At 32.8% G+C, this 72089-nt stretch overlaps 2 protein-coding genes across 3 annotated transcripts; one reads left to right on the forward strand and one right to left on the reverse strand.

Annotated features, from left to right (window-relative positions):
- The first annotated feature begins 30435 nt into the window (after nucleotides 1-30435).
- Nucleotides 30436-32401, forward strand: LOC124942564 (ABC transporter G family member 5-like). Its single transcript, XM_047483091.1, has one exon. It carries the CDS (start codon nucleotides 30461-30463, stop codon nucleotides 32324-32326), a length of 1866 nt encoding a protein of 621 aa, XP_047339047.1. The 5' UTR covers nucleotides 30436-30460; the 3' UTR covers nucleotides 32327-32401.
- A 6229-nt stretch (nucleotides 32402-38630) lies between these two features.
- Nucleotides 38631-41825, reverse strand: LOC124942523 (protein trichome birefringence-like 16). Of its 2 annotated transcripts, XM_047483044.1 has the most exons (5): nucleotides 41642-41825; nucleotides 41018-41318; nucleotides 40620-40808; nucleotides 40343-40538; nucleotides 38631-39697 (listed from the first exon to the last, which is right to left on the reverse strand). In XM_047483044.1, the coding sequence occupies exons 2-5, from the start codon at nucleotides 41166-41168 to the stop codon at nucleotides 38878-38880; spliced, it is 1356 nt and encodes a 451-aa protein (XP_047339000.1). In that variant the 5' UTR covers nucleotides 41169-41318; nucleotides 41642-41825; the 3' UTR covers nucleotides 38631-38877. The 2 variants fall into 2 exon arrangements, with proteins under 2 accessions (XP_047339000.1, XP_047339001.1); XM_047483045.1 differs by lacking the exon at nucleotides 41018-41318.
- Between the last annotated feature and the right edge of the window lie 30264 nt (nucleotides 41826-72089).

The following is a 72089-nucleotide window of genomic DNA, read 5'->3' on the forward strand; positions in this document are numbered from 1 at the left end:
AAAAATTTGGAATTTAGGAGACCTAATACATTCAGATTAATGGGTTCAAAAAATTATAAATTTTGAGTATAATATTATTGTTTGCAATTTTGTGCAGAAGGATTCCAAAAGGGCAAAAGTGTCAAAATCAAATCAGTTGGGTCAAGACCGAGTCAATGAAAGTTAACTAAGGAGCTCTCGCGTGTCCAAGGTTTTCAAATAACTGGTTGACGTCATGATGATTCCAAGCGTGTCATATTTAAAAAAAAGGCCAAACACTCCCGATTTTGGCCATAGTTTGCTAAAGTAATTCTACAAAGATCACAAATTTCAAAATTTTACCCTAATCTCTATACAAAATGGAATTATATGATCTTAGATTATTTGGAAGTTTAAAACTCCATATACAAGATCTGTTTGTATCCAAAATTGAGTCAAAGCTCTTAACCTATAGAAATTGGTGGTACAAGAGAATGTGACCAGAATGGGATTAAACTGGATGTGCTCGCGGTTAGAAATTCATAACTTGAGTCACATATCATCAAAATTTGATAGTGATCTATGGTTGGAAAGCTACGACACATACTGTTTGAATGTCACATGTTCCACACCTCCATTCGACAATTAATGTGGTCAGTTCAGCACAACAACTAGACACAAGTTCACCTGCTTCAATCTTAGAACGAATTGAAGCTAGGTGCAACATTAAAAATTCTTATCTTTTGATTGTCTCAACCATTTGGAGCAAATGAGATACTATTGGAAATTTCATTGAGTTAGATTTGTTTGATACCATGTAGCACTCGTGGTTCAACCTACATCCCACGCTAAATCGCCCGTAAGACAATCTATTTATTTCGATACTACCTACGTTCCATCAAGAATTGCATGGATTACAGGACATTCTTGAATATTTTGTCCAAATTTAATGTTGTAACTAACATGCACACATTTTCAACGTATCATAACTCAGTTTCAATAGTGATCTTAGTCAAAAGTTATATCTGTTTGAAGTTTCGGTTGATCAATGTTTGTTGAAATCAGAAACCCAAATAAGGCTTGACTTTAAAAATTCATAAATTGGTCTACACTTTATCCTTTGGCCTGTTTCAAATTGGAGAATGAAGGTGGACGGGTTACCGAAACATAGGGTTTAGCCTCAAAGAAAATGAACTCAAATTTAGCCCGGTGTGACCCGCTAAGTGATTTGCTGGTCGAGACAACTCTAAAATTAAAATGTCCCAAGAATACCATTACTCAAGGAGTATTTAAGGACATAACCTCATTAATTTGAGTCACGGGTTATCATTTGCAATGTTTACACATTACTCTAGAGAGATAATTTGACTTGAAGCCAAGGTGACCAATTGAAGAACACTCCAAGAAGATTCCACCGAGAAACAAGTCTTCTCCGACGAACTTCTTCTACAGGTTTATTCTTCTTCCCTTGTTTTTTAGGTAGATTTATCTAGTTCATATGAACAATGATACATTTGAGACGTCGATTTTGTACACCGACGCCGACGTTAGGTAGAATTCATATGATCTGGTTGATTAATTTATAGATAGTTTTTTAATTAATGGACGTTTGTATTGCTAAATTATTTTTTAACCTAGCTTCTAGAAGTCCTAGGTAAATTGAGTTTAGTTTTAGGAAGAGACTAAGTTTTGACTAGCCTCGTTTCCTATTCTCTAATCTTCACCAAATTCTGTACATTTTGGTCGTCGGAGGAAGAACTACCAACCAATTTTCGGATGAGTTCAAGACTGCTTCCTTAATGCAGAAAAGGCCTAATGGAAGCTCTAATATGCAAGGAAGATGTCATCGAAGGCTACAACAAGGACACCTCGACAAATGACAAATCATAGACGGTAATCGTCGGCCAATTTTCAGATCTTTAGGGGAATCCTCCTTTGATTCATTCGTTTTGCGTTCTAGTGAACTATGACATCCATTAGTGGTCTCTAATATCTCGTAGAACCTCTACAGTGACGAGCTCTTGAAATCCGAAGTGAATACGACACCCGACGACGTCTCCATTGAAGAAGCAAAGTCTAGATCGAAAAAATATAGCTTGCCTCTATTTTCCATTGTTGGATTCTGATTGTATTCAGAAGGAGTTACGCGACGAAGAGAGGCGAGCTGACTCTAAGGTGGATTCTGAGTAATTTTTGTACAATCTCTAGAGGAATCTCATGTGCGGCGTTGGGAAGTGGTGGAAAGGAAGCATATGACAGGAAAACAACGAAGTCGTTAGTTCACTTTCTTAGGAATTGTTCTTTCCGATTTGCTGAAGTGTTTAGGGATGTTCACTTAGGCCCTAAAACTTCCCAGTTTTTTAAAACTGCCTTATAACTTTAATTCCGGATTAATATTTTAATTCCTAATTAAATAACCCCCATGCTCTTTCTTTGTCTTGTGCAATTTTAACCCTGAACTTTCAATTTCGGGTTATTTTCAACAAACTTGAAACAATTTGACCCTTTGACTATTTGTTCACCTCCAATTCGACCCTCAGACTTTATATTTGTCCAATTTTGGCTATAAAGTTTAAATTTCCATATTTTGGGAAATTCCTTAGGGCTTGTTTGGTTCCTTTTACACCAAACAACATTGTCTCATAAATTGGAGCCTCTAAATTTTTTTTTAGAAAAATTTTAGAAATTAAATAATGGATAGAAATATTATTTTCTACAATAATAATATTTTTCATAATTTTTTGGGCACGTTTGAAAAACGTCTTATTTTGAAATGCTCATATATTGAGCTCTGTGGCCTGAAACATTATGAAATTTTTACAAGATGTTAAAATTTTTTTTTCTTGACCTCCATAAAATTTTGCAGAATTTTTGGAATACTTTTGGAAAAATACTTATTTTAGCAGAGTCATAAGAGTCTCGTAACCCTAAAATGTTCTAAATTCGAGCGTAAAATATTTCTAACAATACGTTCGACGTGCACAAAGACTTTCGAGATTTTCCATTTTTTTGGAAAAATTTTGATTTCGGTTGTCGCACACATGGGGCTCTAATTCCACTTATCGATTCTTAATCCACATCCTAATGCACTCGTGAACTCATTTCTGTACAAGGATTTATAGTTCGAATCCACAAGAAAACCTCGAAGCAATATGCAAAGGAACAAATTCACATTGTTGTTCATGCGTGCATAGGGAGAGCATTCAACGTTATGTTATATCTCTTTTTTGTCTAGGAAAACCTTACAAGAGTTCAGATTCATCTCTAGACTAAGAATAAGATATTCCCTATAAATAGACTTAAGATATGATAATGGAAGACAATAGAATTTTAATAGTTTGATATCAATCTTTATCGAAATCTAATCAGAGCTAGGGTTCTCCCTTCTAGATTAGATACAAGGTTGGAATATACACAAGTCAACGAATTTTGAATTCAGAATGCAACGTGTAATGTACCTTCACAAATAAATGACCAATTATATTCGAATAGAGACTCTCACATGGGATAGGAGCATAGAACATAGCTTGTATAACCCTTTCTCATGCGTAACCAAGCACCGGATCCTTAATTCATGAATACACTAATTTTCTTTTCTTTAGTCTCTTTGTGTAGTAAAACTAAAGTGGCGACTTTTAAAGTCAAACAGATTAGTACGTTTCTACACAAACTAATCTGGAACATGTACGGGCAAATCAAAAAAGTCTATGATATAGAACCCCACTTTGATTCCTCATCTCAAACAAATAACACAACATCCCATTCGGATAGTTTTCTCGTCTACTTTTTGTGAGATTCGATAGGAAGGTAAGCCACATAGTTCTATAGCATAGATTTCGTAGAAAAGTGCACTAATCGTGTTTACTATTCAAGTCCTTCGTTGCATTCCCTTCGTGGGCGGAGTACTAGAAAGGATAGGTAAGGCATGAAACGACCGATTTTGGATCACACAGATCACTCTTAAAGACGGAACATTTGAATGGATAAATATAATCTTAGGAACATGTCATTTCATGCTCTAAAAAGAAAGAGACGTTAGGAGAACTCTAAAATAAGAAGGTGCACAGGAAACCCTTCAAAATGGTAGGGAAAATATTTAATTCTAAAAAGATTACGAGAGTTAAAAATGGACGAAATAAACATCGCACACCTTATATATAAATATTCAATAAAAACACTATGAAACAAAAATATAGTTTGGGTATATTATCATTAGACTCAATTCTATTAGCAATCTAACTGTAGTTAGTTTTAGAATTCTTTTAATTTATCCTTGTTATAAATTCTTCCATCTATAAAATTTTTTTATCATAAATATTTAAGTTATTGATATATAAAACTTTGTGCTCATTATTTCAGTGTGAAATGTGTGAGTTCTTCATATATAGTTTGTTTATTGGAAACATTAAACTTACCTATTATTAGAGACATTATTTTGATGTGGTTAAGTTATGTGTTCAAACAAAAAAAAACACATTTATGTTAGCTAAGAAGTTATTATTTATTTAATTAGTCTTTTATTAATTTTATAAATTATAGTCTACATTGTATTAGTTTATTCAATTCCAAATATAAGAAATCTAATTTCTCTTATAAGTTTCTATCGTTTTCAGATATTTGGTTTTCTAATAGAATCATGCTACATAGAAATGGCTCTTAGAGTAAAAACTTATCTAATCTGAATTTTTTTATATGATTAAATTTTCTACAAGTCTATTTAATTTTATTTCCTGTTCGTTAAAGCATTGCAACCAACACATATTGGATACTGTTGGAGAAATCGAATAATAGCACCTTTTTAACAATCCAGAAATAGACAAAATACAACAAGGCCTAACAATTCTTTTACCCTTTTTGTATAATCAAATAGGCAGCCAATTCAATTGAGCATCAAACAATCAAACAATCAAAGAAACAGAGAGAAAGACACCAAGATTTTACGTGGAAAACCCAAATTAGGTAAAACCACGGGACACTTCGACCACTTAAATCATCCACTATATCAAATGGGTATAAGCCTAGAGGTAATCTAATCAAAATTATCAATTAACCTCATCCTAACTTTTCATTCACATACATTATCATCATCACTAAAGATGGCTAACCAAATGGAGAAGAGATAAAGGAAATCAGAAGAAGAACATGCTGTTTCAATGGAGGAATTGCTGCTTCAATGGAGGAAGAACTGCTGGAAGTGGGAGAGAAAAAAACAACCAAAATTGCTGTGTTTTTTTCCCTTAATTAAATATTCCCTAATGGGCTTTATTAATTTGTTAGGCCCAGCTGCCAAATGAGCTGACCCAACAAATCTCCCCCGTCAGCGCAACTTCACGGGCTCCAATAAACCCGCTCTCTCCCGACAATCTTCAAACTTGTCCTTAGACAAGGATTTCGTAAACATATCGACACCATTCTCACTTGTATGAATCTTCATCAAGTTCAGCTCTTTTGCCTCAAGCACATCACGTATCCAATGATATCTCACATCAATGTGTTTAGATCTCGATTGAAAAACTGAATTCTTTGAGAGATGAATGGCACTTTGACTGTCGCAAAACAAAGTGAACTTCTCTTGCTTTTGGCCCAACTCTTGTAGGAACTTCTTCATCCATAACACCTCTTTACATGCCTCAGTAGCTACAATATACTCAGCTTCTGTAGTAGACAAAACGACACACTTTTGTAACATTGACTTCCACGAAACAGCACCGCCTACAAAGGTAACCAAAAAACCTGATATAGATTTTCTTGAATCAGCATCACCCGCCATATCAGAATCTGTAAAGCCTTCCAAAGTAGGAGTATCACTTCTGAAGCATAAACGTGCTTTCGAAGAGCCTCGAATACATCTGAGAATCCACTTAACAACCAACCTATATTCTTGTCCCGGGTTGGAAAGATATCGACTAACAACACCAACTGCGTGTGCTATGTCCGGTCTTGTACATACCATGGCATACATAAGACTACCAACTACAGAGGCATAAGGTACATTCTTCATTTCATCTTTCTCTTTCTCACTTGTAGGAAATTGTTTAGAACTTAACTTGAAATGACATGCAAGTGGAACTGAAACCGGTTTTGCATTTTTCATTGCAAACCTCTCAAGTACCTTCTCAATGTACTTCTCCTGTGATAGCCAAAGTGTTCTATTCTTTCTGTCTCTTGTGATTTCCATGCCTAGGATCTGCTTCACTGAACCCAAATCCTTCATCGCAAAAGACTTGTTCAAATCCCTTTTGAGCTTCTCAATTTTCGCAATATCTTGCCCAACAATCAACATATCATCAACATAGAGCAGAAGAATAACATAATCATCAACACCGTATCTCTTGATGAAAACACAATGATCAGAAGTAGTCTTACTGAACTCATTTTCTTCCATGAAGGAGTCAAATTTTCTGTACCATTGTCTAGGCGCTTGCTTAAGCCCATACAAGCTTTTCCTCAACCTGCAGACAATATCTTCTTTACCTTTAACTTTGAAACCCTCGGATTGTTCCATATAGATCTCTTCCTCCAAGTCACCATGGAGAAATGAAGTCTTCACATCCAGTTGTTCAATTTACAAATCTTGACTAGCAGCCAATGCTAACACAACTTTGATGGATGACCTCTTCACAACCGGTGAGAAGATCTCTTCAAAATCAATCCCCTTTTTCTGTCCAAAGCCCTTCACAACCAGTCTTGCTTTGTATCGAGGTTGTGAGCTATTCTCTTGGTGATTCAACTTGAATACCCACTTGTTCTTCAAAGTCTTCTTTTCTTTTGGAAGTTTCACCAAGTCATAAGTCTCGTTCTCTTTCAAGGAATTTATCTCTTCTTGCATTACCACCGACCACTTGTTCTTGTTTTCATAAGACAATACTTCTTGATAGGTTTCTGGTTCTCCCCCGTCATTCAACATCACATACTCATTAGGAGGATACCTATTAGAAGGTTTTCGTTGCCTACTAGATCTTCTAATATGTTGATCATCAGGTGGCTCTAGAGAACTATCATCATCTTGTTTAGCTTCCTTTGTTGGCTCAACATCAACTAGAGGAGTCTCATCAACCTCAACTTGGGCATTTTCCACATCATTGGGTTGTGTTTGTGGTGTACAAATCCTACTATTACCAGGAAATTCCTTCTCCGTAGACTTTGGCTTTTCTTTTTTCTCAAAGTCTTCAATGGTCTGATCTTCAAAGAATTCCACATCTCTGCTTCTAATGAGTTTATTGTTAACCGGATCCCAATATCGATACCCAAATTCTCCGTGGCCATACCCAATAAAGATACATTGTCTTGTCTTGCTATCAAGCTTAGCTCTCTCATCTCGAAGAACATGAATAGACACTTTACAACCAAAAACTCTCAAGTGATCATAAGAGACATCTTTACCTCTCCAAACTCTTTCTGGAACGTCGTCATCTAAAGGACTTGAGGGTGAAAGATTTATCAAATTGACCGTTGTCTTCATTGCCTCTCCCCAAAATGATTTTGGCAGCTTAGCATGGGAAAACATACACAAAATTCTCTCATTGATAGACCTGTTCATCCTCTCTACGACTCCATTCTGTTGAGGTGTTTTTGGCACAGTCTTCAAAAGCTTGATCCCATGACTTTTACAGTATTCCACAAATGGTCCTCTGTATTCTCCACCATTATCCGAACGAACACATTTCAACTTCTTCCCAGTTTCTCTCTCCACTTCAGCATGAAACAACTTGAAGTAATCCAATGCTTGATCCTTAGTCTTCAAGCAATATGCCCACACCTTCCTTGAGCAATCATCGATAAAAGTGATGTAATAATGAGCACCACCTAAAGTCAAGGAATCAATAAAATATATGTCTGTGTGTACTATATCTAGGATATTGGACTTCTTAGATGGAGAGAAACTTTTGAAAGAAACTCTATGTTGCTTACCAACTAAGCAATCTGTGCATGTCTTCAAATCTGTGGACTTTAAGCCCTGAAGATCGATTGTCTTGGAGAGAACTCGCATGCCATTCTGACTTAAATGACCAAGTCGCTTATGCCAAAACTGTGTTGAACAATCATTAACTGCATTTGCTTCTCCCCCATAAGACTTAGTCTTTGTCACATAAAGAGAACCGACCTTCTTTCCTTTAGCTATCACCAAAGACCCTCAGTGAGTTTCCATTTTCCTTCACCAAAGTAACTATGATAGCCCTCATCATTAAGAATACCAGTAGAGATCAAATTCATCCGAATATCGGGAACATGTCGAACATTCTTCAAAAGTAGCTTGCATGAAGTGTTAGTATCCAAACAACCATCTCCTTTTCCAACAATCTTACACGTAATATGGTTTCCCAACGTCACTAAACCAAACTGTCCACTAGTGTAAGAAGAAAATATATCACAACGATTGGTGACATGATAAGAAGCACCCGAGTCTACCACACATTGTGTATCTTGAGAAACAAGGTTAATACTATCATTGTCGTAAACAATATCAATGTCGTTACCACCCACATCTGCAACCTTACTACTTTCATCTTGCTTATTCTCCTTTTGTTCTCACTTTAAAGATCTGCACTGATACTTCTTGTGTCCTGGATTTCCACAATGATAACATGTAATCTCTTTTCTCGAGTTGGATGTTCCCCGTGACCTATCTAAACTACCACTGCAATTCTTTGGAATTTTACTTTTACTTCTACCCCTTTTCTCAATCACGAACACCTGACTTGGAGTCGAGAAGCCCTATTCTTTTCTTCTAGCCTCTTCATTCAGCACGCTCTCTTTCATCATTTTCAAAGTGAGCTTACCTTGTGGAACATAATTGGTAATTGAAACCACAAGTATCTCCCAACTATCAGGAAGGGAATTAATCAAACACATAGCATGAAGTTCATCATCAAATTTCATTCCTATCGCAGCCAACTCATTTAAAATCCCCTGAAAAGCATTTAGATGCTCGGACATAGAAGACCCATCTTGATATTTCAACGAGCAAAGTTTCCTAAATAGGAATGCTCTATTTTGAGTGTTGTTCTTCTCATACAGCTCACTCAAAATAGTCTACACTTTATGAGCATTAACCTCAGTAGCCACATGCTGATACACACTATTGTCAACCCATTGCCTGATTTTACCAACTGTCTTTATGTTCAGCTTCTTCCAATCTACATCTGTCATAGCCTCTAGTTTGCCTTTATCACCCAAAATAGTGTCTTCATAATCATAAATACACAATAAGTCCTCCATCCGTGACTTCCAGATTGTGTAATTGGTAGTTGTGAGTTTGATCATCGTGCCATTACTACTCAACGATTCTTCCATTTGAATTATACAAGAATCACCATCAAACGAACTCAGCTCTGATACCATTTGTTGGAGAAATCGAATAATAGCACCTGTTTAGCAATCCAGAAATAGACAAACTACAACAATGCCTAACAATTCTTTTTCCCCTTTTGTATAATCAAATAGGCAGCCAATTCAATTGAGCATCAAACAATCAAAGAAACAGAGAGCAAGACGCCAAGATTTTACGTGGAAAACCCAAATTAGGTAAATACCACGGACACTTCGGCCACTTAAATCATCCACTATATCAAATGGGTATACAATGTTGTTCAATACAAGCCTAGAGGTAATCTAATCAAAATTATCAATTAACCTCATCCTAACTTGTCATTCACATATATTATCATCATCACTAAAGATGGCTAACCAAATGGAGAAGAGATAAAGGAAATCAAAAGAAGAACCTGCTGCTTCAATGGAGGAATTGCTGCTTCAATGGAGGAAGAACTGCTGGAAGAGGGAGAAAGAAAAAAACAACCAAAACTGCTGCGTTTTTTTCCTTAATTAAATATGCCCTAATGGGCTTTATTAATTTGTTAGGCCCAGCTGCCAAATGAGCTGACCCAGCAGATACCATCCAGAACTGATGTTACCTCTTATTCGCCTTTCTAGACTTGATTTGAGGAAAATTCCTTTACTTCTTTGAGCCGGACAAAAATGAGTGAAAGAATTAGGGGTTATTCTTCAACATGCTATCTCAAGAAAAATCTTGAACTTCCTTTGTCATATACTCGTGATCTTCTTCCTACAAACCGAGAAGATGTGTGCATCTCTAATAGACCACAATGTACATGGCATCTACTTGATAAATTAGTGCAGGAAACAGGTTGTAAGTTGTAGTTCATTGCCAGATAATAATGAGACTTATTATACAAGAATGTCTCCGGGCCTTGATAATTGGAGGCATAAAAACTCAATCAATCACTTGAAAGTAGCTGGGATAGCTCATACAAGTACAATATGTGCATACATGAAAATCTTAGAAGAAGAATAATGTTATGCAGGGAATGTGTAACAGATTGAATGATAAAAGAATACAAGATTGATAAAGGAGAGACAATAGAGATTTAAGAGGACATCATTTGGTCTACAATCCAAGAAGGAGATATAACATGACTCTACAATTATAGTAGTGCCTAGCTAGTTGATAATCCTTAACTACTACTTATTACAATTGACTTTATTAGTTACAATATGAACAATTATAAGTTCCTTACTTCCTTCTATCTACTATTAGCTTAGATATTTGATTTTATTAGTTACAATATGAACTATTATAAGTTCCTCTCCTTCCCTCTATCTATTATAAGTTCCCATTTTCCTCCCATTTTTTGCCCATGTGCTCGCCTTATCTTCGCAATTAATAGTCCTATACCTAGAATCTCCACCTTAACCTAAACTTAGGCTGTCGAAGATAAGATCAGACTTAGTGATATAACTTCAAATGGAAAAATTGAAGTTGAATTCATCCTCGGTTCTAAACGAAACCAAAGACCAAAAAATCCGACCTAGGACCGAGATCAAAGACCGATGTTCTTGAGTTAGTACCGAGACCTAAGAACGGTATTCTTGAGTAAGGACCGAGGAATCCGATAATTGTTTATAACCTCGGACCGAGTGGTCTGACTTGGGACCGAGCCTCCCAAGTTCATGATTGAGAAAACAAGACCTCGGACCGAGCCTCCCAAGTCCACGACCGAGAAAACTAGACCTAGGACCGAGCCTCTCAAAACTAAGACTAAACGGTCTGAGTTCAGGACCGAGCTCTCTAATCCCTCAATCGATTATCTCGAGCCCTAATCCAGACCACCTCGGTCTAGACCGAGCCCGTTCGATCTCAGATCGGCAAAACCGGACCCAGACCTTAGAACTTCAGTAATATGTCCTATTATATTCCACTTTTTAAAATCCAAAATTATTTTTGTAATTTTGGAACCCCAATCCATTTTTCAAGTGATATTTATATATTTTCGGGATTTTTTCTAAACAAATATTTTGGCTAAGGTCCCGTTGGAATTTATTTTCAAATTCTAACAATTTTCTGATATTTGTTAGAGTTTTTACTCAGTTTTATATCAACGCAGTCGCAGGTACGCCCTTTTAAACAATTTTGTATAACCAAATACGTACTCTAAACCTATCCTTGTTTAGGACCCCCAGACTACTAATTAAAGGAAATAAATTTTATAAATAAATTTTGAAATAACCTAAGTTTGTTTTAAAAAAATAAAATTGTCATTCGACGGGCGCATAGGACATAGCGCGAAAGTCCTTTGCTGAGCGTAACCAAAAACCGAGCCCTTATAGAAACTCTAGTATAAAGTATATTTATACACTTACATTTTACTGATTTTTCTAAACTTATTTGGCGACTCAGTTTTCAAATAAATAATCTTTTAAATTAGTTATGTTTGATTAATTTAAACCGGACATTGGTTAAATTATTATTTAACCCCTAAATTATTAAAATTTGAATAAAATTAATCATTTCTACATTATTAAGTTCTAAAGCTCCCAAGTATTTTCAAAATCATTTTTTAAAGAACTATTTTCTTTTTAAAAGACGCTTGGCACACAGAATAATGTTGAAAAACATCGAACCTCAAGCCACCCCGCGATCCCCGTATTACCACGTGTCTTCCAAACACGTGTTAAGCTACAAAAGGGAATTCATGGGGGTTACAATTGTATATTTCCTCAAATTAAGATATTAATTGAAAGCCGGGAAGACCCAAGACGAACTTCCATTGTATACTTCATAACAAATAATTAGGTATTTATAGATATCTTTTTACTCAAGCACAAGGACTAGAATAACATTTTTCACCCATATTTCTTTGAACTTTGCACACTCAACTAACTTTAACCGCATACTTCTCCTAGAACAAATTAACTTTAATCTACTAGTTTTTGAATAATGTCGAAATAACTAGCAATTTAAAATATATCTTTAAAAACCCACTAATTGTCTTCAATTATTTTCACTATACTTAATAGTTTCTTCGAAAGTAATTGCGATATTTTTCTATTTGAATTGATCGAGCCTCTCATCTATCTCCTTTTTTATGACTAGGAAACACATTCAATGTCTCATTTATCTTATCGCATTAGATGATAATTCAATGATCTCATTTGTCTTTGAATTGATCGAGCCTCTCCTTTAGCCCCTTTTTCATGACTAAGAATCTCATTCATGGTCTCAATCATCTTCTTAATAAGATGAAAAATTAATCATCTAATTAATCTTAACTATGATCCACTATGCATGGACAATTACGATAGAATAAAAGAAGTACCCAAATCATCACCTTTGAATTGACCGAGCCTCCAATTTAGCCTCTTTTACATGACTAGGAATCTCACTCAAAGTTTTATTTATCATCTCACATTGAAATATAATGCAATGATATCTTCTTGATTCGTTTGATAATTTCTCTCATGATGTCTCCACTTAAACTTATAAGTGATTAGTCTTCATTTTCTTTGTCTGTCATTCATATAGTGTGTCAACTAGAAATATATCAATCCTTAATCACCTGTCAACTCAATACAATCTTGCAATTTGGTCGAAGGATTGCCTTATCAATATGTCGACAATGTTGTCACAAGTAAATTCCTTTTTGATAAGACTTGTTGTGTATCATTATTGCCTTCATTCATGGCCAAGAATACCTCTTCACCAAGGCAATCCTCCTCCGCAACATTAGAACAAATCTCAATGGTCCCATGACAATTATCACTTGGTAATGTGCCTTTTTGATGGCATATCTCCAGCTAAAGTTTAATTTCTCTCGAATCAATACTTGTGTCTTCATTGTTCAAACTTCACATATCAACTTAACATAACATTATCTCCACCTTCTTCTAGCCAAACTCTATATTCTTTGGCATCATCTGGAAATCCAATAAAGAAATATTCATTTACCCTTGGTTCCAGCTTTCCTTCATTCACATTCACAAATGCAACACAACCAAAGATTTTTGGATGAGCATATGAATTAGATTAACCAATCCATACCTCAATTGGTGTATTCACACTAAAACAATTAAAGAACTTCTATTGATCAATTAGTTAACTTTGAACATTTCTTCCCCACCATGTTGAAGAGTCGTTTCCTTAAACAAGAAGTGTCTTACAATTTTGGCAGCCTTGCCAAATGCTTTGTACTCTAAGTTCACGTACTTAAAATCATTGTAAATATTCAACTTCTTATTCCTCTTACCCACTTAATTCTCCACCAAAGTCTTCCAATATTTGAGCTTTTGATTTGCTCCACTCTTATTCTTTATTGTCAATGGCCTCCTTAAAAGGTCATTAATGAATATAATGAAATACCTTGCATAACCATGAGTTAAAGTTTTTGCACCAAAAACTCATTTCTAACCCAATTTTTGCAAGCCTATGAGGCCAAGCCTCAAATGCCAGAACCTTGATGTATATTGAGTGACCTCAGAGATAATAACTAAACATACTTGTGAGTTATCTTATAGAGAATACACATTGTTTTTATTTACAACTTCCATAACAACTAAAGTACTTTGATCACCATCAATGATCCATATCTAGCCTTCAAAACATAATATTTTATATTATGCTTCTTTAGTTTTAGGTCGTCTTTTTTGAAATGTCAATCTTCTTAACACCGGAAGAACTTCACATTTTATTTAGTCTTCAACATAGACTTAGAGCTCTTACTAAATTGCCTTCTTTCTCGTGATGTTGTTTACCTCTTACAAATATGCCTTCATCATTGTCTTATTGTCTACAATTTTCCCTCTTGGTTTGTTCCTTATACATCATGTAACACGTACTTCTTCCACCTCAAACTTGACATTCATTCATACCAACAAGAACTGCAACTTGAACATATTTTGGAAACCTTCCTAAAACTTATTAGGAACTCTCAAGGGAGCATCCAAGCTTTTCATCTTCCTTTCCTCTAGAACGACTTGGTTTTGTTACCACCTGTTGAAATACTAGGAAATGAGTTATCCCTTAATGCAAGAACAACAACACCGAACAATTGCAAAAACTAAAGAAAGCAACCAAAGAATGCAAACATAAGTTTTACAGTGGTTCGGCCAAAATATGCCTACAACCACTTTTGAAACACACGAGATTCTTAACTTTATTATCAAGAATGTTACAAGAGTATTACAATAATTCTCTCATAATGAAAGCACACACACAACTCACAAGGAAGTGATGCTCTCAAGGCAAATAGATGGTTTTCTAAAGTGCACAACTACACCTTAAATAAGTCTCAATTAGGTAAATATCAATATCTTATTTTGAGGAAGTAGACAATGGATGTTCATCTTGGGTGTTCTTGGTTTCGATAAATATCTGATTTTGAAGAAGTAAACGATGAAAGGTCATTTTGGGATTTCTCGGCTTTCAATTATTATCTTAATCGGATAACAATTTTATTGCTAAAAATCTAGTTACAAATTATCTTCAATTGAATTGGCTAACATCTAACTATGACCTATATATTTTATACTAAATAATTTCTTTTGATAAAATTGAAAAATAAATTAAAAATTCTTTATAAATCTCGTATCTTTTCCAAGTATCTAAATAACATCAAAACACAGTAAGTCAAGACTTGTCATAACTAACTTGACTCTCACTAATTTAGGGACACCATATCAAACCGGTTCAAGAGCTAGTTTCATCATGGTTCTTATAGTTTTATTTTAAATTTTATCAAATTTAAAATGGATACATCATTGTTTTGTAACCATCCTATTACTCATTTTATTAATTAAAATACTTAAATACCTACTTTAATTTTATATTAAATATAAAAAGAACATTATAATATTTCAATCAATTAAAAATTCAAATAATCTTCTCTTCATCCAAAAAGATTTTTGTTTGGACAAAACCCTAACCCCTGTAATAACCAACATCAAACAGGCTACCATTCAAACCTTTAGCAACCGTTTCCTATGTGGTAGGTATACAATTCCTTTGTATTTATAACTGTTGAATTAGCTTAAACATATATTTGTTCACAAAAAATATAATATAATTTTTTTTAAGACTGAATTAGTTGGTGAAAGAAAGAGGGAGAGTTCACGGGATTGTGTAGAATAATGTTGGGGCACTGGGTAGGCCCTACCTAGGAAAAGAAATGGCCATAAATTTAGGCATGGGAAGTAGCATCTAGGTAAATTTGAACCACACAAAATATTTTAACCAATTTCCTTTTATTGCCAACACTTGTCTCTTTGTTAACAAAAAAAAAAGTGTCGATGAATGTGTTATCTTCTATGGTCCCTGTCAAGTTTAATTAGTTTTTTGCTATCAGCCAAATGCTCTACCATCGCCCATTATTGTCAATTTTACTTTTAACTCTTAAACTTTATTCTTTGTTATGTATAACAATATAAAGTTCTCCATTAATATTTCCTTTGTAATATTTGTGATAATAACAATTAACCTTAAATTTCTAGTTCTTTTTTCTTTTTGGGTGGCTAAAGTGTTGGGTCCAACCCAATTAGTAACTTAATGAAACAAGCAAACCATAACTATGGTATTCATTTGATCACTGCTAGAAAAAGAGAGCATTCTTCTAAGAGACTAAAACATAGAAGAAGAAACAGAGGAAGAAGAAGAGAATGAGAAAGAGCAATCTCCTTACATTTATCACCTTTAGGTTTCAATTTCTTGTTTTCTTATATCAAAACTTGCTTGGGTCTAAATGAAATTGGTTTTCTCTGTATATATACCTCAAGTTTAGGTTTAAAGCTGAGAAGAACATTTGTATCTGTTTCTTGTTGATATAGTAATATTTGTTGGTTGGCACCGTGTTCATTTTCAAAATTCTCAACAAGTGTTATCAAAGTTGTTATGTTTATTTTTTATTGAAGAATGCTTTTGTAGGTTTAGATGGAAGGAAGTAGAACAATGATCAAGTTGATAAATAATTACTAGCAGATTTAGAAATCCAAAATTGATAATATCTTTTATTGTAAAGACTTGTATGAGCCAGTTGAAGGAGATAGTGCAAAGCCAAAATATGTGGTTGATGCTGATTGGAAAAAATAGAATCGGAAACAAGTTAACACAATCATACAGAGGTTTGATGATAGTGTGTACCACCATGTAGCAAGTGAGAAGAGTGCACATGAGTTCTGGAAAAATCTGGAGTCATTGTATGAGTAGAAAATAGCAGGTAACAAAGCGTTTCTGTTTCAAAAGTTAGTAAATATGAAATTTAGAGAAGGTACAAGTATTTTTGAGCATTTAAATGAGTTCCAGAGCTTGATTAATAGTTTGGAATTTATGGAGATGACATTAGAATATGAGCTACAAGCCTTATTGCTCTTGGGGATCATTTCCCGATAGTTGGGAGACCTTGGTTGTGACAGTTAGTAATGCAACTCTGAATGGTGTGGTTACTATGAATATAGTTACTAGTAGTTTGTTCAACAAGGAGACAAGAAGTCATTTAATACAAATAGTGCACAACCTTAGTCATAGAGAACATGGGAAGTGCTTAATACTGACAACAATAAAAAGACCATAGCAAGTCTAGAGGCATATCAAAATCTAAGGTAAGACATTATTATGACTATGATAAAGAAGGTTACATGAAGAAAAATTGTAGAGAATGGAAAAGACTATAGAATGAAGTAAAAAATCAGATGAAAGATGATGAGAACATAAACACTACATCCATAATAACTGCATATGATATAGTGATTCTCTCTTGTGAAAAGGAACAATGTCTACATGTAGAAGGTCACCAATGAGTTAAGTGGATAGTAGATTTGTGCTTGCTATCATGCTACACCAAAGAGAGAGTTCTTCACGACTTACAATGTTGGAGATCTTGGTACAGTGAATATTGGTAATACTAGTCACTCGAGCATTATGAGTATTGGTGATATTTATTTACAGATAGAGTTGGGACATCGGTTAACACTGAAAGATATGCGACATATTAATGATTTGCATCTAAACTTGATAGCAGGTGATGCATTGGACAAAGATAGATTCAAGCATTACCTTGGTGGTGGAGAATGAAAGTTCCGAAAGGATCAATGATTGTAGCAAAAGGGAAGTCGCGGAACTCCCTATACCGAACCCATGTGAAGATACTAAATAATGAACTAAATGCAGTACAAGCTGAAAACTATCTAAATTTATGGCATCAACGTATCATCCAAATGAGTGAGAAAGGACTGGGAATTCTAGTGAAGAAACTTCATATTCCCTCAACCAAAGAAAATGGTCTGGATCTATGCGACTACTACCCATTTGGTAAGAAACATAGAGTCTCTTTTAGTCAAACATCATAATAGAAATATAATATGTTGGACTTGGTTTATTATGATAGTTGTGGTCCTTTTGAGGAGGATTCATTGTTTGACAATAAATATTTTCAAACATTAATTGATGATGCATCTAAAAAGGTGTAGGCTTATTTTATGAGAACGAAAGACCGGGTATTTAATTACTTCCAAGAGCATCATGTAATGGTAGAAAGAGAGACATATAATAAGTTGAAATGTCTTCACTCTACCAACAACGAGTTTAAAGCATATTGTGTAAAATATGGAATTCGACATGAGAAGACAGTGTTTGGAACTCCGCATCACAATGGTATGACTGAGAGAATAAATCAGACAATTATAGAAAAGGTGAGATGCATGTTGAAGATTACAAAGTTGCCAAAATAGTTTTGGGGAGAAGTAGTTCGCATAACTTGTCATCTCATAAACAGGTCACTATATATTCCTTTGAAGTTTGAAATACCAAAAAGAGTGGTTTAAGAAAAATATTTCATAATCGTATATAAGGGTTGTTTGGATGCAAAGAATGTGTGCATATTCCAAAGACAACAAAGATCCAAGTTGGATGATAAATCAATTGCATATATTTTCCTTAGATATAGAAATGAGGAATTTTGGTACAGATTATGGGACTCAAAAAAGAAGAAAATTGTTAGGTACAGAGATGTTGTGTTCTTTGAGAATTAGAATAGGATAAATATGGAAATCAACGAAAAGTTATAGAGAGTTAACGAGTCCATAGAACTCATACCAATTCCTTCACATGTACCGTCAACAATAACAAATGAAGATGAACATAATGAAGAAGTCATAGAGGAAACCTTTGACATGAATAGTAGTAATGATGATGAGATTATTTATGATGCTCCTAAGTAGGGGGCAGCATCATCAAGAGGAGCTAGAAGAGCTCCAAGCAAAAAGGTCTGAAAGAGAACACCAACATTCTAAAAGATACCCTTCTTTAGAGTATATGCTATCGATAGAATAAAGAGAGTCAAAAAAAATTTAGGAGGCATAAATTCATAAAGACAAAATTAAGTAGCGGAATACAATAAAAGACGAGATGAAGTCATTGCAAGAAATGGGTACATATGAGCTAGTGGAGCTTCCTAAGGGTCGAAAGGCATTGAGAAACAAATGGGTGTTCAAGCTAAAGTGATATGAAAATGGAGAAATTATTAAGTACAAAGCTCGGTTGGTTGTAAAGGATTTTGAACAAAAACAACGCATCGGATTTTAGGAGATTTTCTCATCAGTGGTAAAGATGACTTCTATTCATATAGTGTTAGGTCTAGTAGCTGGCTTAGATCTTGAGCTTGAATAACTTTATGTAAAAACAACATTCATTCATGGTAATGGTAACTTGAAAGAAGAGATCTACATGATGCAACCAGATGGATTTGAAGTGAAAGAAAAAGAGAACAGATTTGCAACTTAAAGAAGAGTCTATACGGTTTGAAATAAGCTTCGAGACAGTGGTACAAGAAATTTTACTCTTTTATGGTGAGTCATAGGTACAAGAGAACCAAGGCAGATCTGTGTATTTACTTCGAAAGATTTTCTAATGGAAAGTTTATAAACCTTTTACTTTGTGTTGATGATGGGTTTATTGTAGTACATGATGCTTATATAATATCTATATTAAAAAAGGAGATATACAATACATTTGACATGAAGGACATGGCCAAGCACGTCGGATATTGGGCATGCAGATGACTCGTGACAGAAAGGCCAAGAGACTTTAGTTGTCATAAAAGAATTACATTGAAAAGGTGCTTGAGAGATTCAGCATGTTAGGATCAAAGGAAGTAAGTTGTACACTTTATAGACATTTGAAATTGAGCAAGAAGAAGTGTCCATCAAAAGAGAAAGAAATTGATGAAATGCCAAGTGTGCCATACTCCTCAACTGTATGGAGTTTAATGTATTCAATGGTTTGTACTAGGCCAAATATAGCGCATGCAGACGATATGGTAAGTAAATTCCTTTCTAATCTAGGAAAACAACATTAGAAAGTAGTGAAGTGGATTCTTAGATATCTAAGAGGCACTTCTAATTTGTGTTTGAGTTTTGGAAATGGTGAAACTGTGTTAGAAGGTTACATAGATGCTGATATGGCTAGAGATCTAGATCACAGAAAATCTACTTGGGGTTATGTGTTTACTTTTGTAGGGGAGTCGTGCCATGCAAATCCAAGTTGCAGAAATGTGTAGTTTGTCAACAACAGAAGCAAAATACATTGCAGCAACTAAAGCTAGTAAGAAGTTATTGTGGGTGATTAGATTTCTCTCTTGGAACTTGGTATACAACAAGAATATTCAATTATTTTATGTGATAGATAGAGTGTTATATATCATTCCAGAACTAAGCATATTGATGTGAGATTTCGTTCGTTAAGAGATGTAATACAAATCCATCATTTGAAGCTAAAGAAAATTCACACGAATAAGAACCTGTCAGACATGTTTACGAAGATAGTTCCAAAAGACAAGCTCGAGCTCTGTTGTCAGCTTGTTGGCATGAATACCAAGTGACGACTTGAAGATCAGTGTGCCTCTCTCTGTGGGCTGGAGGGGGAGTTTGTTGTGCATTGTGGATCCATCCCAATTAGGCACTTAATGAAACAAGAAAACCCTAAGAATGTTATTCATTTTATCACTACTAGAAATAGATAGCATTCTTATAAGAGACTAGAAACAGAGAAGAAAAAACAGAAGAAGAAGAAGAGGAGAAATAGCAATGTTCTTACTTTTATCACTTTTAGGTTCCAATTTATTGTTGTCTTATATCTAGACTTGCTAATTAGTTTTCTTTATATGTTCAATTTTATGTTTAAAGTTGAGAAGAATATTTATATTCATTTCTTGTTGATATAGTGATATTTGTTGGTCCCGATGTTTTACCTTCCAAGTTGAGTGGGTTTTTCACGTAAATCTAGTATTGTTTAATATTGTTATTGATCTCGATCTCCTATTTTGATTTAATGACCGGTGCATTTACTCAACTTACATCAATTAATTATAATAGAAAAGTATTCTTCATTTTCAAAATTCTCTTAACATAAAGTTTGTTTTCATATTAATAAATTTACGGGTTGTAGTCTATTTATGAACTAATTCATATGGGATATTAGCTACTGAAATTTACATATTTGTTGTCATCTGCAAGTGATTTTTGCAGTACTTAGGGAATCAAAATATTTTTTTTTTCTGCAACAGTTTTATTGAATTTTCAAGGACATTACAATTAGCCTTTGCAACATCTTTTAAATATGTCTCCAACTAATCAATTGTTTTCTTTGATTATTAAAGTTTGAAATTTTGCTTGAAAACTTATTTGCCATAGATGTTGCACATTAACTCATGCCAACCCTATCATTAAAATGACAAGTGGGATCATCATAGTGATTTAGAAATTAAACCGGATAAAGAAAATTGATTTCTTGTAAAAGTAATTTGAATATATATATATATAATGATAAAAATTAATAACTAAGAAATCGTTGTATTGCGTTTTTTCCAAGAAAAAAACTATAAATAACATAATTTCATCATTTTTCATCAATCATATTACTCAATTCTAGGGATAATCAAGGTTGGGTTGTGTCGATTTTTTTGATAAATTTACATTTCATTCTACTATATCGGATATATTTTTATCATGATTTTACTTCATGTTCTATAACCGACATATTAGATATATTGGATATTGAGTCGGTTTGACATTTTATTTTGGATATTTGGTCATAATTATTATTAAATATTATATAAATAATTAAAACCAAAAAAAAATGAAGTCTTGTAATAACATCCAATATGTTGGAATATATATTTACTATTTTTTTTAAATTTTAGGGTGGGAAAAGACATAATTTTTACTCAGAATGTTAATAAGTTATTAATCTTCACAACTACTACTTTGTTTTTCTTCTATATTAATACTATACTAATATTAGTGTCTTATCGATGAGCTGTTTATTGTCTTTTTAATTAATAAAATTGTAAAAATATTAAATATATAAAGTTAGAAAATTTAATATTTTTTAAATATTTTAAAAAATTTAAACTATAAAATATATAAAAATATTTCTGATTCCATGTCTAAAATCAAGATTTGACATAAAGTTCAATTAGATATTTTGTTTATTCCATCAATCCTTCTAGTATATTTGAATATTGTGTAGTTATTAGTAATGGCATGTCCACTAATTAGGTTAACTTTCCACTATGTATTTCATGTACATTGATAGTTGCAATTGCAATATAGAAGTAGCGAAAAATATATGACTTTATATTTGTTTTAAATTCATCAAATTTTCACATGATATCAGAGAAGTAACGCTCTAACCATTTCGTCGATCATCAGCCATCTTCTTCCCAGTTCTCGATCGCTATCTTCCTCTTATTCTTCTCTAGATGAAAAAATCAAAGCATGGGTCCTCTCACCGGTGAAAAAGGATCATTATCGAGAGTATAAACTCTCGGTAATGGCCCTATATCTGTCGGTATAGATATAATACCGAGAGTTTGGGTAACTCTCGGCATTCGTCGGTATTACCATTTTCGGTAAATCTAATTGGGTGTTTACCGAGAAATTTCATAAATCTCTCGGTTTAGATACCAGAGAAAAAAAACGAGAGTTATTTAAAAACTCACAGTTTTCCTTACAAGAAAATCCGAGAGTTATTTGAAAAACTCTCGGATTTTTCCTTACAAGAAAACCCGAGAGTTATTTGAAAAACTCTCGGATTTTCCCTTGCAAGAAAAATCGAGAGTATTTCAAATAACTCTCGGGATTTCTTGTAAGGGAAAAACCGAGAGTTTTTCAAATAACTCTCGGGTTTCTTTGTAAGGGAAAAATCGAGAGTTTTCTAAATAACTCTCGGTATTGCCTCTATAAATGTCTTAAATAGGGTGATCGTTTTGTGCGTAACTAAAACCTGTTCAGCCAAACCAATACATATACAATAATATTCATAAACCAAAAGATCATTATAATCCAAAATTCTAAACCAAACCAAATCATCCAAACAACCTGTTATCAGTCGAAACAAAACATTTACAATTGTTCAAAAATTATAATGTACTAACTAGCTGGGGGAGGGGGTTGTCATTAAGAATTCAATTTGTTGTTCATATTTCTCCATTCTTTGCGTCATTTGCATCCTCTCCGCTTCCATTTGACTCTCCATTTGCGATCTTTCTCTATCCCTCTTTTCCATTTTGTTAATTATTTTCGCTCTTTCTATATTCCTCATTTGAATTTCCTCAATTGTCAACGCCATGTGTCTCACATCCGCCTTTAACTATTCATTCTCCTCCAACAACCGATCAGTGGATCGTTGAGAATTGTTGTCACTCCGACGATCCTCTTGTGTGGGTCGGACGCCGGATCCCATACCGATCACTATCCCATGCATTTGGAGTCCAGACACTTTCTTCGTCAAGTCGAAGTCAAAGATATCTGGTTCATTGCTTCTTAATTCCTCCATCTCTGCCTGCACATTTGAAATTAATTTTTATTTATATAAATAAGCTATGTATAATTCAATTAACTTACAATCTTCTCTTGTGCTCGTTCATCTGGGATCGGGTTGGGGTTTTCTTGTATAGCTTTTGGGGTATGGGTCCTCTTGAAAACTTCAACGATAGAGGGGGTCCATCTTATTTCACCCGCCCGTTGAAATAAATGATTTATGAAATTAGTAACATCAATAATAATCAATTCATTCACAAACTTAAATCAAACTAAATATAACATCAATAATAATCAAACCTAAAACTAACATCAATAATAATCAATTCACTCACAAACTTAAATCAAACATAAATCTAACATCAATAATAATCAAACCTAAAACTAACATCAATAATAATCAATTCATTCACAAACTTAAATCAAACATAAATCTAACATCAATAATAATCTAACCTAAAACTAACATCAATATTAATCAATTCATTCACAAACTTAAATCAAACCTAAATCTAACAAAATCTAACATAAATCAAACATAAACTAACATAAATCTAACATAAAACTAACATCATTCAAACCTAAATCTAACATAATTCATAAATCTAAAAAAATCTAACCTAAATCTAACAAAATCTATCATAAAACTAACATCAATCAAATTTAAATCTAACAAAATCTAACTTAAATCAAACATAAAACTAATATCATTCAAACCTAAATCTAACATAAATCAAACTTAAATCCAAGAAATTGTAACCTAAATCAAACCTAAAACTAACTAACATCAAACCTAAAACTAACCTAGAAGTTGAAGACAAGAAGCACGACGGCAGGCAGATCAACGACGAGCTAGAGACGCGGTGGAAAATAGATCGACGACGAGCTACAAGCGGCGGAAGGATCAATCGGCGACGTGGACGTGGGCAGCGTTGGGCGTGGGCGGCATTGGGCGTGTGCTGCGTTTGTCGTTATCGGCGTGGATCGTGTTTCGGGTGAGCGCGATTGTCGATCGGGAGAAGGGGAGAGGGAAGAAGCGGGCGATATTGATCTGGAAAGGGAAATATGTTTTATTAATTAAAAGGGTTTTACCGAGAGTTTTAGGTATAACTCTCGGTTTTGACCCTTTCATATTTCCGAGAGTTTTAGGTATAACTCTCGGTTTTGACCCTTTCATATTTCCGAGAGTTTTAGGTATAACTCTTGGTTTTGATTTTTAATATTTCCGAGAGTTTTATGTATAACTCTCGGTTTTGGTTATTTTTTCCAAGAGATATGAGTAAATCTCTCGGTTTTGATGGATCTCACACAAATTTTAATAAAAGAAAAACCGAGAGAATTGTGTATATTTCTCGGTTTTGACCTTAGATTTTTTAACTTAAAACATCAACAACACACATTCACCTATTTAAAACACAACCTAATTATCATTAAACACATCCTTTTTATAATCAAACTCTACACATATTCTTATTATCATCAAACACAAACATATACATTCCTTTATATAATCAAACACAATCATATACATTTATAAAATTAATCACAATCCATACACTTCAAAAATAACACGCACTTTATTAGTTTAGTTAGGAGTTTAGACAAACTAATTAAACACCAAGTAAATTAAAATAAATGAAGAAATCAAAAAATGAAGAAGTCAAATACCGAGAGATATACCTATAACTCTCGGTATTACCATTCAAAACCGAGAGATATACCTATAACTCTCGGTATTACCATTCAAAACCGAAAGATATTTGAATATCTTTCGGTATTTCACTTATTTATTTTTTAATTTAATTGGTGTTTAACTTTTTAATTAGCTTGAACAACTTTAATTTAACACATTTCATATCCTTACACAATCCCCGCACATCTAATAATCAAACTCTACACACATTCTTAATATAATCAAACACAAAACATACACTTCTTTATATAATCATACACAATCATGTACATTTATATAATTAATCACAATCCCTACTCTTCAAAAACAACACACACTTCATTACCTTAGTTAGGAGTTTAAACAAGCTAATTAAAAAGTGAAACACCAATTAAATTAACAAATGGAGAAGTGAAATATCGAAAGTTTTCTAAATATCTTTCGGTTTTGAGATGTCAAAATCGAAAGATACTTAGAAATCTTTCGCAATTACCGCCTTCCCAACACTTAGAATTATTTTTAGTTTTTTTTGGGAAAAAGTCAAAACCGAGGGTTTTTTGAAAATTTTTCGCAATTACCCCCTTCCTAACACTTAGAATTATTTTTGGTTTTTTTAAAAAGGTCAAAACCGAGGGTTTTTTGAAAAACCTTTGCAATTATCCATTTCCCAACACTTAGAATTATTTTTAGTTTTTTTGAGAAGAGTCCAAACCGAGGGTTTTTTTAAAAACTTTCGCAATTACCCATTTACACTTAGAATTATTTTCAGTTTTTTTGAGAAAAGTCAAAACCGATGGTTTTTTGAAAAACTTTCGCAATAACCCCATTCCCAACACTTATAATTATTTTCATTTTTTTTGGAAGAGTCAAAACCAAAGGTTTTTTGAAAACTTTCGCAATAACCCCCTTCCCAACACTTAGAATTATTTTCAGTTAATTTGAGAAGAGTCAAAACCGAGGGTTTTTTTGAAAAACCTTCGCAATTACCCTCTTCCCAACACTTCGAATTATTTTTAGTTTTTTGGGGGAAAAGTTAAAACCGAGGGTTTTTGAAAAACTTTCGCAATTATCCCCTTCCTAACACTTAGAATTACTATCAGTTTTTATAGAAGAGTCAAAACCGAGGGTTTTTTTGAAAAACCTTCGCAATTAACTATTTCCCAACACTTAGAATTATTTTCAGTTTTTTTTAGAAGAGTCAAAACCGAGTGTTTTTTGAAAAACTTTCGCAATTACCCCTTCCTAACACTTAGAATTATTTTCAGTTTTTTTTAGAAGAGTCAAAACCGAAGGTTTTTTGAAAAAATTTCGCAATTACCCCTTCCCAACACTTAGAATTATTTTCAGTTTTTTTGAGAAGAGTCAAAACCGAGGGTTTTTTGAAAAACCTTCGCAATTACCCCCTTCCCAACACTTAAAATTATTTTCAGTTTTTTTGAGAAAAGTCAAAACTGAGGGTTTTTTGAAAAACCTTCGCAATTACCCCCTTCCCAACACTTAGAATTATTTTCAGTTTTTAGGGGGGAAAAAGTTAAAACCGAGGGTTTTTTGAAAAACTTTTGAAATTACCCATTTCCCAACACTTAGAATTATTTTCAGTTTTTTTGGGAAAAGTCGAAACTGAGGGTTTTTGGAAAAACCTTCGCAATTACCCTTTTGGGGAGAGTCAAAACCGAGGGTTTTTTGAAAACCTTCGCAATTACCCTTATCCAACACTTACAATTATTTTCAGGTTTTTTGCGAACAGTCAAACCCGAGGGTTATTTGAAAAACTTTCGGTGAAAACTCATATCACCGAAGGTTTTATACACCTCTCGGAATTTATTTTTAATAACGAAAGATTTATTCCTCTCGAGACCATTACCAAGATTTTTATAAAATTCTCGGTAAATTCTGTCGATAAAAGTCCTTTTTTCACTAGTGTCTTCTACTATAGGGTCTTCTCCAATTTCTCCATTGCCATCTAATCCTATCTCATTTGTCCTTTCTCCTATCGATGTATTAGACCAGGTTTTTGAAATTCATACAACAATAAATTAACAATCTCAGGAAATGCATAAAACTCATTCATAACTTCTTACAAACTCAATGGTAATAATTAGATGGTTTGAGCAAACTTTGTTGGAATCTACATATATGGAAAAAGAAAAGAAAGATTCATTCTTTCACCTATTCCAGACACTACAGACCAAAAGTTTGAAGCATAGACTAGAGAGAATCATCCAGTGATGTTGTGACTCTTGAATTCCATGTACAATACTATTGGAGAAAACTATCTCAATCATACTACAACAAAGTCCATCTGGGACACTGTCAAGACACGATATTCTTGCATTGACAATAGCTCCAAAAATTCCAAGTCGAACTTATACTTCATAATCCAGAACAAGGAGATGAAATGGATGTCGAACAGTTCTTCAGTGTTCTAGATAAAAAAAAATTGGCAATTGGTCGACTCTTATGAAGACAACCATTGACAATTCCCTAAAGATTTTGAATTTCATCAAAAAACACCGAAAGATGTCGTATTTATAAATTTCTCTTTGGATTAAATCCCAAATTTGAACCAGTACGATTGAGAATCATGGCGATGAAACCTAATTTAAGCATCAACGAAATGTTCTCTAAGGTACGTCAAGAGGAAATTTGACTCCATGTGATGGTGAAACCTAAATCATCAACTGTTATTGGGAACATGTTGCCATCTACTCTGAAAATCCAGACAAATATATTTCTCTTGTAAGTCGGAAACCTTATTGTGCTTTGAGGAAAAGAACTCGTTTGTACTACGACCACTATCGAAAACTCGAACACCTTAGAGATCATTGTTGGATTCTACATGGGAAGCACGTTGATTGGAAACGCTCTAATCGGAAGTTGAAAGGAGATTTTACTTCCTATAATGTGTTTAGTCGAGAGTAAATCGCATAGCTCAAAATGATGTTCGGGGATTTATCCGCGAACTTAGTTCAGTGACCAACTCATGTCTCTCCTAGCTCTCCCACTTCTACTGCATTATTTGGTGCGCACACTGGAACTGAAACTAATGTTGAGGGTAGGGTTCATTTGGAAACTACCCTAAAGGTATGCAATTTAATATCTTAAATAAAAATTGCTCCAAGTTTAGAATCAGGCTCACAAAGTAAAGTTTATGAACTTCACAAGTCATTGTATGGGCTCGAGCAATCTACACGATCTTGGTTTGACAAGTTTACGAAATCAGTTATTATTTCAGGTTACACTAAAAGCTAAGCAGATCACATTATTTATTAAGACTTCTTGTGAAAATAAGAAATCTATTCTTATTGTGTATGTTGATGACATCATTCTCATAGGTGATGATGAGAAGGAATTACTCAACTTAAAAAAGACTTTGACCAAAGAGTTTGATACTAAAGATCTTGGACATCCTAAGTTCTTCCTTGGAAGTGAAATTGCTCGTTCGTCTAAATGTATTTTCATGTCTCAACGTAAATACTCTTTAGATTTATTGAAAGAAACAGGGATGCTGGGTTGTAAACCCATTGACACCCCTATGGATCCCTACAACAAGATAGGTTCTAGAAAGGACATCTTAGTTAATAAAGAGAGATATCAATTACTGGTGGGTCGTCTCATATATCTATCTCATACACGATTGGATATTGACTTCTCGGTAAGTGTAGTTAGTCGGTTCATGAATAGTCCTACTCAAACTCACATGGATTCCGTTTATAGAATTTTACAATACTTAAAAGGTACTCTAGGGAAATGATTAATGTTTCTGAAAAACGACAATCGTGATATACCAGTCTATAAAGATGTAGATTGGGATGGAGATATCACATACAGACGATCTATTTCAGCCTATTGTACTTATGTATAGGGTAATCTTGTGACATGGATAAGTAAGAAATAATTAGTCGTGTCAAAAAGTAGTGTTGAAGCTGAACTCAAAGCCCTTACTCTTGGATTATGTGAAGAAATATGGGTTGCTAGAATTTTGATGAAACTCGACTTTATTGATAATGATAAAATCAAACTTCTATGTGATAATCTTGCAACCATTAGTATCGCTAAGAATCATGTGCATCATGACAAAACAAAACATATTGAGATAGATAGACTTTTTATATCCGAGAAAAGTCAATAATAGGATAGTTGAAATCTCTCATATTCCGTCAAGACTTCAAATTGCTGATATACTCACTAAAGCCTTACCGAAGACGACATTTGAAGACTTGTGTGGCAAGTTAAAAATGTACAACTTGTACCTCCCAACTTGAGGGGAGTGTAAATATTATATAGTTATTAGTAATGGCAATGTAACTGCCCACTAACTATGTTAACTACTCACTAATTAGTTTAACTATCCATTATGTATTCCCCATTAATCTATACATATAATGATGCTTAATTTCAAAGTGTCTGAATTGTTGGGTCAAGAGTTGTAGTTAATTTGGATATATATGTGAGAGTAAATGGATAATTGGGTCGGATTGTGGGCTGACCCTTCCATAAACATAAAACGGTTAAAATTAAAAATATTATATGTATGTTTCGAACTTGTAAACAAAAACAAGTACAACCCTTAAACTAACTAAGCTAATAAGACTTTATATTTTAAATTTAACACCAAATTTGATGAACGTGAGACATTTTAACAATATAAGTTCAACTAATTTACTAACTATGTGAAAAAAATTAAATAAATGTTTTCTTATCAAATTAAGACAATCACTAGATTGTCTCAACCATTGAAGTCCCTCATGTTCATACAATATATATTATTGACGAAAAAGATGATGAAGGCAATGAAAACGATAATGATGAAAGTGATGAAAACGATAATGATGATTGCGACGATAAAGATGTGAGAATTGTCTATTTTAACTTTTTTAATATGAATTTTATTTATTCTTGGAACATTATGCTAGTTAAGTTGCAATTATATCTCAAAAAGAATAAGTGAGGAGCCTAAGGAGATCCAAACAAAAACGACATCGTTTTTTTGTAAATAACGAATTTGGTTAGTTATTAGCAGTTAAGTACAAAGTCTGAACCGCAACCTTATTTCGTTCTCTCCTAATTTATTTAATTTTAATTTATTCGGTTTAATTTTTTTTAATTTTTTCGAGACAGTTCGATAAAACTGAGTGACTCTTTTGTTCAATCATACTTAATTTATTAACTAAAATACTAAAATATCATTTATTAATTTTTTATAAAAAAAAAATATTTTATCATTATATATTAATATATTTTAAATACTTAACCAATATATATATATATATATATATATATATATATTCTCAAAATCTCACATATCAACCTTTTTTAAATAATTTTATTTGAAGACTCTTAATATATAATTTAGATCATGAAAAAAAAGTAAGATGGAAACATTAGCTGGCGATGGTATGCATCCATCGTCCCTTACAAAGTGCAAAAGTACTTGTCTACTAGTAATTTAAGCTTTTGTCCTTTACTGTTATCTTCAACCTTCTATTATTATTATTATTATTATTATTATTATTATTATTATTATTATTATTATTATTATTAGATTTTCATATATTTAAATATTTGTGACATGTCACATGTGAACCGTTTACATATACTTCCATAGTCTAGACCATACCAAAATAAAATCCAATTTCATACAGTTTCACGTGAACTATATAATAATACAATTTATACACACTACTAGTAGTGCACAAGTTTATTGAGAGAAAAAAAGCTTCTTCAATGGCGGAACTGGGCTGTGAGGTTGAGGCATTAGGAATTAATTATGCTATCCCTATTCAGAAGAAGAGGAAGATGAAAAAATCTGATGATGATGATGATGTAGATGTAGATCAAAGAAACGTCGGAGCTGAAGGCGGCGGCGTTCGCCATGTGCTCAAGGACGTCCATTTCCGTGCGAAACCATGGGAAATCCTTGCTATAGTAGGCCCCAGCGGCGCCGGAAAATCATCTCTCCTTGAAATAGTCGCCGGAAAACTCACCCCACAAACTGCCTCCATCTTCGTCAATCAAAAACCAATCGATAAAGCCCGGTTCAAGAAAGCCTCAGGCTATGTCACCCAGAAAGATACCTTGTTTCCTCTTCTCACCGTCGAGGAGACTCTTATCTTCAGCGCCAACCTCCGCCTGAATCTCCCCGGCAACGAAATTGAATCAAGAGTGAAATCCCTCATCCAAGAGCTCGGTTTAAGCCATGTGGCGTGTACACGTGTCGGAGATGACCGGACTAGGGGAATCTCCGGTGGGGAGCGGCGAAGGGTTTCGATCGGAGTTGAAATCGTGCATGACCCAAGAGTGTTGATTCTCGACGAACCAACGTCCGGTCTGGACAGTGTCTCGGCTCTGCAGATCATCGATATGCTGAAAATAATGGCGGAAACAAGATGCAAAACCATAATTCTCAGTATTCATCAACCGGGATTCAGAATCGTTAAACAGTTCAATTCCACTTTATTACTCGCCAATGGATCCGTTCTTCACCATGGAACTGTCGATCAGCTTTCTATAACTCTAACACAAATGGGTTTAACTCTTCCCCTTCATATCAACGTTGTAGATTTCGCTATCGATTCAATTGAAGCATTTCATCAGCACCCTTCTTTGCAAAACCAGGAATCAAAAACAGGTAAATTTACTCTTCAACAACTTTTCCAGCAATCAAAAGTGGTCGAAAACGAAAAGGGTATAGAATATCCAACCGGGTTTGCTAATTCAAGACTGAGAGAGACCATAATTCTAACTCATCGATTCTCCAAAAACATATTCAGAACCAAGGAATTATTCGCCTGTCGGACTATACAAATGCTGGTCTCCGGCCTCGTTTTGGGTTCAATATTCTACAATCTCAAACAAGATTTATCTGGGGCCGGTGAAAAAGTGGGTCTTTTCGCCTTCACATTAACATTCCTCCTCTCAAGCACAACCGAAGCTTTACCTGTCTTCCTCCAAGAAAGAGAAATTCTAATGAAAGAAACATCCTGCGGTAGTTACAGAATCTCATCTTACGCCATAGCCAATGGTCTAGTCTACTTACCGTTTCTTCTAATCCTAGCCATCTTATTTTCACTCCCACTTTACTGGCTGGTCGGACTGAACCGCGATCCGGTCGCGTTCACACAGTTTGTAATCCTCATCTGGCTAATCCTCTACACAGCTAACTCCGTTGTGGTCTGCATTAGTGCTTTAGTGCCGAATTTCATAGTGGGGAATTCTTTAGTTTCCGGTGTGATGGGTTCTTTCTTTCTGTTCTCTGGTTACTTTATATCGAAACATGGGATGCCAAGTTATTGGGTTTTCATGAATTACTTGTCACTGTTTAAGTATCCATTTGAAGGGTTTTTGATAAATGAGTTTTTGGGTTCGTCGGAGAATAATTGTTTGGAGAAGATGTTTGGAGAGTGTGTATTGAGTGGGGAAGAACTGTTGAGAGAAGAAGGGTATGGGGAAGAAAATGGGAGATCTGGTTTATGGAGGAATGCTTTTATTATGTTTTGTTTTATTTTGGTTTATAGGTTTATTGCTTATGTTATTCTTAGGTTTAGATGCTCTAATAAGTGTATTATTAGAGGGTTTCTTATTATTCTCTAAACATTATTATGTCTATCAGTCTATGTAACACTTCTAGTTATTTTCTCTTTTTTATCAATCAATAATTAATCTTCATTGATTATTTGTATTTTTATTTAAATTTAAAAAAATTATTATTCTACATAAAACTAATAGAATATTGTAATTAAATTACTATAAATAAAAATATTTTACTATTAAATGATTACAATAATGATGAGATATATAAGTTTTTGATTAAAATGATCAGATAAACTCAACTTAGATAACAAGTTTCAAAAATATGTAATTGTTCATAGATAGTCTAGTGACTCACGTGACTTCAATTAATAACCCAAATATTGTATTTTTAATTTAATTTATTTTTAAAAAATTAAAATTAAAATTAATATTTATTAAATTAAAAAAAATAACTCACTTTCCTGTCATTTAATAGGTATATAATTAAAATATATTTTAAAATATTATTTAATTAAAATCAATACTTAATAAGATAATAAAAATAAAAATAATTAAAAAAAAAATCATTTAGACAAACAAGTTATACAGTGAAACTTCGATAAATTAATAATCTCGATTAATTAATAGATTTTGTAGTCCCAATTTGAGATAAATTAATAATTTGCTAAATTTATAAGATAATATATTTTTATTAATGCATATAAGTCTCATATAATATATAAATTATTAATTCCGTATTACATCAAAATTATATATATTTATTCTAAGATTTACTTTTATAATAAGACTCTAATATAATTTGCTTCTTTTAAAATTAATGTCTCCTTATACTTTATCTTGAATCCTTCTTAATGTATTATTATGGAGCTGTGACGTACTACGTTCATATTGCAAGAAAAAATTACGCAATGTAATTGTTGCTTGAAATACATTCTTTTGTGAGACTGACTCCAACTCTATCATGTCATCTTCTAATTTATCTTCTTTCTCATTTTCCATAACACTACTAATGAGACGTCATGATATTACGGATGGTTTCTCAAACTAACCTTATTTGACGTTCAACTTTCCAAACTAACATAATTTGTTCATTCATTCCCAAACTAACTAATTTACTATTCAAACTCATTTTTTTTTCAAATTCATTATATATATATATATATTTTAAATTATTATTTATGTAAACTAAATTATTTATATTTAGATATATATTTTAAATTATTATTTTTATAAATTTGATTATTTATATTTTGATGTATAATATAAATTATTATTTTTTTATAAATTTAATTATTTATATTTTAATATATATATATATTTACATTTCAATTATCATTTATATAGTGTAATAAATATTTCCTTTAGCATTTTTATAAATAATTGATAAATACTAATAAATTACTTGTAATCATTATCACTTTCATCGCTTTCTATCTCCAGGTTTAAATTAAATCCATCAGCTTCACTTAAATTGTAAAGTGCATTCGAACTTGTTACTCTATCAGTAATAATTTCTTCCATCTGAATTTGTTGTGACGCATGAAAACTTGACGAGAAATCAATTATTGTTTCATTAGTTTGACTAGGACCAACATCGGTCTATTGTGTTTGGAAAAGATTATAATCACCATAACTAGAGTAATTGCCTCATTTATTTGAATTTTCCATCTACAAAAATACAATAATAATCATTATTAGTAATAAGTATTAAATAAATTTAAAAAACACCAAAACAACTATATGTTATTTCCACTACACTACGTTAATTACATAGCATCCAAACACCACATTTAATGGTTTACTAACATTCCTACTAACTAACCACCATATTTAATGCCTCATTAACGTAAGACATACTTTCTTACAACCCCTTAAGTTAGGAAGACAATACATTAAAAATTGATAAAATTTGTTGTGAAATTATATCACAGTGAAAAATTGTCAAAATTATTTTAATAAAAGACAACACATTAAATATAAATAATCAAATTTAAATTATATATCAAATTTATAAAAATAATAATTTAAAATATATATCAAAATATAAATAATTTAATTTAAATATATATATATATATAATAAATTTGAAATGTAAAAAAAATGAGTTTGAATAGTAAACTAGATTAGTTTGGGAATTAATAAACAAACTAGGTTAGTTTGGGAAATTGAACGCCAAACAAGGTTAGTTTGGGAAACCATCCATGATATTATTGTATACAACACTAGTCGATATTGCTATATGTTTTGGTTTTTACTTATACAATATTACATACAGTATACATTACTACAACTATGTATAAGTACATATTTGTGTTTATTTAATTATTATTTATATTTATGAACTTAGTTTAAATTCATGAATGAATTAGTTTTAGTAATATTAATGAATTTATTTAATTTATTTAAATTCATGCATCTATAATTTAATTACATATCAGAATATAATTAATTTAATCAAATTCATTAATATCTCGATAAATTAATAAATTATTAATTTATCGATTAATTAATATTTCGATTAATTAATAATTTTTTCCGTGGTATTAATTTATCGAAGTTTTACTGTATGTAGAAAAAAGGTATTTGGTTAGACCTTGTTTGAATTCAAATACAACAAAATCTATCATATTGCAAAGGTTGTATAGTATAAAATGAAATCAAAATTAAGGCTTAAATGCTCGAGTCTCCAACTTAATTGCTCTACTTTCTCATTTTGATTTTTTTATTTAATTGTTTTGGTAATTTTTTTTAAATCAAATGGAATAACGAATTAAGTATATAGTCCGTAAACATACTTAATCATTTAACCTTATGGTTAGATTATAAGAGGACATTTCTCTTATAGAATTTGGGAAAAAGCAATTGGATTATTTGAAATTTATCTTTTAAATATTTTATTTTTTTAATTTATCATATTTAATTAATTTAATTCTTTTTAATATTAAAAACTATCATGACTCATCGTAAATAAAATACTAAATAATATTTATCTCATTTTCCTTGTAACATTTTAAGATGTTAAATAAAAAAATATTTCCTTTTTACATTGGTGATTAGAAAATATTAATTGTTTATTTAAATAAATAGTGTACTCCTCTTTCTTTATAAAAAAAAAGTGTTTTGTAAACATCAAATAGAGAATTACATTTAAAAATTTGTGATGATTAGGGTAAAAGAGGATTTGCCCCGGTTCTCTTCATTTCTAGGTGTAAAAAGATCTTACAAGGTGGCTCATCTCTAACCTATAAATCAATTTTCAACTCAAAATTCAATAAATATCCTATCAAGTAATAATTCTCTCCAACTTAAAAATTCATTTTCAAACTAAAAAAAAATTTAAAAAAAAATATTTTTATATAAATTTTTTAACTTTTTCAATAATAATTATATATTTATATAACATTACAAATTAAACCCCATAACTTTATACTAACTTATTAACTTTTAAATTCTTATTCAATTATATAAAATTTTGATAAAATTAATTATTGATCAATATTTATACAGGATAATTGATAAATTTAGCATGGTACTTGGACAGTTTTGTCAAATTTAAGACTCTTCTAACTTTTTGTCGTTTAAAGAACTCTCTTGGTATTATTTAGTCATATTTAGAACTCTCACTAACTCTCTCATTAACTCTGTTAACTTATTTAATATTTTTTTATTTTTTATTATAATTTTTTAACATCAATCAAACAAAACCTAAATTTATTTAAACCAAAAAAACTTAACCAACTCTCTTTTCTCACTGAATCCAATCTCTTCACATCACTATAGTCATTTGCTTCAGAGATGAGCTAAAGTGGGTGCCGAAAGACAGTTATAGTAGCACGATATTCATATTCGATCGATCATCATCTACCAAAAGGGAAACCCTAACAGACTTCGAGCCAGAGGAAGGATTGGAAGTTAGTGATAGGGATGGACAAGAAGGGCGGTCACGACGGCAAGTTCACATGGTTTGATGACGGATATTCGCTTGTGGAACTAGGGATCCTTGGAGATGCTGATGAGGAGGTTGATTCCAAGGACCTTAACTACGATTATCATGAATATATCGTCGCTCACCGTGAAGACTTGATGCTGAAGACGAATCAATAAAAAGAAGAAACAAGTGGATCAATTAGGGTTACAAGCAAAGTAAAATATGCCCTAGATTCAAATAAACCCCTATATTCAAGATTATATAAATATAGAACTAGTTAATTGATGTTTCCTAAAAAAATATATTAATTATCCTAATCTCAAACAATATGAGATCGATCCATAACAGAAGAGAACATAACAATCCATCTCGTTTATTAGTAAAAGCAACACAAGTCCGCTTTCACCTTGCTTTGTTGAACTATTAATAACTAGTCTAAACTTGTTGCAGAGAATTTTCTCTGCCTTAGTTTCTCCGCTGGTCTCCTCGATCGGCTGCTGCTTTTATCGTAACATTCAACAATGGAGGGTCGTCACCCTTCCTTATGATGAATTTATTTGTTTCTCAATGGTGTCTTGCCAGCCTCTACACATTGTTGCTATCCACATTGGAAGTCCGCCACGGCTACATGATACGGAAGGGAAGAAGGAGACGACAACAGCAATGGTATGCATTCACAGTCGATACATATAGCTAGGCTACGCTCATCATCAGATCCAATCTTAAAATAATTCAATTCAATTAATTTCTTACATTTCTTACATGACGCTCTTAGTGTAGAGTGTAGAGTGTAGAGTGTAGAGTGAAGAGTGTAGAGTGAAGAGTGTAGAGTGTAGAGTGTAGAGTGAAGAGGTGATGTTCTAAGTTGTTGTTTGATTGATAGTAATAAATAAATAAATTTAGGTTATGTTTGTTTGATGTTAATAAAAATATAAAAAATAAAGAAATAAATAATTAAATGTAGCAATATCATTAAATAAGTTAACAGAGTTAGTTGAAGTTCTAAATATGACTAAATAATGAAAGAAGAGTTCTTTAAATGACAAAAAAAAAATAGGAGAATTCTAAATTTGACAAAACTCTCCAACTTCAGTCTTAAATTTATTATTTATCCCATATTTATACATATAAAAAAAAAATTAAACATTATTAAATAAACACAAATTACACTATAAAAGCAAAATAAAAAAATTACATCAAAACAAATATTATTAAAAAAAAATAACTCGTACACATTATTAAAAATATTAATATAAAATATAGGACTAAAAAAATTAAAATATAAATAAATTATATAAATAAATTAAAATAATAAATTATATAAACTAGTTTAATGTATAAAATATACCTAACTTAAATAGAAGGATTGATTTACATGATTAAAAACTTTTGAGTATGATAATAGTATAAATGCAAATTTGAGTATTGAAGAATGATAATTTGATGAAATACTAAAAAAGGGTTTAGGTTTAAAGTTGAGTCGAAAGAAAAAAAAAATGATTTAAGTTTCCGTTTGTTGTTGGGTTGGAAAAAGCCTTATCAATTCCTGGACAAAACATATATCATGACAAGTCTAAACAAATTTATATGGATAATAAAAAACTAAATTAATATATATATATATATATATATATATATAGATATATTAAATTATTAATGTTACACAATGTGGTTGAAGTATAAATTTAGCCTCTTATGAATATTTATTTGTATATGATTGAAGAAATCACATATGAAGATAAAATGACAATCATCTAGATATTTAGCCTCTAGAGGAATATTGTTTTTCAGAATTAAAGATTTATTTGCATATTTTCTGCGGATTTTCTTCTCAAATAATTAGTTAAAATGATTAGACTCCAACACATGGAAAAACTAGGAAACAAATATGAGGCAGGTTTTAGTTGTTTGAGAAATATAAATTAATCAGAGATTTTAAAGACATATTTATTTTATCCGAAGAAGAGGTTCTAGGAAGTCCCTCTTAAGTTCTGTTATAATATAGAACTAACATTTACATGTGCATTTGCACGAGTAATAATATAAAAAATCGTAAAAAAAATTACGGTTAACATTTTTAATTTTATTTTTAACCGTTTTAAGTTTATGGGTGGGTCAACCCAAAATCCGACCTAAATATCCATTTACTCAACATCATTATATATTAGTTAGTTAAAAAGTTGAACTTATATTAATATTAAAACGTCTCGCGTTTATCAAATTTGGTGTTGAATTTAAAATATAAAGTCTTTGTAACCTAGTTGGTTAAAGAGTTATACTTGTTTTGTTAGGTTGTAAATTCGAAACATACCTCTAGCATTTTTTATTTTATTTTTAAATTTAAAAACGTGTCAACCCACAATCCGACCCAAGTATCCAAATTAACCACAGCTCTCGACCCGGCAATCCGGACACTTTAAAAATTAAGCATCATTATATATAGATATGGATACTTCATTCTCTTCTCCTCCTCGAAATCCAAATAGGGTTACATTCTGTATAAACATGTTGTTAATTACATATCAAAGAGAAAATTGCAAAATCTTATAAAGCAATAAAACAGAACATCTATCAGGCAACACTCTGTTCAAAATTCCTCATTCCTCATTCATTCTGCTTTGATTCTTCAATTGTATACAATAAAGTTACTAGTTTCATAAAGTCAAATATGTTTTCTGCTTCTCTATACTTGTGCACAAAGGATTTCATTCCATGTATCAGGAATACCGGGTAAGCACCAATGTAAACAATCATGTACACCAATTGCAGAATTGATGCTAAAACGCGACATATGACCTTCATCCCTAAGTTGAGACAAAGCAGTTATATCTAAAATCTTAACCTTCATTCCCTTAACCGCTCCTCCAACAACCAAATCGCTCGATTCATCTTGCTTAACCTCGCTCCCACCTTCCATAGGAGTTGTCTTATCGCAACTGCCACCCGTGTTCCATTCACCGTTAAAAAAATGCCTCGGCGAAATCGTCCTAAAGAAAACTTTAAGACCCGGGTAAATATCTAATTGCGAATCAACCCATCTGATAATACTGTAAATAGTCAAATTTTTGGCATTTCCCATTTCAGCAAGTTTCCTATTTTTTACTGGCTTTCCATTTACATACATTATCCACTTGTTGGCATTAAGCTTCCCTCTATTCCAATGGTGTCCTGTGTTAAGGACTAAAACATCGATCTGGGATATGAATCGGGTTATAAATGCTGGAGGACGGTCGAGATGCATGGCGAATTTGGTTGAAGGGTCAGGTGTGTTTATGGGTTCTATGCCACAGAGAGTGGAGGACCAGTAATATAATATGGTCGTGTTGGTTTCGGGAAAGCGATATGCCCAGCCTTCGGGTCGAAGGGATCCAACAAAATCATATTTATATCCAACATCTTCTATGTCTTGTCTTTCTTCCCCACCTGTTATCATACACATCAGAGATTGAAATTGTTGCCTTCCCAAGGAATCTCCTACAAATGCTAGTGTTTTATCCTGCATTCTGAAGTATGTTCAAATTTAGAGAAATACCCCCAAAGCATAATTGAAATCCTATCATGAATAAGTTTGACATATTGTTATTTATATATTATGAGCTTATTCAATTAAGTATCAAGCAAATCCTAATATGCTATGGTTCTTAGAAAAAATAAATTCCAATAGGAAACATAGATTGTTTGATTTCTTTTTTGCTAAGAATCTTAGCTTATTTAGATTTGCTAAATACTTTATTGGACTAATTCAACTCATCCAAAATTCTAAATAACCTTTCATATCAATTAAGTAATTCAAATCATCATCTAAAATACTATAATACCCTTACTTTATTTTTTGATTTTTTAAAATCTTACTATATGCAAAAGAATATGTCAAGGTATACTCAAGTCCCTTTTGGGTTTTTAGTTAGTTTGAGAGCTTTTTTTGTTTATATGTTAGGGTTATTTTAACTACATAAATAAAATTATCCTTATGGGTTTTTGTTTAGAAAAAAACAAATACCATTTAGTGGAATATGGTATAAGATGGAGCATAACTTAATATATGGGTAAAATGCAGCCTAGCTATTTGAAAAGAGAATAGAAAATCCGAGGATGTCTGAAATGAAAGTCATCCATATGTACAAGGAATTAAAAAAAAAAATGGCTACCTTTTGAGGAAATCAGACCCTTCAAATTCTGGCAGATAGCAGTTTTCAGGCTGCCAACGATATCCCTCATAAGAAAAATCTGAACGTTGAGTCAATCTGCAAGACCACGCTTCTGATAACCATTGTTTACATCCGAATCCAGAATACAATGGTCGCCTGTTGTCAGCAACCCATCTTCCTTTTCCATAGTTGCAAACTGTTTGTTCATCAGGTCAAACTATAAAATTAAGCATTAAATTCTAAGAAAAAGTAAAACTTTTGCACAGTTAATACAAACCTTTATTATTCAAATGCATGAACTCATTCTTGGCAGATAATAATGTCTCAGTAACACCTGCTTGACCCATCTTATAGAATTGATCTGGTTTATTGTCCCATGATCCTGACTCTACCAGTTGTGAATGAACTTCAGTGTCTTGCTCTTCCAACTCAATTGATTCTATAGGATCATCATCAATCATAACATCTGAAATATATAACAAAAGGAAGAATGATTTTGATCTTTGCAACTTGATCATCTTTCCCAATAAAACTCTTGGTTAATGTAAATGAATAAAGCATGACATAATCAATTGTGGCACTTTATTAATACAAATTTGAACTTAAAACATAACAAAAGATAGTAGTTAAGGTAATCCAACAGCATAAGTTCATGGTGAGTTAATATTAACCAACCTGATGAAAAAATAATGAACTCATCTTGGACCGGTAGAGAAGAGTTGATCATTGGATTTTTATTACATAACCAAAGCAAAATGATGGTGAATATAAAAACAATCAAAGTGAATGTATAGCGTCTCCCCCTGCTAATATATCCTGCCTTCATCTCGGTAGAAGCTTTTAGAGATCAAAACGGTGCCTTTTATACAGCAGAGAGAGAGAGAACCCCAAAAGGGTTCCCTAAGAAACCTTTTTTTAGAGACAAGCCTCTCTTAATTTGTGGTTTTCAACAAGTTGATTCCAACATCAGTTGCCACTGAAAATGTTTAAAGACAAGAAAAAAGTATAAGATCCAATATGCCCACAAATTTAATGAGAATTAGAACAAGAGAAGGATCAAATTTCCTTTACTAGGTCCATTCAACCACCAATAATTCTGCTTCATTTGAATTTGAGCTTTTTTTCTCAAGTGGATGTGATAATCAAGCATCAAGAAGATTTGCAGGAAATTAACAAAACCCAGTTGGATTTGGCTCCGACAAGAATCATGCAATAGAACAATATAATAGGAGCAATCATCCGCCATTCAAAACATAATATGGAAGGAAACAGATTTGCAAGGAAATGAGAATCTCGAACCTAAGTTAATTTTCTTGTTTCCAAGTTTTGCTCCGCGCTTCTTCCGACAATGCGGTTGAAATCTGGCAGATTCGATTTGGGAAACTATTACAAGTTTAATCAGATAATCACGCAGAAAATTGCGCTGCTTCTACCAAACTAGATTTGTAAAGGAGAGGCAAATAGTATTATTATCCTACATGGATATCGGAAAGACGCTGACAGTGAATAGTGGAGAGATCTCTTATTAGTTATTATATCAAAGCCCACTTGATCTTATTATTTTTAAAATAATAATAATGGCAGTCAAACAAATCTAAGGAATCAAATAACACTACAATTAGACTCAACGGGATGTTCAGTCAAATCTTGCTCAGAGAATATATATTTAGCAAATTATGTTTTCTATGTAAAATAATAATTTCAAAGATATTATAAAATGAATAATAATTTAATTGTGTACACTAAATAAAAAATTATGGTTTTAAAAACCGTTTTGGTCATTAACCCGGTTTTTAGACGAACTTCGGTCCAACAACCGGTCCAACCGGAATTTATTTTTTGTAAAAGTGAAACCAATAAATAAATTTATTTAAAAGTAATATTAATAAATAACAATTGCAAAATATTAATCATATTCTGGCATTCACGATTTTATATTGTCTTTTCTTCCAACAAAGGTAAGATTAGACTCAATCTCCATCTTAGCTTAAGATCTTAGCTTAAGAGATCTATTAGACGAATGATAAGACCAGACGAAGGAGGACAAAGGAGGACGAAGGAGGACGAAGGAGGACGAAGGGGACACGGAGAAGACGACGAAGGGGACACGGAGAAGATAAAGATCAACTAAACTTTAATAGATCTGATCAGATGAATTAACGTTTAACAGATCTGATCAGATGAACGAGGATCACCTAACCTTGAACTGATCTGATCAGACGAAGTGAAAACATCTTAAAAAAAACGATTTGAGTTGAGATTGGAGCTTAGGTCTCCTCACATGTCCATCAGAATAGTGGGTGTTAGGATCTAGGTCGCGGCTGGGGAACCGGGGTTGGCCGGTTATCGCGTCTCACTCAAAGGGTGGTGATTAATCCGGTTAGAGATTAACACCGGGGTTTCAATACTACACAAACTGTCACAAACCCTTAACCGAGTTCAAGTGCAGAAGTGGTTTGTTTCAGATTGAAGCAGCACACATACGAGATAGGCAGAACCAGATTTGAATAAGACAAGTTTGGAGATTGCTGGGTCAGTTTTGCTGCTTAGTAATTCGGTTTAGATGATGTTGAATCGGTTGGAGCGGTATTAGTAGGTTAGTGCAGATCGGTTAGAATGTTAAGCCGGTAGAAAGTAAATAACAAGAAAGGTTTTATGGATGTTCGGAGATAAAACTCCTACGTCACCCCTTCCTCTCAAAACCGCGAGAAGGATATTCACTAAGGAATACAAACACAATCCGATTGAGACTTATTTCCTGCTCGATAACACCCGTACAATTTTAACCAAAATTGTAAATACACTTCAAATAAGCGTTTAAGCTTTCTAGAGATAGAACACAATTTTTGACTTAGACTGTAGAAAACTTTCAGAACTTGTAACCGCATTTATTCTTCTTCAGATTTGGCGGTCTAGTCTTCAGACCTGGCGATCTAGTCTTCTAGTGTGTAGGTCAAACCGGCTAGGTTTGTCTTTTACTCAATATGGCAACTGTCGGTTGGACAGTTTCCTGTACCTGGAAGATTGCCTTTCTGATTTATCCTGGAGTGGAAAGATCTTGTAGGACGATCTTCTGCAGCCTGCAGACTGTCCTTAGACTTGTATGGATATGGAAATACTAAGTCTGTTCCTTCGGTATCATTCTCAACAGATACTCGAAGTGTCTTTTTATACTAGTCGGTTGTTTATGTTAACCGGATGACTTCCGGTTTTTCATGTGTTCTGATTGACCGACTGTTTAATGATTCTGGCCTTCTGTTTTGACCGATCTTTGTCTTTCTTGTTCGGTCATGTTTTTGGTCGGTTTGATTGATTGACCGGTTGAGTTTCTTAACCGGTTGAGTTCTTTGACCGGTTGGATTCTCTGCCTGTACCTGCACAGGGATTTGTATTTGTTAAGTTTTATTTAACCGATCTAATTTTATCTAACAATTTCTCTTTTTTTGATTATTTTATTTAAAATATTCAAAATCATGTAAGAATGCAAATGTAGGCCGATTTTGTTTTTAAGAATTTATTTGGCCGGATTTTTGGAAACTGACTTGGGAGAATTTTTCGAAAAATTTTGGAAAAAATTTTGAGAAAAGTTTTGAAAATTTTTATCTTTTATCTTATCAATTTCTCCCTTTTTGATTATTTTATTTAAAATATTCAAAATCATGTAAGAATGCAAAAGTAGACCGATTTCCAAAAATCACTTTATGTATATAAGAAATGTGCTAAGGCAAAAAATACTATATATATAAAATCGAAGTGAACATAAGTAAAGAAAGTAAATGAAGCCCCTATTTCTTCGATCTGGGCGGCATGAAATGTTCCAGCAGTTCATCGGCTGTTTTTCCCTTGTCCGCTTGAACCGGCCTGGATGAGGATCCCCAACCGCCTGAGGTGCCGGTGTGAGGAGAGATCGGTTGACCGAACGATCTAATTGGAACCGCATTGAGACCTCGCTGTTTTCTGAGTTCCGGCTCTAACTCTTCTTCGAAATCATCATCGGCTTGCAAAACCGGGTTGAATTGAGGTTCAACAACGGTATCGGTGACTGCCCAATAGTGTCGCGATGTCCGCCCTTTTCTCAGCAGTCTTCCTCTTTCGTGTAACCGGAACGGAAGGGGAAGCAACCGCTCTGGACTTCTTGTGAGCCTTGGCGAACTTGTTATACGTTTCTTGTTGGGCCCTTAGCCGGGTAGCATCTTTGGCTTGTTGAGCCGCTATGGATGTTGCGATGGCCGGTGCATTGATCGCTATGTTTTGCATATGTCCAGCTATGTTCGCATCAGCCGCTGCCGTTTCCTTCTGTATCCGGGTCTGTTCGTCCTGGGCATCTTGGAGCTTCTGAGTCGCGAGAGCATTCGCCTCCTCAAGTGCCTTATCGGCAGCCAGCTTAGCCACTATTAACTCCGCCACCTGTTCGGTGACCGCCTTGAGATTGGCTTCAAGCTTGGCATTCTTTTCTTCAAGGGTCGTAACCCTCTCATGATCAGATCCGGCTTGGGCACCGGATTGAGCCAGGTCCTCCTCGACCTTTGTCAATCTTTGATCGGTCGTTTCTTGAGACCGTTCCATCATAACGACCCTTTGGCTTACCGAATCGAGGTCGGTCACCAGCTTCGGAGTTATATCCTCCAATGCCTTGGTTCGGTCAAGATGACCGCCATACAGTTGATCCGTATTACCGTAATTTGTTTCAACGGACGTGATCCGATCGACCGCCTTGTTTATATCATCCTTTGTTGTCTCGGCCATCTCGAAGGCTTTAGCCGCGGTTTCTTTGATTTTCTTCTTCAATGGCTGAACCGCGTCGTTGACAAATTCTTCAATGAGGGTCTTAACCCTCTCTTCCGTTATGGCTGGTTCTGAATCCCCGGTTTGAACAAATGATCGCTGGTCGTTGGGAGGTGTACCTGTCCTGACTTCGGTTATGTTGATGTTCTGGTCCGGTGGAGGAGAGGATAGCTCTTTATCGGTCGGATTCTGACCGCCAACATCCTCAGGAGGGGATCTAGATGAGTTCGATGTTTCTTGGTGGTCGGGCTCCATTTCAAGCCGCGCCAACTCCTCGGTCAGTCCCCTTTCCTTGACCGCAAGCAATTCTAACACCAAAAGTTCAAGTTGAGATTTTGGTGTCCCCAAAGTATGCTTTTCTTGAAGGCGTTGAATGTGTTCGGCGAGCCTTTGTAACCGAGCATGCGGTTCGACCATTGTGTTTCGTTCTATGACGGTTGTGACGTCTTTAGCCTTTGTGAGGCTGATCACCTCCTCCTCCATCTCCACCAACTTCTCGAATTTCTGGCTAATGGTGAGATCCGGTAGCATGTTTTTGTAGAGTATCTGATGCCGGTGCCGGATCCATTGATAGAACACTTCGGATTCCGCGCGAGCTTGCTGATGTGTCTCGTCCATAATTCTGTTGACGAGATCCTCGGCCATTTTCCGGGTGTTATCATCAGCGTAGTCATCTTCCTCCCCAAGTCTGTTCGAGCCGGTATCAGCATTATCATGACTGACCGATTGTTCCTCGACTATCGGTCCTTTCCCCTTACCGGACTGATCTCCTCCGGTATGTTGTGAATCGGTTCGGCCAGAGCTGGATGCCGAGTCTTCAGTGTTGGGGGTGTCAGACATCGGATTAGCCGATCCGGTTGGTTGTCTATCTTTCTTGCTTCCGGATTTTTCTTTGACCGGAGCTGCTTTCTTACCGGTTGCCTTCTTCTTTCGGCCACCTGTAGAACCGGAGGCCTTCCTTTTGTTTTTCCTGTCCTTGAATTAATGAGACTTTATGATTTTGCTGGGGGCGAGGAGAACACCAGGGCCGGTGTTGATGTTGAAATGACGCATGGTTTTTCCAAGTGGGATGGCGTATCCCCATGACCGAGTGGATGTCGGATCCACCATTTCACATAGGTTAGTGAAAACTACCTTAGCCCAGTTTATTTTGATGCCGTTGACCAAACCGGCAAGCATCTCAATCTTTGCCCGGGTGAGACTGTTAAAGTTTCCCCCTCTTGCTTGGACCGATTTTGTGAAAATATCACATAGCGGTCTGTATTCCGGTCGAAGAGATGATTTCTTTCCGGAGATCACGATAGGGACCGCAGTTTCCGAAAGAACCTGGCAAGCTGCCTCGAAGGTCTCCTCATCTAAAGCCGGCGAGAAGTTGCTCCTTTCGGATGGCAGATGTAGTATCTTAGCGACCGACTCCTCCGTCAATTCGAGCCGCTGACCGCCTATGGTTGCAATTATTGATCCTTCGGTGATGAATGCGGTTAGGAAGAACTCGTTGACCGTATCCTGGTATAATACGAATGGACCGCCCAGAAAATGTTCAAGACCGGACTCAGATATCCGGGATAACACCTGCTTTGCCTGAGCCGAACCGTTTGCCCGGATTTCCTCAAAATCGACTTGGATGATGTGTTTGAACAGCACGGAATCACGAACCATTTTAGATAATCGAACCGAGAAATCAGGAGAATAAGGATTTGAGAGAGTTTGAAGAAGCTGAAAGCTAGAGAGAGAAAACTGATTCGCGTGAGAATGAAAGAAAATGACTAAGGACCCTATTTATAGTTACGGTTTGGAATTCCAACCGTCGCGAACCGTCCCATCATGATTTAGGCGGGAATTTTCCCTCCAAGGACTTTGAGCGGGAAACTGTGAGCGGGAATCCATTGGCGGGAATATTCCCTCCAAAGTTTTTTTTAAATGATCGGATTTTGCATAAAAAGCAGATAAATAGGTTTTGCCATTTATGTGAATGTAGCATTTGCAACCGAAAATCTTAAGATACCTAAGGTTAGGAACCCTATTAAAGTATACCTCATATGGTGTTTTATTGTGAAACTTGTTAATCAGAGACCGGTTTTGTGTGTGACATGCGGTGTTGATAGCCTCAGCCCAGAATTTCTGGGCAATGCCCGAATCGGCTATCATGGACCGTGCGGCTTCCTTGAGAGTTCGGTTTCTTCTCTCGGCTAGGCCGTTCTATTGAGGAGTCCTAGCACTAGACAACTCGTCTCTAATACCGGATTCATCAAGGAATGCATTTAGAGTACTATTTGTAAATTCGGTTTCTCTATCACTCCTAATGCTATTAGTGCGTGTTGATTTTTCATTTTGCAAACGTTTAAGCAGTGTGATTAAATTTGATGCGGTTTCACGTTTGGATGGCAAGAATATTACTCATGTATACCTAGAATAATCATCAACAACTACCATAGTGTAAAGCATTCCTCTTAGACTGACGACCCTAATCTGTCCAAATAAGTCCATGTGAAAGAGATCTAAGTATCGGTTAGATTGAATGTGTCCTTTACTTTTAAAGGTTGACTTAGTTTGTTTACCCATTTGACATGCTGAACAGACCTTATCCTTATTAAATACTATATCAGGAATTCCTTCAACTAACTTTTTACCGCGGATATAGTTTAAGGTTTTTAAGTTTAAGTGGTTTAGTCTTTTATGCCACAGCTAGGTTTGATCGGTTTTAGCCACCATGCAAACAGGGTATTCTACTTTATTTTTCTAGTCTACCTTGTAAATGTTTCCTAGTCTATTTCCGGTTAGTAGTATGATACCTTGAGAATTTTTAACTAAGCATGCGTGTTTAAGAAATTCTATAGTGTACCCAGCATCACACATTTGACTAATGCTTAGCAGGTTAAAATGCAGGTTTTCAACTAAGAATACATTATCAATTGTTAAATTACCATGGACAATCTTACCATTGCCCACAGTTCTACCTTTTGAGTTGTCACCGAAGGTGATCAATGCACCAGTTTCTATTCTGATGTTGGTTAGAAGATTGTTGTTCCCGGTCATGTGTCTGGAGCAACCGCTGTCCAGATACCATTCAGAGTTTCCTAGCCGTTTCTTCATATCCTGTAAAATGTACATATTTACAACTATTTGGTACCCACATTTACTTGGGTCCACAGGCGATTAGTCCCTTGGGTATCCAAACTTTGACAAGTCGGACGACTTTCCCGGTTAAGGTTTTAACTAATTTTCTTGCACTCGGTTTGGAGTCTTTCTGCTTTCCTAAGAGGGCCTTATGTGGGGATGATCTTTGGTTTGTCCTATGCAGTTGTGAGTTGGCTTGCCTATTTTTGAACTGGTTGGCTTTCCTTTTCTCAGGGTGAAGCCATTTTTCAGAATCAGTTGGACCTACATAGATTAGTTTGTCTTTCGGATATGAGGCACTTAATTCCTCTTCAACGGTTAATGAACTTCTAACAAAGCTTACAAAGGGGAGATTATCCTATGTGAGTCTCATTTTTTCGAAGTGTTTCGGTTGTTGGATTTGTTGTTTTTGTATCCTAGACCAAACATGCACTTAGGGTGTCTTTTATAACTACACATTCTGTTTACCATTTCACTAGACCTTTTCCATGCGGCCAATCGATACTGGATTCAGGCATTTTCCTCTTCGGTCAACTCTTGAACTGACTCCTTGAGCTGTTCGGTCTCAGAGGATAGTTCAATTGCTGCCTTGGTTTCTAGGATTTCATCAGGTTGTATAGTCTTTGGTTCGGTCAAGGTAGGTACTATGGGGTCGGCTCTAAAGTTGAGTTGAGTAGGTAATAATGTTAATAAATTTTTATACTCTGCTACCATATCATTTAGTGCATTAAATAACTCATATTTAGTAAATTCGTCACAGGGAGAGTCAAATACATGTTCCTCGTTTGCCATAAGGCAGGTGAGTTCATCATCACTGTCACTGTGAGCCCATAAGCTTCCTCCATCATCGGCTATCAGTGCTTTCTGAACTTCACTTCCTTCACCGGTTTGTTGATAGTTATTTCGGTGATTCTGATTGTCTGGTTTCCGGTCATCTCTCCTCGGTTTTCTGCATTCCCACTTGAAATGTCCCAAAAAATTGCAGTTATAACATCTAACATTGGATTTATAACCGTAGTTATAGTTGTTGTTTGTTGGTTAGCTTCTCTTCATGAATCTGCCGAATTTCTGTGCAAGCATTGCCATGGCATCCTCGGTGAACTGTTTAGCGGTTCTGATAGGTGCGGGAGCAATCGGTTCTGTGGATTTGACCAATGCTCTAGTTGAGGTTGAGGCTGAGACTTCTTCTTCTGTCCTAGATCTCATTTCAAACTCATATGCCTTAAGATCTTCGAATACATCATGTAGCTTCATCTTGCTTAGGCAGTTTGATTCCCTCATCACCATTGTCTTTATGTCCCATGCACTTGGAAGAGATCTTAATGCTTTCATGATGACTTCCTTGTTGTCATACCTTTTTCCAAGAATTGCTAGCTTGTCTATCACACCTTTGAACCGATCACTGTATTCTCTCATTATTTCTCCCGGTCTCATCTTGATGTTTTCAAACTTCTGGTTAGCCACCACTATCTTGTTTTCCTTGGTTCTTTCATTTCCCTCATGAATCTGAATCACTGCTTCCCATGTTTCCTTTGCTGTTTTGCAATCTCTGACCTTGCAATACGTATTTTTGTCCAAACCGTTGGAGATACGGTTTCTGACATGATTATCCAGATTATTTCTTCTCCTATCTTCAGCTGTCCAGTCTTTTCTGTCTTTATCAATTATTATCGGTCCTTCGGCTAGGATGAACTACATCTCGTCATCCATGGTGATTAAATGCAGGTGCATGCGTGCCTTCCAGTTGGCAAAGTCGTCACCTTCTAGCATTGGGGGCCTATCGAAAGACATGCTTGTTTGAGTATTGAAACTAACTGCTCTGATACCAATTGTTAGGATCTAGGTCGCGGCTGGGGAACCGGGGTTGGCCGGTTATCGCGTCTCACTCAAAGGGTGGTGATTAATCCGGTTAGAGATTAACACCGGGGTTTCAATACTACACAAACTGTCACAAACCCTTGAACCGAGTTCAAGTGCGGAAGTGGTTTGTTTCAGGTTGAAGCAGCACACATACGAGATAGGCAGAACCGGATTTGAATAAGACAGGTTTGGAGATTGTTGGGTCGGTTTTGCTGCTTAGTAATTCGGTTTAGATGATGTTGAATCGGTTGGAGCGGTATTAGTAGGTTAGTGTAGATCTTGATGTTTTCAAACTTCTGGGTAGCCACCATTATCTTGTTTTCCTTGGTTCTTTCATTTCCCTCATGAATCTGAATCACTGCTTCCCATGTTTCCTTTGCTGTTTTGCAATCTCTGACCTTGCAATACGTATTTCTGTCCAAATCGTTTGAGATACGGATTCTGGCATGAATATCCAGATTATTTCTTCTCCTATCTTCAGCTGTCCAGTCTTTTCTGTCTTTATCAATTATTATCGGTCCTTCGGCTAGGATGAACTGCATCTCGTCATCAATGGTGATTAAATGCAGGTGCATGCGTGCCTTCCAGTTGGCAAAGTCGTCACCTTCTAGAATTGGGGGCCTATCGAAAGACATGCTTGCTTGAGTATTGAAACTAACTGCTCTGATACCAATTGTTAGGATCTAGGTCGCGGCTGGTGAACCGGGGTTGGCCAGTTATCGCGTCTCACTCAAAGGGTGGTGATTAATCCGGTTAGAGATTAACACCGGGGTTTCAATACTACACAAACTGTCACAAACCCTTGAACCGATTTCAAGTGCGGAAGTGGTTTGTTTCAGGTTGAAGCAGCACACATACGAGATAGGCAGAACTAGATTTGAATAAGACATGTTTGGAGATTGCTGGGTCGGTTTAGCTATTTAGTAATTCGGTTTAGATGATGTTGAATCGGTTGGAGCGGTATTAGTAGGTTAGTGCAGATCGGTTAGAATGTTAAGCCGGTAGAAAGTAAATAACAAGACAGGTTTTTATGGATGTTCGGAGATAAAACTCCTACGTCACCCCTTCCTCTCGAAACCGCAAAAAGGATATTCACTAAGGAATACAAACACAATCCAATTGAGACTTATTTCCTACTCGATAACACCCGTACAATTTTAACCAAAATTGTAAATACACTTCAAATAAGCGTTTAATCTTTCTAGAGATAGAACACAATTTTTGACTTAGGCTGTAGAAAACTTTCAGAACTTGTAACCGCATTTATTCCTCTTCAGCTCCTTCTTTTATAGGTGAAATGTGTCAACGATCACATTTCATTTCCTTGAATCTGATTGGTTGAGCAGAGGTTCAGTGATTCAGATCTGGCGGTCTAGTCTTCAGACCTGGCGGTCTAGTCTTCCAGTGTTTAAGGTCAAACCGGCTAGGTTTGTCTTTTACTCAATATGGCAACTTTCGGTTGGACAGTTGCCTGTACCTGGAAGATTGCCTTTCTGATTTATCCTGGAGTGGAAAGATCTTGTAGGACGATCTTCTGCAGCTTGCAGACTGTCCTCAGACTTGTATGGATATGGCAATACTAAGTCTGTTCCTTCGGTATCATTCTCAACAGATACCTGAAGTGTCTTTTTATACTGGTCGGTTGTTTATGTTAACCGGATGACTTCCGGTTTTTCATGTCTTCTGATTGACCGACTGTTTAATGATTCTGGTCTTCTGTTTTGACCGATCTTTGTCTTTCTTGTTCGGTCATGTTTTTGGTCGGTTTGATTGCTTGACCGGTTGAGCTTCTTAACCGGTTGAGTTCTTTGACTGGTTGGATTCTTTGCCTGTATCTGCACAAGGATTTGTTTTTGTTAAGTTTTATTTAACCGATCTAATTTTATCTAACAGTGGGTAACCTTTCTAACCGGAAATTTCCGGCTCTAATTTCCGGTCGAACCGTCCGGTCCGACCGAATTATGACCGGTTCGAAAGGTTAACGTATATAAGTTAAAATCCGAACCGCCTATTCCACTGTTTTGCGGTCGGACCAGTTAGACCGCCGATCCGACCGCATATTTCAATATGAATTGATTTAAAAATCGAAAGTCCAAACCGAACAGAAATTAAATTGAATGTCCTTATACATCATTATAGTCTCGAATCTAAAAATAAAGATAATTAACCAAAATGGTAAGTCATTCGAACTGATTTCCAAGAAGGTTCAAAAAAGTCGACAATTCGAGTAATGGACTAGAAATTGAGCACATCACCAAGATCGTCGAATTCAAACTACTTTTTCTTTGAAAACCTTTTTCGATCGCTCTGTTAAGTCCCGTGACTTAATTTGCTCTCAAATCTAGTAAAAACGAGATAAAACAACCCACTCAAAAATTTCCCCACCAAAATGAGATAAGAAAGCGAAATAGTACTTAACAAAGGACACGTACTTGACTATTTTTTAGTGTCTGCACATAAATTTCCTACTTAAGAAATTATGAAAGAAAAGTTTTTATACATTTCTTTTGAGTTTGGTGATTGGTTAAGTGTGGAGAAGGCTTTGGTGTTATGCTCCACACACCCGCTCTAATGAGCAGTCTCTATTCCGAAACTTTTGGCTTTTAAAAAACATGACATTTTACACGTTTTTAATTTAAACAAATTCCACATCAACCACATTTATCTAGCCATCAAGAGAATAAACGCGCTTGTATCGTATGGACGAAAGAAGGCGAAAACCTAAAACAATTCCAAAAAATATGGTCACTGTACCAATATGTGAGATTTAATCTTAGGAACATGCAAATATTTTTGTTGTAATTTTTGGACAAACAAATTACAATTTATGTATATACTACAAGTAAGGCAAAATAATAATATTTAGTTAGTCAAAAAAAAAATTAATAGTCTCTTTCCAACCTAGTAGAGAAAAATATATTTGAATAATTTTTTTTTCAGTTTTAATAAAATTATCTAACTCCACAAATAATTAAAACCATTTATTAAAACAATAGTTAAATGAAACATACCTTAAGAAAAAAAAAGTCAGTTGTAACAAATGAGGAGCCTGGCGTAGGACGGTGCTGGTCTTTAAGGGGAACGATGTGGTTTGAGCGCGCATGAAGGAAAGGTCCCGAGATCAAACCCCTAGTCACACATCATGCACATATTTAGGGATATATGAGTCACGTTGCTTGTGAGCTGCTCGGTCAAAACTCGAATTGAGCTTGACCAAGTTCGAGCCGAGCTCGAGCTGACTCGTTTAGTATTTAAGCCGAGCTTGAGCTCATATAATATTTACTCGATGACTTGTCAAACTTTTCACAAACCTGAAAATATATAATATATATTTTTATTTATTTTAATATTAAAATCTAAAATAAATATTTTTTTTCACTCTCCCCCTCTCTTCAAAGTTCATATTAATGCCAATATTGCTACAAAAGTTTAAAGTAAAATTTCTAATTTTAATCCATCATCATTGTTATAATATAATATATAATTTTTATAGTATAATATATTATGTTTGCAAATATATCTATGGAATATATTAAATTATAGAAATAATAACGTATTCTTCCCACTTCACCACATCTATCACTTATTCATAAGTACCCTTCCTTCTATATTATTTATATCACTTATTCACAATCATTCTTTCATCTTCTATCCTTTCATTTTTTCATATATTTTTTTTAAAATCGGTAAATTCAAGTTACACAACCATCTATTTCTTGTTGAAAGTGGAGTATTCTCTTTGATAACTATTGTTAGAAAGCTTTTTTAAGCTCGATTATCAGCTTGAGCACGAGTTCGAGCTTGAAAAATTAATTTTAGTTCAAGTTTTTCAAGTCGAGTCGAACTTGTAGGTAAATAGTCGAGTCGAACTCGAGTTCAAATTTATAAACTCGTTCGAGCTCGAATTCGAGCCAAGCTAATAAATACTTAATCAATTCGAGCTCGAATCATTTTCATCCCTACACATATGTTTTACTTGTATATCCAACACACGCGAACATAGACTCTATGCATGGACGTTTTAGTTACTTGCCTCCCTCAGTCGCTCGTTGCTTCAACACAAATACAATCTTCGTCACCCCTGAAGCCATGACTACACTTCATGATAATAACCTAAATCGTACACTAAAACCACACGTCCATGCATGACCACATAACTATAAATTACACCAAAAGATCAAGAATCATAGTTTTATTGATAATTGAAGTTACAAATGATTAGATGACTTACTAGTTGTTAAGAACGTCTACACACACTAGATAACTCCTCGATACATCGAAACATACCTCCTAACTCCTATGGAGAACACTAACTCTACGACGAGACACTCACGAACATCAATGACAAATTGGAACGCAAGTTGTATTGGAAGCTCTCACTTGTTCTATAATTATTAATTGATCAACCTGTAAGCCTAAAAATCTACACACCAATTTATAAAATTAAAATAATTATTTTGATTTATTTTTGAATAAATAAAATCAAAATAATTAACTTCATGACCAAAACTCAATTAAAACAATTAATTAGACTAATTATTTTAATAATTAAAGCCTAATTAATTAAGAAAAATGGTCAAAATAATAAAAATAAAAATTATTTGGGATAAATGTTGTACTCATTTATCTTAAAACAATTATAGAAAAAAAAATCAAGGATTAAGATAAATAATTTAGAATGAAATGAGTATGCAAAAATTATTTAACCCTAAAATATGCAAAAGTAATAAAATAAATTGGTAAAATATTTGCTATATTTTTTAAAAATATTTTATGTATTTAAAAAGATCAAAATTAAAGCAAAAAAGGTAAAAGAAAAAATTATTTCAATCAAACCCTTAAAATTTTAAAATAAAAATTAAATTATACTTTATTACAAAATATTTTACAAACATTGAAGTCAATATATTTTAGTGATATTATTAGCATTATTCTTTAGCTTCTTTATTACTAAATTAGTTTCAATGATATATTTATAACAATTTAGAAAAAATAAATTACATTTTTGTATTTCTAGTGATATATTCTAAAGTACCTAACTAATTTTGATAATGAAATTTATAATATATAATAGGTTAACACAAATAAATAATTTATTCGCAACTGGTATTGTAAGGCTGCGTTTGGTACGAGGTACAACATATTTAGTATAAATTATAAGGAGGTATAAATTGTAAGGAGGTATAAAAGAGTATAATTTATATAGACTATTATTGTTTGGTTGAAAGTATATAAGACATTATATAAATTATATGAGTTTATAATTTTTTGTTTGGTAGATAGTATAAAATTTAAGTATAAAAATAAAATAATATTTTTAATTTTTTATCTTTGTTAATTATTTTTTTAATATTATTTTTAATTAACCTTATTGATATTTTAATGTTATTTAAAAATTATTTTAATTATTTTAAATATTATTAATATTATATCAAATAAATAAATAATAATATAATTATGTTATTATTTTAAATTAATAATAATATATAAAAATAAATATTTAGTATTATTTCATAATTTTGTTTAAAATATGAAAGATAATATATATATTTTTTAAATTATTAAACTAACAGTTAAAGAGATTTTAATTATAATTAATAATAATATTATTATTATTTTATACTATTAATTATAAATTAAACATTAATTTTTTTAGTAAAAATAATATATATTTTTTAAATTTAAATATTAAAATTTATAAAATAAGTTTATTTAAAAAAAAGTAATATAAACTAAAATTGAAAATAGCTTAATAATTAAACTTTAATAAAAAATTAAAAAAAATTATTGTTAATATTAAAAAAAATAGGATTAAAAAATATTAAAAATAAATTAAAATCTTAATACCTTCTTGTAATAGGGGTAGGGTATTACTATTTTATACCCTTTTCAAGGTATAAATTATACCTAAATTTTACTATAGATATAAAATAAATTCAACCAAACACTCTTATAATTTTATTATTAGGATAATTATACTATCCCAACAGTGTAGTAACTCCTACCAAACACAGCCTAATTGTATTATAATATATTACTCCAAATTATATTATAATTATATTTAATAATTTTGTAAATATTTTTTTAAATATTCGTAATATAATAGCATTAAGTTATGTATTAAGTCTTATATTTAATTTTTTCGCAATTAGTTCTACAATGATATGATATGATATGATATTATTGCTAACTACATTACATTAACATTTAACAATAATATCTAATAGTTTAGAAAACATCGTTCGACATATTCGTAATAACATTACATTTTGCATTAAACATTATATATAATATTTTAATTGATATTTTTGAAGTTCTTGAATATTTGTCTTTTGATTATACCTGTTATTTTTTGGGTTTCTTAAACATAGTGGCTGTTTATTTTTGAAAAGTTTATGGTTATGGTTATTTATATTTTTAATTTACATAATTTTTTAACAGTTTATGGTTATGGTTTATTCATAGTTTTGATTTAAAAAAAATTAAATTATACATTCAGTTTTATAACATTTCTACTTTTTTAAGTATATTCTTCATGGAAATTATTGCGATTAATAGTGCAGATCAATGTCTAGTTTAGTAAAAATGTTTCAACACTCGGCTATAGTATGAATGTGCAATAAATTTTGCATTAATCTAGGTTCATCGTCACATTGCTGTTATTTTTGCAATAAGAAGAATATGTATTATTACAAAACCTATTGCGGATCGAATATCATATTTTTAAAATATTTTTTTAACTCTTGGGTAGTATTCTCTTGTATCAGAATGTAATAACCTTTGCAATAATCCACGTTCATTACCAAATTGCTGCAATCTTTGCAATATCGATAATACGTGTTATTACAAAACCATGTATAGATCAAAGGACATATTTAGTAAATATTTTTCAACTCTCGAGTAAAAATCCCCTATTTGAAAGTGTAATAGTCTTTGCACTAAACCTTGTTCAATGCCACATTTTTCTAATATTTGCAATATCGATAATACTTATTATTATGAAACCTAGTGCAGATCGAATGATATATTTAGTAATATTTTTCAACACTCGGGTAGAAATCTCCTATTTGAGAGTACAAAAGTCTTTGCATTAAATATTTTTCAATGCCCCATTGCTTTAATGTTTGCAATATCGATAATACCTAATATTGCGAAACCTAGTGCAGATCGAATGTCATATTTAGTAAATATTTTTCAACTCTCTAGTAGAACTCCCCTATATGAGAGTGTAATAACTTTTGCACTAAACTATGGTCTCACATTGCTTTGATGTTTACAATATTCATAATACGTATTATTGCGAAAACTAGTGTAGATCGAATGCCATTTTTAGTAAATATTTTTAAACTCTCGAGTATAAATCTCCTATTTGAGATTGCAATAACTTTTTGCACTAATTCATGTCATCACCAATTTTTTTAATGTTTGTAATATCGATAAAATGTATTATTGTGAAAACTAGTGCAGATCGAATGACATTTTTAATAAAAAAATTTCAGCTCTCGGATAGAAGTCCCCTATTTGAGAGAGCAATAAGTGTTGCACTAAACCATGTTCAACTCAACATTGTTTTAATGTTTGTAATATCGATAATAAGTATTATTGCAAAATTTATTGCATATCGAATGATATTTTTAGTAAATATTTTTCAACTCTCGGGTAGAAATCCCTTGTATGAGAGTGTAATAACCTTTGTACTAATACATGTTCATCACCAAATTAATGTAATCTTTGCAAATGATAATACGTTTTATTGTAAAACCTATTACAGATCTCTATTTCACGTTAAAACTAATTAAACTAGTAATAATTTTAGCGTTAATAAAGTATTTAATATTTTTAACTACCACCAACTAAGGCCAAAGAGGTTCCAAAGAAGAAAGCTTCATCTTCTAAACGTCCCAAAATGGTAATATCTCCAAAATAAAAGCAAGGCTCTTCTAAACGAACAGGCTCAAAACAACCTCCCTCAACAGCTAAAAACACCGTCTCCTAAAAAAAGTACCCTAAACAACTAGTACCCCCAAACAACTAGTACCCCTCCAAACAACAAAAACAAATTACTTCCTCTCATAAACTCTCAAACACAAACCAAAAATCCAACCAAAATAAGAAGCCTAGTCTATTGAAAGAGCTTTCAACTTCAGTTTGGCCAAGATTCTAACTTATTTCTTCTGAAGGTTTTGAAACTCAACCCAACACCACAAATATGAGAGTGTAATAACTTATTTCTTCTAACTTATTTTTCAACTCTCTAGTAGAACTCCCCTATATGAGAGTGTAATAACTTTTGCACTAAACTATGGTCTCACATTGCTTTGATGTTTACAATATTCATAATACGTATTATTGCGAAAACTAGTGTAGATCGAATGCCATTTTTAGTAAATATTTTTAAACTCTCGAGTATAAATCTCCTATTTGAGATTGCAATAACTTTTTGCACTAATTCATGTCATCACCAATTTTTTTAATGTTTGTAATATCGATAAAATGTATTATTGTGAAAACTAGTGCAGATCGAATGACATTTTTAATAAAAAAATTTCAGCTCTCGGATAGAAGTCCCCTATTTGAGAGAGCAATAAGTGTTGCACTAAACCATGTTCAACTCAACATTGTTTTAATGTTTGTAATATCGATAATAAGTATTATTGTAAAATTTATTGCATATCGAATGATATTTTTAGTAAATATTTTTCAACTCTCGGGTAGAAATCCCTTGTATGAGAGTGTAATAACCTTTGTACTAATACATGTTCATCACCAAATTAATGTAATCTTTGCAAATGATAATACGTTTTATTGTAAAACCTATTACAGATCTCTATTTCACGTTAAAACTAATTAAACTAGTAATAATTTTAGCGTTAATAAAGTATTTAATATTTTTAACTACCACCAACTAAGGCCAAAGAGGTTCCAAAGAAGAAAGCTTCATCTTCTAAACGTCCCAAAATGGTAATATCTCCAAAATAAAAGCAAGGCTCTTCTAAACGAACAGGCTCAAAACAACCTCCCTCAACAGCTAAAAACACCGTCTCCTAAAAAAAGTACCCTAAACAACTAGTACCCCCAAACAACTAGTACCCCTCCAAACAACAAAAACAAATTACTTCCTCTCATAAACTCTCAAACACAAACCAAAAATCCAACCAAAATAAGAAGCCTAGTCTATTGAAAGAGCTTTCAACTTCAGTTTGGCCAAGATTCTAACTTATTTCTTCTGAAGGTTTTGAAACTCAACCCAACACCACAAATATGGTTAACAATCGTGCTCATATCCTTAACAATACATACTCAACTTAGCCACCCTCTAATATTGAAACGAAAGATGACGATGAAGAAGATTTAAGGGAGGTTGTAGACCTAGACAATGTTACGAAATTTTCAAAGACCTACATAAAAATTGTTGGAGAGAAGTAAGTTTATTCATTTAAGTTAAGTGTATATTATAATTTAGAAATATAAAATGACTTCATTTTTAACCCTTGTATGTTTTTGTAGCTTCTTTTTCAGATATTTTAAAAGACATACATTGGACAATCACGGATTATTAGATGGGGCATACTTGAACTAGAATCAAGTTCCTAAATCCATTAAGAACATTTAGTGGGAACAATTCACGATATGTTTAATTATATTACTCTAATTGATTTCCATTATCAATTCATTGTTGTAGGTCTTTACTAAATTTATATGACTAGTTGTAAAAGATATTTGAGTGAGATCCCATTAAGGAGGGGATGTGAATAAGCTCTTCAAAAATAAGGGTAGTGCCAATATACGAAATTTTGTGACTAGGGAAAAAGGCTCTTTGAAAAAACTCTCACACATTACCCTAGAAGATTGGACCCAAATAAGAAAAAACTTTGATGACCCAAAGTATTCTTAGAAGTACACCAAGGCCTAAGGAAATCGAAAGAAATACACAGAAAATAATGGTGCTACTTATTGTGGGGGTTCAATCTCGGTAGTAGAACATAAAAAAAGATTGATAAGTAATTTATTTATTTGAGTTGTATTTAATTTATTGAAATTTATATTACTATCACCTAATTGATAATTTATAATAGACAAAGGAATTGGAAGACATCATTCCCTTCTTGAAACATTTGAAAAGACACATAAAGAGAATGATGGTACATGGAGTGGAAACATGACAGTAGAAGTTATGGCAATATCAATGTTTTATGTTCATTAAAATGTTGAGATTTTTTTTATACACAACTAACTATATATTTTTTTTTTTGCAGAATACTTTTACTCAACTACATCAAACTCATGATTTTTTAAATATTAATAAACATAAATCTAAAATGGATTTATGGATGGAATAAGCAGGGAATTCCAAGAGCATGGGGGCGAAAACATGTATTCAAAAATGGGAGATCCAACACACAAATATGTTTGGAGTTAAATACCCTTAAAGAAACTATAAGTGCTTTGTAAATGCTAAATTCTAAGTAGGAGAAAGAGAATGCACTTCAAAAAGAAGAAGTTGATAAATGTAAGGTATAATATATAGAACAACAAAAGATAATTAAAATGTTAGAGTTCAATCAAGTTTAACTGGTTAGGAAAAAGTTGTTCTTCAAACCCAAGTATTGTTTTTAACTAAAAATTTTGACAGTATCCTATTATTATGGAACAACTCAGGGCAACAAATGAGCCAAAACTTTACAACTCCGGACAGCTTATGAATAAGGTTACTGATTCAATCTGTAATTTGGTTAATATGCTTCATATTCAAATACAATTCATATTCAAATATAAGGGTACGTAAAATGCCATTAATTTTAGTTATACTCATAAAGATTTAAGTATGTTGAATTATTGGTTTGAATAATTAATAGGTAGATGAAAAAAATAATATAGTTATTTAGTAAAATCATATTTAATCCTTAATATTTTCAGCATGTTGATTTGTCAAATACATGTTTTATGTCCAATATACGAGTTCTTTAATATTGTCAAGTGATTTAATTTCATGTTTAATGTTGTCTACTCAATAGATTAGTGTTTTATGCAAATTATTTAGTAAGTTTACAAGTAATTTAGTTTTATATTTAATATATGAGTTGTATAATGTTGTCAAATACTGTTGGAGAATGCACCATGATGTGATGAGTTTTGGGCTGTCAAAATTGTAAGAAAATCAGAATGGTACATATTAAATCTAATTATTCATTCTGTTGAATGTATACATATTTTTAGAAATGAAGATTGAGTGAATAAAGTACATATCAATGGATGAAATGAAACATAATTTAGAGCTATTTGGAAATGTCATTTTATATAAAATTTGACATATTTTTTCATATTTTTTTTTGAACATTATTACTTGATGAATTTTATTTGCAAATATATTTTGTAATGAATTATGTTAGTTTACTAAGAATTGATCATATATTTAATGCTTATTTTGGTTATTATTTATATATAGGGAAACATATGAAATTGAATTCAATTGAATTGCAATATAGGTTTTTGAAATAATGCGCATAAGGTTGCAAAAATTATGCAAATTTAATGCAAAATTTGAAAATATATTATATAGAATTATGATAATCCTGCATTTCAAATAATGCAAATGAAGATGTATAAGTGTTGTTAATAGTAATACTAAGTTGTGAATAAAGCTATTGAAAAATAGTTGCATTACTATAAATAATATAATTTTAGCTCTAACAATGCGAACAAATTTACAAATCAATAATGCATATAATAATGATATAATATACGAAAATATAAATTAAGTAATATAAATATAATTTCAAACTAAATAATACAAAATCGAATTGCAAATATATTTGTAATTGATGCAAATTATAAATATATATATTGCGAAGAGTTTGCATTACGAAATTTCACAAGTTATTGAAAATAGTATTGCATTACATAATTTTATAAGTTAATGCAGTTTTTGTTGAATATACGTTTTATATAAATAGCGTAGATATTGAAGTTTTTGTTGAAAAATGCAAAGTTGAATGCAACATTTTTATATATTCGTTATATTAGATATTGCGAAAGATATTGCCGTTCATAATTTTATAAGTTATTTTAGTTTATGTTAAATATATTTTTAGTTTTTAACAAAAATTCATCTTATTGGAATATCTATTCCAAAATAACGGATTTGTTAATAAAATATATATTGCAAAACCTATTGCAAATATATATTAACCATGTTTAGTTACTGTTTAGAAAAAGTGGATTTTCTACATTACATCTGGATTTAGGAAATGATGTTGAAACAATTATTGTAAACACTAATGCAAATTTGCAATGTTTAGGGGTTCTTGCAAATTTAATTGTGAAGTTTCGAACTAATTCTAAGAAAATAGCTAAAGTCAAAATTTTAATGTAAAGAAGGTTGTTGGGCATTTGATGCAAATCGACAGTTTTTTGTGGTGTTAATAGGAGAGAAAAATGAAATATTATTAACGAAGTAGCAAATTCAGGTGTGAAAAACCCAACTTTTATTCATAACTTGAGTTACAATAAGAAATTATGCTTACATTTGATTGGAAATGCTTCCTAGAAGCTATAAGCAGCTTTAAGAATTCCTAGCCCACGCCATAGATTACTCCTCTTCAGAATAAAAGAAAAACCCGAAAGAGCTTGGATAGGGATTACTGCAAGAGCTCTCACGTTCTAAAACTCTATGTTCCCTTAGAATGAAGCCTTATGAAACATTTTATAGCTACCTTAGATCGTCATTATAATTCTTCAGTCCTAGATCTCATTTCAAACTCATATGCCTTAAGATCTTCGAATACATCATGTAACTTCATCTTGCTTAGGCAGTTTGATTCCCTCATCACCATTGTCTTTATGTCCCATGCACTTGGAAGAGATCTTAATGCTTTCATGATGACTTCCTTGTTGTCATACCTTTTGCCAAGAATTGCTAGCTTGTCTATCACACCTTTGAACCGATCACTGTATTCTCTCATTATTTCTCCCGGTCTCATCTTGATGTTTTCAAACTTCTGGTTAGCCACCATTATCTTGTTTTCCTTGGTTCTTTCATTTCCCTCATGAATCTGAATCACTGCTTCCCATGTTTCCTTTGCTGTTTTGCAATCTCTGACCTTGCAATACGTATTTTTGTCCAAACCGTTGGAGATACGGTTTCTGACATGATTATCCAGATTATTTCTTCTCCTATCTTCACCTGTCCAGTCTTTTCTGTCTTTATCAATTATTATCGGTCCTTCGGCTAGGATGAACTACATCTCGTCATCCATGGTGATTAAATGCAGGTGCATGCGTGCCTTCCAGTTGGCAAAGTCGTCACCTTCTAGCATTGGGGGCCTATCGAAAGACATGCTTGTTTGAGTATTGAAACTAACTGCTCTGATACCAATTGTTAGGATCTAGGTCGCGGCTGGGGAACCGGGGTTGGCCGGTTATCGCGTCTCACTCAAAGGGTGGTGATTAATCCGGTTAGAGATTAACACCGGGGTTTCAATACTACACAAACTGTCACAAACCCTTGAACCGAGTTCAAGTGCGGAAGTGGTTTGTTTCAGGTTGAAGCAGCACACATACGAGATAGGCAGAACCGGATTTGAATAAGACAGGTTTGGAGATTGTTGGGTCGGTTTTGCTGCTTAGTAATTCGGTTTAGATGATGTTGAATCGGTTGGAGCGGTATTAGTAGGTTAGTGTAGATCTTGATGTTTTCAAACTTCTGGGTAGCCACCATTATCTTGTTTTCCTTGGTTCTTTCATTTCCCTCATGAATCTGAATCACTGCTTCCCATGTTTCCTTTGCTGTTTTGCAATCTCTGACCTTGCAATACGTATTTCTGTCCAAATCGTTTGAGATACGGATTCTGGCATGAATATCCAGATTATTTCTTCTCCTATCTTCAGCTGTCCAGTCTTTTCTGTCTTTATCAATTATTATCGGTCCTTCGGCTAGGATGAACTACATCTCGTCATCAATGGTGATTAAATGCAGGTGCATGCGTGCCTTCCAGTTGGCAAAGTCGTCACCTTCTAGCATTGGGGGCCTATCGAAAGACATGCTTGCTTGAGTATTGAAACTAACTGCTCTGATACCAATTGTTAGGATCTAGGTCGCGGCTGGGGAACCGGGGTTGGCCAGTTATCGCGCCTCACTCAAAGGGTGGTGATTAATCCGGTTAGAGATTAACACCGGGGTTTCAATACTACACAAACTGTCACAAACCCTTGAACCGATTTCAAGTGCGGAAGTGGTTTGTTTCAGGTTGAAGCAGCACACATACGAGATAGGCAGAACCAGATTTGAATAAGACATGTTTGGAGATTGCTGGGTCGGTTTAGCTACTTAGTAATTCGGTTTAGATGATGTTGAATCGGTTGGAGCGGTATTAGTAGGTTAGTGCAGATCGGTTAGAATGTTAAGCCGGTAGAAAGTAAATAACAAGACAGGTTTTTATGGATGTTCGGAGATAAAACTCCTACGTCACCCCTTCCTCTCGAAACCGCGAAAAGGATATTCACTAAGGAATACAAACACAATCCAATTGAGACTTATTTCCTACTCGATAACACCCGTACAATTTTAACCAAAATTGTAAATACACTTCAAATAAGCGTTTAAGCTTTCTAGAGATAGAACACATTTTTTGACTTAGGTTGTAGAAAACTTTCAGAACTTGTAACCGCATTTATTCCTCTTCAGCTCCTTCTTTTATAGGTGAAATGTGTCAACGATCACATTTCATTTCCTTGAATCTGATTGGTTGAGCAGAGGTTCAGTGATTCAGATCTGGCGGTCTAGTCTTCAGACCTGGCGGTCTAGTCTTCCAGTGTTTAAGGTCAAACCGGCTAGGTTTGTCTTTTACTCAATATGGCAACTTTCGGTTGGACAGTTGCCTGTACCTGGAAGATTGCCTTTCTGATTTATCCTGGAGTGGAAAGATCTTGTAGGACGATCTTCTGCAGCTTGCAGACTGTCCTCAGACTTGTATGGATATGGCAATACTAAGTCTGTTCCTTCGGTATCATTCTCAACAGATACCTGAAGTGTCTTTTTATACTGGTCGGTTGTTTATGTTAACCGGATGACTTCCGGTTTTTCATGTCTTCTGATTGACCGACTGTTTAATGATTCTGGTCTTCTGTTTTGACCGATCTTTGTCTTTCTTGTTCGGTCATGTTTTTGGTCGGTTTGATTGCTTGACCGGTTGAGCTTCTTAACCGGTTGAGTTCTTTGACTGGTTGGATTCTTTGCCTGTATCTGCACAAGGATTTGTTTTTGTTAAGTTTTATTTAACCGATCTAATTTTATCTAACAGTGGGTAACCTTTCTAACCGGAAATTTCCGGCTCTAATTTCCGGTCGAACCGTCCGGTCCGACCGAATTATGACCGGTTCGAAAGGTTAACGTATATAAGTTAAAATCCGAACCGCCTATTCCACTGTTTTGCGGTCGGACCAGTTAGACCGCCGATCCGACCGCATATTTCAATATGAATTGATTTAAAAATCGAAAGTCCAAACCGAACAGAAATTAAATTGAATGTCCTTATACATCATTATAGTCTCGAATCTAAAAATAAAGATAATTAACCAAAATGGTAAGTCATTCGAACTGATTTCCAAGAAGGTTCAAAAAAGTCGACAATTCGAGTAATGGACTAGAAATTGAGCACATCACCAAGATCGTCGAATTCAAACTACTTTTTCTTTGAAAACCTTTTTCGATCGCTCTGTTAAGTCCCGTGACTTAATTTGCTCTCAAATCTAGTAAAAACGAGATAAAACAACCCACTCAAAAATTTCCCCACCAAAATGAGATAAGAAAGCGAAATAGTACTTAACAAAGGACACGTACTTGACTATTTTTTAGTGTCTGCACATAAATTTCCTACTTAAGAAATTATGAAAGAAAAGTTTTTATACATTTCTTTTGAGTTTGGTGATTGGTTAAGTGTGGAGAAAGCTTTGGTGTTATGCTCCACACACCCGCTCTAATGAGCAGTCTCTATTCCGAAACTTTTGGCTTTTAAAAAACATGACATTTTACACGTTTTTAATTTAAACAAATTCCACATCAACCACATTTATCTAGCCATCAAGAGAATAAACGCGCTTGTATCGTATGGACGAAAGAAGGCGAAAACCTAAAACAATTCCAAAAAATATGGTCACTGTACCAATATGTGAGATTTAATCTTAGGAACATGCAAATATTTTTGTTGTAATTTTTGGACAAACAAATTACAATTTATGTATATACTACAAGTAAGGCAAAATAATAATATTTAGTTAGTCAAAAAAAAAAAATTAATAGTCTCTTTCCAACCTAGTAGAGAAAAATATATTTGAATAATTTTTTTTTTCAGTTTTAATAAAATTATCTAACGCCACAAATAATTAAAACCATTTATTAAAACAATAGTTAAATGAAACATACCTTAAGAAAAAAAAGTCAGTTGTAACAAATGAGGAGCCTGGCGTAGGACGGTGCTGGTCTTTAAGGGGAACGATGTGGTTTGAGCGCGCATGAAGGAAAGGTCCCGAGATCAAACCCCTAGTCACACATCATGCACATATTTAGGGATATATGAGTCACGTTGCTTGTGAGCTGCTCGGTCAAAACTCGAATTGAGCTTGACCAAGTTCGAGCCGAGCTCGAGCTGACTCGTTTAGTATTTAAGCCGAGCTTGAGCTCATATAATATTTACTCGATGACTTGTGAAACTTTTCACAGACCTGAAAATATATAATATATATTTTTATTTATTTTAATATTAAAATCTAAAATAAATATTTTTTTTCACTCTCCCCCTCTCTTCAAAGTTCATATTAATGCCAATATTGCTACAAAAGTTTAAAGTAAAATTTCTAATTTTAATCCATCATCATTGTTATAATATAATATATAATTTTTATAGTATAATATATTATGTTTGCAAATATATCTATGGAATATATTAAATTATAGAAATAATAACGTATTCTTCCCACTTCACCACATCTATCACTTATTCATAAGTACCCTTCCTTCTATATTATTTATATCACTTATTCACAATCATTCTTTCATCTTCTATCCTTTCATTTTTTCATATATTTTTTTAAAATCGGTAAATTCAAGTTACACAACCATCTATTTCTTGTTGAAAGTGGAGTATTCTCTTTGATAACTATTGTTAGAAAGCTTTTTTAAGCTCGATTATCAGCTTGAGCACGAGTTCGAGCTTGAAAAATTAATTTTAGTTCAAGTTTTTCAAGTCGAGTCGAACTTGTAGGTAAATAGTCGAGTCGAACTCGAGTTCAAATTTATAAACTCGTTCGAGCTCGAATTCGAGCCAAGCTAATAAATACTTAATCAATTCGAGCTCGAATCATTTTCATCCCTACACATATGTTTTACTTGTATATCCAACACACGCGAACATAGACTCTATGCATGGACGTTTTAGTTACTTGCCTCCCTCAGTCGCTCGTTGCTTCAACACAAATACAATCTTCGTCACCCCTGAAGCCATGACTACACTTCATGATAATAACCTAAATCGTACACTAAAACCACACGTCCATGCATGACCACATAACTATAAATTACACCAAAAGATCAAGAATCATAGTTTTATTGATAATTGAAGTTACAAATGATTAGATGACTTACTAGTTGTTAAGAACGTCTACACACACTAGATAACTCCTCGATACATCGAAACATACCTCCTAACTCCTATGGAGAACACTAACTCTACGACGAGACACTCACGAACATCAATGACAAATTGGAACGCAAGTTGTATTGGAAGCTCTCACTTGTTCTATAATTATTAATTGATCAACCTGTAAGCCTAAAAATCTACACACCAATTTATAAAATTAAAATAATTATTTTGATTTATTTTTGAATAAATAAAATCAAAATAATTAACTTCATGACCAAAACTCAATTAAAACAATTAATTAGACTAATTATTTTAATAATTAAAGCCTAATTAATTAAGAAAAATGGTCAAAATAATAAAAATAAAAATTATTTGGGATAAATGTTGTACTCATTTATCTTAAAACAATTATAGAAAAAAAAATCAAGGATTAAGATAAATAATTTAGAATGAAATGAGTATGCAAAAATTATTTAACCCTAAAATATGCAAAAGTAATAAAATAAATTGGTAAAATATTTGCTATATTTTTTAAAAATATTTTATGTATTTAAAAAGATCAAAATTAAAGCAAAAAAGGTAAAAGAAAAAATTATTTCAATCAAACCCTTAAAATTTTAAAATAAAAATTAAATTATACTTTATTACAAAATATTTTACAAACATTGAAGTCAATATATTTTAGTGATATTATTAGCATTATTCTTTAGCTTCTTTATTACTAAATTAGTTTCAATGATATATTTATAACAATTTAGAAAAAATAAATTACATTTTTGTATTTCTAGTGATATATTCTAAAGTACCTAACTAATTTTGATAATGAAATTTATAATATATAATAGGTTAACACAAATAAATAATTTATTCGCAACTGGTATTGTAAGGCTGCGTTTGGTACGAGGTACAACATATTTAGTATAAATTATAAGGAGGTATAAATTGTAAGGAGGTATAAAAGAGTATAATTTATATAGACTATTATTGTTTGGTTGAAAGTATATAAGACATTATATAAATTATATGAGTTTATAATTTTTTGTTTGGTAGATAGTATAAAATTTAAGTATAAAAATAAAATAATATTTTTAATTTTTTATCTTTGTTAATTATTTTTTTAATATTATTTTTAATTAACCTTATTGATATTTTAATGTTATTTAAAAATTATTTTAATTATTTTAAATATTATTAATATTATATCAAATAAATAAATAATAATATAATTATGTTATTATTTTAAATTAATAATAATATATAAAAATAAATATTTAGTATTATTTCATAATTTTGTTTAAAATATGAAAGATAATATATATATTTTTTAAATTATTAAACTAACAGTTAAAGAGATTTTAATTATAATTAATAATAATATTATTATTATTTTTATACTATTAATTATAAATTAAACATTAATTTTTTTAGTAAAAATAAATATATATTTTTTTAAATTTAAATATTAAAATTTATAAAATAAGTTTATTTAAAAAAAAGTAATATAAACTAAAATTGAAAATAGCTTAATAATTAAACTTTAATAAAAAATTAAAAAAAATTATTGTTAATATTAAAAAAAATAGGATTAAAAAATATTAAAAATAAATTAAAATCTTAATACCTTCTTGTAATAGGGGTAGGGTATTACTATTTTATACCCTTTTCAAGGTATAAATTATACCTAAATTTTACTATAGATATAAAATAAATTCAACCAAACACTCTTATAATTTTATTATTAGGATAATTATACTATCCCAACAGTGTAGTAACTCCTACCAAACACAGCCTAATTGTATTATAATATATTACTCCAAATTATATTATAATTATATTTAATAATTTTGTAAATATTTTTTTAAATATTCGTAATATAATAGCATTAAGTTATGTATTAAGTCTTATATTTAATTTTTTCGCAATTAGTTCTACAATGATATGATATGATATTATTGCTAACTACATTACATTAACATTTAACAATAATATCTAATAGTTTAGAAAACATCGTTCGACATATTCGTAATAACATTACGTTTTGCATTAAACATTATATATAATATTTTAATTGATATTTTTGAAGTTCTTGAATATTTGTCTTTTGATTATACCTGTTATTTTTTGGGTTTCTTAAACATAGTGGCTGTTTATTTTTGAAAAGTTTATGGTTATGGTTATTTATATTTTTGATTTACATAATTTTTTAACAGTTTATGGTTATGGTTTATTCATAGTTTTGATTTAAAAAAAATTAAATTATACATTCAGTTTTATAACATTTCTACTTTTTTAAGTATATTCTTCATGGAAATTATTGCGATTAATAGTGCAGATCAATGTCTAGTTTAGTAAAAATGTTTCAACACTCGGCTATAGTATGAATGTGCAATAAATTTTGCATTAATCTAGGTTCATCGTCACATTGCTGTTATTTTTGCAATAAGAAGAATATGTATTATTACAAAACCTATTGCGGATCGAATATCATATTTTTAAAATATTTTTTTAACTCTTGGGTAGTATTCTCTTGTATCAGAATGTAATAACCTTTGCAATAATCCACGTTCATTACCAAATTGCTGCAATCTTTGCAATATCGATAATACGTGTTATTACAAAACCATGTATAGATCAAATGACATATTTAGTAAATATTTTTCAACTCTCGAGTAAAAATCCCCTATTTGAAAGTGTAATAGTCTTTGCACTAAACCTTGTTCAATGCCACATTTTTCTAATATTTGCAATATCGATAATACTTATTATTATGAAACCTAGTGCAGATCGAATGATATATTTAGTAATATTTTTCAACACTCGGGTAGAAATCTCCTATTTGAGAGTACAAAAGTCTTTGCATTAAATATTTTTCAATGCCCCATTGCTTTAATGTTTGCAATATCGATAATACCTAATATTGCGAAACCTAGTGCATATCGAATGTCATATTTAGTAAATATTTTTCAACTCTCTAGTAGAACTCCCCTATATGAGAGTGTAATAACTTTTGCACTAAACTATGGTCTCACATTGCTTTGATGTTTACAATATTCATAATACGTATTATTGTGAAAACTAGTGTAGATCGAATGCCATTTTTAGTAAATATTTTTAAACTCTCGAGTATAAATCTCCTATTTGAGATTGCAATAACTTTTTGCACTAATTCATGTCATCACCAATTTTTTTTAATGTTTGTAATATCGATAAAATGTATTATTGTGAAAACTAGTGCAGATCGAATGACATTTTTAATAAAAAAATTTCAGCTCTCGGATAGAAGTCCCCTATTTGAGAGAGCAATAAGTGTTGCACTAAACCATGTTCAACTCAACATTGTTTTAATGTTTGTAATATCGATAATAAGTATTATTGCAAAATTTATTGCATATCGAATGATATTTTTAGTAAATATTTTTCAACTCTCGGGTAGAAATCCCTTGTATGAGAGTGTAATAACCTTTGTACTAATACATGTTCATCACCAAATTAATGTAATCTTTGCAAATGATAATACGTTTTATTGTAAAACCTATTACAGATCTCTATTTCACGTTAAAACTAATTAAACTAGTAATAATTTTAGCGTTAATAAAGTATTTAATATTTTTAACTACCACCAACTAAGGCCAAAGAGGTTCCAAAGAAGAAAGCTTCATCTTCTAAACGTCCCAAAATGGTAATATCTCCAAAATAAAAGCAAGGCTCTTCTAAACGAACAGGCTCAAAACAACCTCCCTCAACAGCTAAAAACACCGTCTCCTAAAAAAAGTACCCTAAACAACTAGTACCCCCAAACAACTAGTACCCCTCCAAACAACAAAAACAAATTACTTCCTCTCATAAACTCTCAAACACAAACCAAAAATCCAACCAAAATAAGAAGCCTAGTCTATTGAAAGAGCTTTCAACTTCAGTTTGGCCAAGATTCTAACTTATTTCTTCTGAAGGTTTTGAAACTCAACCCAACACCACAAATATGGTTAACAATCGTGCCCATATCCTTAACAATACATACTCAACTTAGCCACCCTCTAATATTGAAACGAAAGATGACGATGAAGAAGATTTAAGGGAGGTTGTAGACCTAGACAATGTTACGAAATTTTCAAAGACCTACATAAAAATTGTTGGAGAGAAGTAAGTTTATTCATTTAAGTTAAGTGTATATTATAATTTAGAAATATAAAATGACTTCATTTTTAACCCTTGTATGTTTTTGTAGCTTCTTTTTCAGATATTTTAAAAGACATACATTGGACAATCACGGATTATTAGATGGGGCATACTTGAACTAGAATCAAGTTCCTAAATCCATTAAGAACATTTAGTGGGAACAATTCACGATA

The sequence above is a fragment of the Impatiens glandulifera genome, chromosome 6 (assembly GCF_907164915.1).
Source record: "Impatiens glandulifera chromosome 6, dImpGla2.1, whole genome shotgun sequence".
Classification (NCBI taxonomy): Eukaryota; Viridiplantae; Streptophyta; class Magnoliopsida; order Ericales; family Balsaminaceae; genus Impatiens; species Impatiens glandulifera.

What these genes read in the sequence shown, in the direction of transcription:
- LOC124942564 (XM_047483091.1), top strand. Translation starts at nt 30,461, where the DNA reads ATGGCGGAACTGGGCTGTGAGGTTGAGGCATTAGGAATTAATTATGCT.
- LOC124942523 (XM_047483044.1), bottom strand. Translation starts at nt 41,168, where the DNA reads ATGAAGGCAGGATATATTAGCAGGGGGAGACGCTATACATTCACTTTG. An exon ending in GTTCATTATTTTTTCATCAG is followed by an intron (nt 40,809 to 41,017) that starts GTTGGTTAATAT and finishes TATATATTTCAG; the next exon opens with ATGTTATGATTGATGATGAT. An exon ending in CATGCATTTGAATAATAAAG is followed by an intron (nt 40,539 to 40,619) that starts GTTTGTATTAAC and finishes ATGAACAAACAG; the next exon opens with TTTGCAACTATGGAAAAGGA.